We start from the raw sequence: 71,131 nt of genomic DNA, 5'->3' as shown, positions 1-71,131 counted from the left end.
CCCCCGTATGTCCTCCTCTCTCACGTCCTTGGAGGACTGCAGATTCAGATCATAGATGGATTATGGATGGACCTCGTTGCCCAGGGGTCGCCCAGACATGGCGCCCTCCGTATTTCTTCAGATCGGTTTAGTCAGGCTCCACGTGTGAGCTCAGCAGAAGACAGCTTTGAGCGAAATCTCAGAAGCAGCTCTCAGGCACGTGGTCTCTCAGGGAAAAGGAGAAGGAAGCACGAGGCAGTGACACTCCAGCATATGCAAGTAGTACGTTCAGGTTCGGAAACCTGACCATGCAGTCATCCACAGCGTTTGTCTCTTTTATATTTCAGCTCCTTCGCCGTGGCTTCGTGTTATGTAAAATGGAAACTTTTTTTTTTTTTTTTAAAGTTGTAAGATAAGTTTTTCCTATTTTCTTTTTTTTTTTTCTAAGATGATAACATGTAAATATTCAACATATATGATGGGTTTAAGGGGAGCTGGTGGGGGAAAAGCAATGATGAATGTAAAATCTACAAAAACACCTGTAAACTGTCATTGTTGATGAAGCTGCTTTCTGGAAGATCTGCAAGACCATTCATTCCCAATTCACACTAAAATTACCAGTAAAAATGCCTTTTGCACGGCTCAACACGTTTTGACTCATTGGAGAGGGAATGGTTTTGATTTTTTTGCACGTACGAGGCAGTGTTTCAAATCTCACAGAAAGCAGCTTAAACTTTTCATCACCCACACTGCATTATGCACACTTTCATATTCTTATTTTAGCATAGCAGTAGTCAGAACCAATCAGTGTTTCTCTTCCGTTGTTTTTAATCAGTTGAAATGCTTTAAATTTGTACGTACTCATTTTTTTTTCCTCCAAATACGATTTTTCCTGTATCCGTAAGTCCAAGTATCTGCTTGTGTACTATAGTTAGGCAGGGGTATCTTAAACTGGTGAGGTCGTTTTTCCGCACAGTTTAAGCCCTGCCCTGCACATTCCGACAGACTGCGGGATTTGTGTTTCGTCTGCCTTGTTTCAGCTTCAACGACTGCTCGTCAGTCTTTACCCAGGAAATTAAGCTAAATCCCCAATAAATGTGCAGCTTCACGCATCTCTCCTGCTTTTTCTTTGACCTTTTTCCATGTTCCAGTGTGAAGCATAACAAAGAGCAAAATCAGACTCCTGCGTAATAAGGAAAACAAATCTGCATCCGTTTTAAATGACAGCTTTACTGAGTGCGCAGTCCTGCTTCATCTTTCTGCTGTTTGTCCTGTACTTGGCGTATCATGACCCAGTTTGCCTTCCTTGGAAACAGCTCTTCGTTGCTGTTTTTAGCTCCTTTGATTGAGATTTTCTGCATGTCCAGTGCCACCTGGGTACTGTGTCTCTCACTTTATTGGAAACGTGATTGTGAAGCAGAGGGTGGAACGAGTGAGCAAACGGGTGGAGATGTAGCCGATGTCTGATCAGCTCCACAAGGAAAATATGATTTGTATAAATGTAACATGATGGAAAGACATTAAATGTGGATTTAGAAGGACCTGCATTTCAGTGGGTTTTTATTACATCACACCTCCATGTTCGGTTTGTCTTTTACATGAGTACGAAAACAAAATCATCGGTATATAGTACAGGATATTCACCCCAAACACTACAATTGAGATATCCTGTGTTATCAGATTTGTCATAATATATAGATTTAGTTTGTCTTTTTTTTTTTTTTTTTTAGCTTCATTACCAGACAATCACATTGCAAGTCTGAAATGTTCCAGCACATGATTGCTTCATTTTACAGTGCTTAGCCAAAGCTGTACCCTTCTCTCCTAAAACATATGAGTATGTTTAAGCAGAATTACAAACATCCAGGTAAAATCAATATTAGTCTAGATATTTTGAGCTGGCTTTCGTGGGTTTGGCTTGAGTTACAGTGACCATAGGTTATCTAAAGATAAGCTATTACAATGGCCATCGTCTAGACAATGGCTATTTGATTCAGTGGCTCCATATTTAGTATCAGGAACCTCTCTATAAAATATACTCTACTACAGAACATGATTAAGTGCTGTTTTCAGTACATAGACTCGACAGCACAGGTTAAAAAAAAACTATGTGCCAGTCAGTGGTTCAGTTCAAGGTATTTTGCTACAGTTTAAGAGAGAATGTAAAGCATTATAAATTTTTCTTAACCAAGACTGTTTAGCTGTGTGCAGTTCTCCGTTATGGCCCACAGTCGCTTAAATGTCATTTAGATGAGAAGAGGATTGTCAAGTACTGCCACTCCTGCAGCCACTCCGCCGTCAGCATGTTCAGAGCTCTTCGTCCTAAGCAGATGGCCTACACACTCGTTCATCACCATCTCTCTTCCTTTCCTGTGTGAGGATAAAGTTTTAGCAGGTTTTACAATGATCTGAGATCTGTCATTTCTCTCAAAATGGTTAGTTTTAGGTTTCACCAACAACAAATAACTAACCAATTATTGATAGCACTATGAGAGTTGGATATCGGTTAATCATTAGGCAAACTTATAATCTGTCTGAGGAAAACAAAAAGCAGTCCCTGTACTCCTGAACACACCTAACACGCATGCCCCTGTACTACTGAACGCATCTAACACAGGCCCCCATACACGTCCCTGTAATCCTGAACACACCTAACACAGGCCCCTAACACCTACCCCACACATGCCCCTGTACTACTGAACGCACCTAACACAGGCCCCCCCATACACGTCCCTGTAATCCTGAACACACCTAACACAGGCCCCTAACACCTACCCCACACATGCCCCTGTACTAATGAACGCACCTAACACAGGCTCCCCATACACGTCCCTGTAATCCTGAACACACCTAACACATGCCCCTGTACTACTGAACGCATCTAACACAGGCCCCCCATACACGCCCCTGTAATCCTGAACACACCTAACACAGGCCCCTAACACCTACCCCACACATGCCCCTGTACTAATGAACGCACCTAACACAGGCTCCCCCATACACGTCCCTGTAATCCTGAACACACCTAACACATGCCCCTGTACTACTGAACGCACCTAACACAGGCCCCCCCATACACGTCCCTGTAATCCTGAACACACTTAACACAGGCCCCTAACACCTACCCCACACATGCCCCTGTACTACTGAATGCACCTAACACAGGCCCCCCATACACGTCCCTGTACTCCTAAACACACCTAACGCAGGCCCCTAACACCTACCCCACACATGCCCCTGTACTACTGAACGCACCTAACATAGGCTCCAAACATGCCAAGCTCACTCAAGCACAGGCTCAGCCTGAGAGGAGCCCCCGGGCGGAGCAGGTAGTTGGACGCTGGCCGTGGCTGGACTTTGTCCATGAGGATGTAGGCGGTCCTCTCCATGCTGTCCCTCATGCTCCCCAGCACGCTGCAGATCTCCTGCCCGTAAATGTTGTTCCCTGCGGGGAGAGGGAGATGGGTGAGGTGGTGCAGAGTGGCGCTGTTCATTGCCCTCTGACACAGAGGTCAAAGTCCAAGCCCTGGGCGGTACGCTTGCGAAGGTCCAGGTAGCGTCTCACCGCCTCCTTCCCGCTGGGGTTTCAGCACGTAGCGGTCCGGCGCAGCCAACGCCATGTCCACTGTCCTTTCTCCTTCCTCCCCCTGACGGCAGGAAGCGAGACATCTGAAGTGAGGCCTCAGGCAGCACGGAGATCCGCTGCCATCTGTCCGTGAACCGTGAACCGCACGTACCATGTCTAGCGTGTACAGGCCGGTGAACGTGGCGCGGAGCCGGGCCGTGGTCTCAGGCTCGTCAGGAAAGAAGCGTTCCAGGACGCCGGGTCGCGCCAGTTCCTGCTGCACCTTTTTGGTGCCGGCGAGGTGGGTGCTGATGTCGGGACACTTCACGGCACACGAGCGCTCCATCAGCAGCCGGGCTTCCCAGCTCTGCGAGGCAATGGATGCGTTCACGTCACCGAACGTCACTGCAGCAACAAAACTACACAAAAATGTCGGCGGCTTATGTGGTTTACTCACTGACGTCAAGGGGGTGTTCTGGGAACATTTGTAAACACTAAGCTACTCATTCAGAACAAGCCCAAAAAAGGGAAAACGCCTTTAAGAGAGTAGTGTAGTTACTTGTTCTGATGTGTAGTTACTTGTGTAGTTAGTGTATTTACTTGTTCTGATTTGTAGTTTTGGGGCATGTATCCATTGCGGTAGTAAACAACAGCAACCTCTTGTCCTCCTCTGAAAACAAAGGAATATTTCAGTATGAACTACTGAGTCAACTACTAATGAAATTCAGAAATGTTTTACTCAGAAACATTCCAGACACTTACACAAACAGTCTCTTGTTTTGGTCCAAGGATCCAGTTCTGCAGACATCTTCAAACTGCCTTCTTATGACAGGAATATCTCTGCGTGTTTGCAACATGCAAATGATATGAGACACACTGCTACACCTTTATCTAGAGCAAGCAAGGGATTGACCCGTTTTTTAAAAAGGAAACTCCCATCACTGAAATACCAGCTGCAGGTTTAACACTCCCATTTTTTAAACACCCCCTCAAACAGCACCCAAGCACAATCTACTTAACAAGTGGCGTAAAGTTGATTATACTGTCTGCATGGTGACTCTTACCTCAACCAAAGCTCATTCTCCACGTATCGGTGGTCATAAATGTTCCTCTGCTCATCCTCAACTAGGAACATCACAACTGCCCTGGGAGACAGATGCATGAGAAAATAAAATGTCTCAAGTTTTCCTAGACAGACTGGCCGACCACTTTATTAATCCCAAAGGGGAAGTTTACACATTACAGCAGCACCAAAAAGGGTTTGAAAATTGAAAACCAAATAATCATCAGTAATCTTACGTTCCGAAATATAGAAATATAAAAATTGACTTCATTTGCATAATGATTCTAAGTCCACAGAGTAATATGAAAGAAAAGACACTGAGTGACTGCAGTAGGGTGTACTGACTCCAAAGGGTAGTGCGTTCAGCAGAGCGCATCACTCACACGGAACCTCCTGACTTGCAGACCATCTACTCCAAGTGGTGCCAGACCAAGGCCAGGAGGATTGTGAAGGACCCCACCCATCCCAACAATAGGCTCTTCTCTCTGTTGAGGTCAGGGAAGCGCTTTCGCTCCCTGAAGACCAATACAGAGAGACTGAAGAGGAGCTTCTTCCCACAGGCCATTCGGGCCCTGAATCAGGGAAACTGATAAACTGTGGGGACCACCACCACCATGTAACATAACTGTATATATATTCAATAACTGTATATATATTCAATTACCACCATGTAACATAAAAACTGTAAATATGTCTTTTTACAAAATGGATCTGTACATTCTGTACATATATATATACACAACCATATACATTGTACATTGTGTATATAAACAATGTACATATATTGTACCTACATTGTTAATATATTTTTGTACATATATAGAATATATATTCCTCTATGCACCCGTTTTCTTTTCCCTCAGTCTGGACAGAGCGCTCTCAACCATTTCACTACGAGTTATACTGTGTATGACTATGTATGTGACAAATAAACCAAACTTGAAACTTGAAACTCGACTATGTCCACAGAGCAATCTAATGAATGAAATTAGGATGTCTGGAGTAATAGACAAACACCGGGCTAGAGTGGATGCATTGCAAATGGTTCCTATACAATATATACATGTAAGATGATATGCAATATGCATCACTGCAAAGGACAAAATGGCAGTGGTGTGTTAGCTCCTATTAGCTACGTTTTGTGCAAGTACATCACGCATGGACACAAAGGTACAAAGAAGTACCTTTCACTAATTAGGATCTTTTGTTGGTTAAAAAGGTGCACCTTTTATTGAGTAAAAACCTAGAAACAACCCAGCCATCAACTGAACTATATCAACTCAACTACTATAGATGCAGTACCAGGTATATGCACTCATCACTCACTGCATTAGAACATCCTTGGACCTAGACTCACTGCATTAGAACATCTTTGGGCCTAGACTCTCTGCATTAGAACATCTTTAGGCCTATACTCACTGCATTAGAACATCTGGTCCATAATCTATAACCACTGGCTTAATTTATGTCCAAGAACACACATAATCATTGAAAACCCTGGGTTCAAGTTCTGCAGGTGAAGACCTCATCAGTCAGCAATGCCAGAGAGAGAGAGAGAGAGAGAGAAAGAGAGAAGAAATCAACCAAGGTATTAAACAAACCTCTCCGAGCCATAAAGCTCCCAGGCCTTTGACAAGCCCTTTGCCAGCCCTGCTGCGGGGTTGTTGTCCAATATCCGCTGGCGTTCCTCCAATCGGTTTGCAACCTTCAGAATGTGACTGGGGTGAAAACATTTTAACTCATGGTGAGCAGTAACACAACCTTCACTGGCAGTCTCGTGAGCATTTGTTGGATATGCGTTTCATTAACAGGCCAGTCAGGGTTGTGTAGGCACACGCTCACCGGTGGATGTCCGGCGTGCGGGAGGTAAGACCTCCGAAACTCGCTGCGATCGTGTTTATTTCAATCTGCTTTAAGGACATTGTACCGTCAAGGCTCTGGTCCAGCATGTAATCTGACCTATTCAAGCCCAGGACTATTGGCTTAGGAAAGAAGAGCACAGTGAGCAAAATTTATATGTAAAATATACATTTTACATATTTTTAAAGATGGTTTTATTAAATGAACACAAAGATATCATGCGGTACCACAGGATGCTGAGGTTCCTGTTGAACTTGTCTGTAAATATTGAAGAGTCTTGCAGTGAAATCATCAACTTTGATGGTGCTGTTGAGACATGTGAAAGGGGACCACATGTCATATTCAGAGCCCAAGTTCACTATATCTTTATACACTCTAGATCAACCCCACACCCCCCCACCTGCTGAGAGCCTCCTCCAGAAAATGTGGACTCTGGCTGATCCGGTCTATCAGACGATTAAAATGAGTCTGAGCTTCCAGAGCTTGGTGAAATAGTGTCTTGGGCAAAGGGGAGGGGAAAAGTGTGAACGGTGCATAGCTCACCACCTGCAAACAGGTATATATGCACCTTACACATGCTTTTACACACAACTACACCATCAGTGCATACACATGCCTCAACACACAACTACACCATCAGTGTGTCCAGTCAAACCACCAGGGCAAAGTGGCGTTCTGTAATTGAGAGACAAAACAGTGTCATGACAGAGACAGGAGACCAAATATGACTAGCAAATAACTATGCCTGTGACACACTCCCAACTTGCACCATGGGAATAGGCCTGAACAAACTTGAATCAGGTCAGTGAACAAGGTTAACTTTTTTCCATGGCACGTAACTGACATACATTACCTTTTACACAATTTTAAAAACCTTACAATGTGTAAAGCTACAAGCCTAATTCTCCACAACAAAACTTACTTTTAACATAAAGGTCTGGCAGAGCATTTATATACAACTTAAAATTAAGAAAAGGTTGTGGGGGAAAACATGTTTCCAAATAAAAATGACAAGACAGATGTATTTATTTTATTCATTTATGTACCTCAGGACAGTTTGGGCTGTCTTTGGTTCGCATGACTACTCCATGCATCACAGCAGTGTCTTTGGCGAGCTCCTCAAGACCTTTAATTAAATTATCGTCTCTCAAGACGTCTTCTGGAATTCCACCGGCAGACATTGCAAAAAAAAAAACCTTCAATTACAAGAAACAATCTTTCAACTGTTAGCCGTTAACCGCGCAAAGGATTAACTACAGAGGCGAAATCAGGGCAAATATCGCCATCATCACGCAACTAACGGAGTGTGACCCAGTTAAACAACAAGATTCTCATATTTTAATTATAAACATAACGTAGCTAAGTAGCTAGCTATAGCTAATAGGTAAGAGTGGCTAGGCTAGCTAGGAGAGCTAGGTTAGGTTAGCACGACTGGCTATTGTAGCCTTCTCTGAAAAATCGCAGTCGACCATGTAGTCCAGTGTTAAAATTTGAAGTGAAATAACTACAGGTAAGTAGTGAGACTACTAAAGTGTTAAAGTGTTACGTTTGGTACCAGGGGAGTTAGCCTTATGTATCACCCTGAGATTCCTCAACAGCTTCGCTGGTTTCACAGAGTCCAAAAAAAAGCAACCAATCTGAATATATAAATAATGTATGAACGATTAGGGGCATTGGATCTTTTCAAAATAAGAGTCTCTTTCAAAATAAACGTCAAGGTTTTTTTGTTTGTTTGTTGTTTTCTTATTTTGTCAACTAAAGATGGGCCAGGCTAGTTCTTATTCTTAGGAACGTTTGTTTGTTCTTAATTATTCATTATTTAATTGTAAGTCTCAAATGAAAGATCTTTTTTTCTTAACTGAGAAAGGATAGGCTATTGTAATTCATAGTCAAAAGGAAGTATGCTGCAGGCCAAAAGAATCGGCATGTTGAATCTGTCGGTTAGGATCAACTGAAAAAGAATAAAAATGTTTCATAGTATTGAGCTGATCTACATGGATATAAAATACTTGTGACTTATTCAGTTCTGTTTTGCAGTGTATTTCGTGCATGTCCATTCCTGTGGTCAGCTATCTTCAGCTTTAAAGCTGTCAAACATCTCCGCCTGGGAACTTCCATAACGTGATGTTATGGAGGCACGAAAGCAGCACACACTTCACCCCAACAATGCAGATCCCAGTGAGAATCCCACATGTCATGAAATATGTCACAGATATTCACAGAAACATGTTTTTCCTAACCATACTCCAAAAGAGGCCTCCAGCTTTTTCAGCTACATGTGTTATTATGGACCCTGCTGCTACAAGTGTGGAAAGACATTTCTGCAAAAAAGACAAATGAGTTCTGAGAGTATGTATAAAATAAATGTGTTCTCCTGTGTTATTATAGATGGACCAGTAATATGTGTTCTCCTGTTATTATAGATGGACCAGTAATAGTGTGTTCTCCTGTGTTATTATAGATGGACCAGTATTAGTGTGTTCTCCTGTTATTATAGATGGACCAGTATTAGTGTGTTCTCCTGTTATTATAGATGAACCAGTATTAATGTGTGTTCTGCTGTGTTATTATAGACTGAACCAATATTAATGTGTTCTCCTCAGTTATTATAGATGGACCAGTATTAGTGTGTTCTCCTGTTATTATAGATGGACCAGTATTAGTGTGTGCTCCTGTTATTACACATGGAACCATTATTAATGTGTTCTCCTGTGTTATTATAGATGATACCAGTATTAGTGTGTGCTCCTGTTCTTATAGATGGAACCAGTATTAATGTGTTCTCCTGTGTTATTATAGATGGAACAGTATTAGTGTGTGCTCCTCTGTTATTATAGATGGACCAGTATTAGTGAGTTCTCCTGTGTTATTATAGATGGAGCAGTATTAGTGTGTTCTCCTGTTATTATAAATGGAACCAGTCGTAGTGAGTTCTCCTGTGTTATTATAGATGGACCGGTATTAGTGAGTTCCCCTGTGTTATTATAGATGATGCCAGTATTAGTGTGTTCTCCTGTGTTATTATAGATGGACCAGTATTAATGTGTTCTCCTGTGTTATTATAGATGATACCAGTATTAGTGTGTTCTCCTGTGTTATTATAGATGGACCAGTAATAGTGTGTTCTCCTGTTATTATAGATGGACCAGTATTAGTACTTCTCCTGTGTTATTATAGATGGACCAGTATTAGTGTGTGCTCCTGTTATTATAGATGGACCAGTATTAGTGTGTTCTCCTGTGGTATTATAGATGGACCAGTATTAGTGTGTTCTCCTGTTATTATAGATGGACCAGTATTAATGTGTTCTCCTGTGTTATTATAGATGGACCAGTATTAGTGTGTTCTCCTGTGTTATTATAGATGGACCAGTATTAGTGTGTTCCCCTGTATTATTATAGATGGACCAGTATTAATGTGTTCTCCTGTGTTATTATAGATGGAACCAATATTAATGCGTGCTCCTGGGTTATTATAGATGGACCAGTAATAGTGAGCTCTCCTGTGTTATTATAGATGGACCAGTATTAGTGTGTTCGCCAGTGTTATTATAGATCTAGCCAGTATTAGTGTGTTCTCCTGTTATAGCTGGAACCAGTATTAGTGTGTTCTGTGTTATAATAGATGGACCAGTATTAGTGTGTTCTCCTGTTATTATAAATGGAACCAGTCGTAGTGAGTTCTCCTTTGTTATTATAGATGGACTGGTATTAGTGAGTTCTCCTGTGTTATTATAGATGGACCGGTATTAGTGTGTTTTTCTGTTATTATAGATTAACCAGTATTAATGTGTGTTCTGCTGTGTTATTATAGATGGACCAGTATTAGTGTGTTCTCCTGTTATTATAAATGGAACCAGTCGTAGTGAGTTCTCCTGTGTTATTATAGATGGACCGGTAATAGTGAGTTCTCCTGTGTTATTATAGATGATACCAGTATTAGTGTGTTCTCCTGTGTTATTATAGATGGACCAGTATTAATGTGTTCTCCTGTGTTATTATAGATGGACCAGAATTAGTGTGTTCTCCTGTTATTATAGATGGACGAGTATTAATGTGTTCTCCTGTGTTATTATAGATGGACCAGAATTAGTGTGTTCTCCTGTTATTATAGATGGATCAGTATTAGTGTGTACTCCTGTGTCATTATAGATGGACCAGTATTAGTGTGTTCTCCTGTGTTATTATAGATGGACCAGTAATAGTGTGTTCTCCTGTGTTATTATAGATGGAGCAGTATTAATGTGTTCTCCTGTGTTATTATAGATGGAACCAATATTAATGTGTGCTCCTGGGTTATTATAGATGGACCAGTAATAGTGAGTTCTCCTGTGTTATTATAGATGGACCAGTATTAGTGTATTCGCCAGTGTTATTATAGATCTAGCCAGTATTAATGTGTTCTCCTGTTATAGCTGGAACCAGTATTAGTGTGTTCTCCTGTGTTATGATAGATGGACCAGTATTAGTGTGGTCTCCTGTTATTATAAATGGAACCAGTCGTAGTGAGTTCTCCTGTGTTATTATAGATGGACCGGTAATAGTGAGTTCTCCTGTGTTATTATAGATGATACCAGTATTAGTGTGTTCTCCTGTGTTATTATAGATGGACCAGTATTAATGTGTTCTCCTCTGTTATTATAGATCATACCAGTATTAGTGAGTTCTCCTGGGTTATTATAGATGGACCAGTAATAGTGAGTTCTCCTGTGTTATTATAGCTGGACCAGTATTAGTGTGTTCGCCAGTGTTATTATAGATCTAGCCAGTATTAATGTGTTCTCCTGTTATAGCTGGAACCAGTATTAGTGTGTTCTCCTGTGTTATGATAGATGGACCAGTATTAGTGTGTTCTCCTGTTATTATAAATGGAACCAGTCGTAGTGAGTTCTCCTGTGTTATTATAGAAGGACCAGTATTAGTGTGTTCTCCTGTTCTTATAGATGAACCAGTATTAATGTGTGTTCTGCTGTGTTATTATAGATTGAACCAATATTAATATGTTCTCCTGTGTTATTATAGATGGACCAGTATTAGTGTGTTCTCTTGTGTTATTATAGATGGAACCAGTATTAATGTGTTCTCCTGTTATTATAGGTGGACCAGTATTAGTGTGTTCTCCTGTGTTATGATAGATGGAACCAGTATTAATGTTCTCTTGTGTTATTCTAAATTAAACCAATATTAATGTGTTCTCCTGTGTTATTTTAGATGGACCAGTATTAGTGTGTACTCCTGTGTCATTATAGATGGACCAGTATTAGTGTGTGCTCCTGTGTTATTATAGGTGGACCAGTATTAGTGTGTTCTCCTGTGTTATGATAGATGGAACCAGTATTAATGTTCTCTTGTGTTATTCTAAATTAAACCAATATTAATGTGTTCTCCTGTGTTATTTTAGATGGACCAGTATTAGTGTGTACTCCTGTGTCATTATAGATGGACCAGTATTAGTGTGTGCTCCTGTGTTATTATAGATGGACCAGTATCAGTGTGTTCTCCTGTGTTATTATAGATGGACCAGTATCAGTGTGTTCTCCTGTGTTATTATAAAAGGAGCAGTATTATTATAGATGGAACCAGGGTGTGAATGATCACTGGCCTCTTCTTGGAGAGATGTTTTGAATATGGAAGGACACATCCCATACTTGGAAGTTGACGGGAACAACTCATCCCATTCTTCAATTACCCTCTTTTCAAGATGTCATAATATATATGAATATTATATTTTGATATATATATATATATGTGTTTGTGTGTGTGTGTGTGTGTGTGTGTGTGTGTCTGTGTGTGTGTGTTTGGTTTTCTTTGGACAGCTTAAATATCTTTCATCTAATGGTTACAAAAATTTCAACAAGTGTTAAATCTTTGTAGATTTTAAATATTGCAGAAATGGTAATGTGTTATGCGATAAAATATCCAATAAAAGACTGAATTCACAACAGATTTGATGAGAATCTGAAACTTCTGACAGTATAGTTAAAATACAAGTCTTATTTGAACAGATTCAAACCATTAAAAATAACAATTGGCACTGAGCATGCATTAACGTGTCAGTGGGGCTGTGGACTTAGTCACCAGGGAGGCCAGTGTGGATTTATGTCTAAAGAGGCTTTGTATGTGGCTGGTATAAAGTGAGCTCGGAGGCGGGTGGGACTGGGATGCCAGACATCACTGGTGAGCCTTCTGGAGATGTCATGAGCTTAATTCAGAGAAACACTGATGAAGGGAGATGCCTACCTGATGACCCATGTGAGAAGCTTCCAGTGTTGTGGTTTCTAGTAGTAAAGTGAGTGTGATGGGCCCTATGTGAAACCCTAATGGTTTGGTCCACAATATCCAACATCTTATCCTGTGTATGATTATTATTGTCTATAAAGGTTATTACTCCAGTGGCTTTACTGATTGTTTTTTACAATTCAATTCATTATTGTTTAGTTTAAAAAAAAAATAATAATAATAATTTCAGTTCAATTTGTGTTCAAACATTTGTGTATGTGTGTTTAAGACTGATAACGAGTGATGTACAACATATCAGTCTTTCAGTTCTATCCCCTTCCCTGTAGTGATTTCATCTTTTGGTTGGCTTATGCAACTTTTCTCCGCTCCCCTTCTTCACGCCCCCTCATCCCCTCATCTGTACTTGGGTCCCACCCCCTAGACTACCCACCAGGGGCAAAATCTGTCGGGGCACTTCACCCCTTATCGCCCTGACAGCCCCAAGGCCCTTTTACAATAATGCAATGTTCTCATTCTTAGGCTCGTGACTTCTGGGAGTTTGGGATTCTTTTCATTACTTACCATTTTTCCCTTGTAAACAGCTATTGTTTTTAGTGGTAGTGGTGTTGCTGTTTAGTAGTAGCGGCCTACTCGGCAAGATTTTTGTGAAGTGCATTCCTGTGCAATACCCATTTGGTTATTACAAACCAAGAAAGATCCAGTAAAAATCATTAGCAATCACTTTGGTGGGGTTCTTTCCTTTTTAAAATTATTCTGGTTACTATCATTATATACTAATACCTTTTCTTAAAATCAAACATTTTAATATGCAAGAGAACGTTTCAGTTTATGGTATTACTGAAAAGTACCTGTTCGCCCTGTGAAAGTATTACAAAAAGGTTGCTGAAAGTGAAAATGGCAACAACCCCACAGACAAAACAAAGGCACTGTTCCGAAGGACGTTCCGAAGGACGTTCCGAAGGACGTTCCGAAGGACGTTCACAGGACTGCAGTCGAAACTGTGGTGCAGCTTCTGTGGACATCACCTCTGCACTGTTATGTAGATCCACTGGTGTATGTCACATCTTATGTAAAGGTGCGTTTAGGTTATTAAGGGTGTTGACATGATTTTGTTAGATATGAATTCTGGTGATGTTATGGATAATAATGAAAAAGTTTTGCTTTTAAAGGGCAGTGGCCTACTAGTGTACATTACAGTGTACAGTGCTGCTGCATCATTAGGTGAATGTCAGCACGTTGTACCGAAGAAGGAAAGGTGTTATAGATTCCGTTCCTTACAAAATGATCTATACAGTGTAATAAATGTGATATAGTGCCTTTTTTTTCTATTTTCAAATTCAGCTCAGTTCCATTTTTTAACCAATTTTAAGTGTCTTCGCTGCACTATCAATGTAGTAAGGTTATTTAAATTGACAAGACTTAACATTGCTAATAAATGTGTAGGAATAGGTTGAATAAACTCCTGATGTCATAACTTCTTAATGCTATAATGACAAATGTTGCTCAGATATATTTTTTACAGTCTTGGTTTTATGATTAATAGATTTAATCAATTTATATAACAAAATACAATCCATTATTATTAACAATAACCCATACAGAACTGAACAAAAATTTGAGTTCATCTGAGGCTTTATCTTGTACCAGTTAACTCACCAATGAGTTAGTACCGTTTTATTTATCTCCTGTTTATTTGTTGTCCTTTGGTTGTTAGTCATCTCTGTATACGAGCTGAAGTGGAGAGCAGCCACTACCAAAAACCTGAGCAGCCTGTGTGTCATGCACTTTGAGAAACAACTCACTTGTTTACACTGCAACTCGCCTTAGCGAGCCATTATTTCGCCATGCTTATTAATGATGTTTATAATGAAGTTACCCTTATACAAGGCCTTCCTCAGTGTACGAAGACACTTCACCATCAACACGCTGCTTCTAATCAACACAGCAATGAGAGGCAGCAGCCAACTATACTCTCAACTGCAGCTACAGAAAGGGCCACCTGGCCGTGAAAAACAGAGTCATTCACACACACACACACACATCTTTTTTTTTTTTTTTATATTGGAGCCAATTGACCTCATCTCTATGTTTTTCTTGTTTGACTGTGGGTGGAAGGCAGAGACCACAGAGGAACCCTACGCAGACACAACACAGAAACTCAGATAGGGACGAAAACCCCAGATCCTAGCATTGAGAGGCAAACGTGCTAACCACTAAATCACCATGCTGCCCACCAGGCTAATATCCCAAGACTACAATAGGCTGCAGTGCATGACTAATAACCTATCAAAGAATCACTGAGAATGCTATAAAAAAAGACCTGTCCCTACGGGGGATGTCTGGGTGCCAGTATCATCCGGATAATAGGCAAACTATTGAAGCCTATTGGCAGAGCGTTGATTAAGCTTTGTTTGTTTTTTGTTTTTTTGGTCATGCACCATATGCAAAGTACCGACTGTGTGTATGTGCTATATAGCCTTCAGCAAACACCATGACGAGCGCTTGTGGGTGTAGATACTAATCACTGGGATTCCCTTTCCTGGGAGATCCTATGATGACGAAGAGTGTAGGAGAGGAGTTCCTCCTTGCTCACCAAACTCCTACACATACGCAAAATTGAAGTGTCTTCCTACTGAAAATTAACACTGAAAATGAAGTGGTGTTTCTCTGTTTGCTGTGTATACTAAAGATGAATAAGACTTTTTAAACGGAATAAATCTTATTAATATTGATATTTAATACTCTAAACCAGATCTCTCTCTCTCTCTCTCTCTCTCTCTCTCTCATACACACACACACACACATATATTTATTTATTAATTAAAAATAAATTAGACTAATGTTTGAACTTGAGTTGTTCAATCCAAATATATTCAAAACTTGCATCCACTTAGCAGGGCATTACAGTTGTCCAATCTTGAAGTAATAAAAGTAGGACCTTATTTTTTGGCATCAAGTTTTGCAATATTTCAAAGATGAAGGAGATAATTTACTTTAATAACATATATAACCAATAAGAGCATCAAAGTGTATGTTAGGATCAATTGTGATGGTTTTTGGCAGTTGCTCCCAGCACAACAGGATGGCTACCAAAATGAATTCAGTTTGTTTCTAGCACCTTTAGGACCTAAAAGGAGGACCTCCATAAATACTAGGGCAACAGTTCACCTTAATAATTACTGCCAAATTGACTTGTACAAAGGTTTACAGGGTCTGAATACTTTTCTGACTAAGATGTTTCAGTTTCTGACTTTTAATGAATTTTCATAATTCCATAAAAACATGATTTCACTCATGAGTAAAAATCATAATTATATTAATTCAAAACCAAATCCACAAAACAATAACGTATGCAGGTGCTACATAAATGTAAATAATAATAATAAGTTCACTGTACTCAAATGGGCTCACACAGCCACCAGATCTCAATCCATTAGAGCACCATTAGATGTTGTTCAACGGGAGATTTGCATCATGGTTGTTCAGCCGATAAATCTGCAGCAACTGCCTTATGAAGTTATCTAATTTACAGACAGATATCAGCTTTTACAATCACCCAACGATGAGAAGTGGCAGGCAATTTGTGCACAGTGTACTCACAACCAACCACGGCCCCCTTGGGGATGGCACCGGGTGCAGGGGAAGGGGTGGAGGCCAAATTCTGACCCTACCATCTGAACGTCACAGCAGAACTCGAGATCCGTCAGACATTTTTCCAATCTTCTGGTGTCCGATTTTGGTGAGCCATGTGAATTGTAGCCTCAGTTGCTGGTTCTTAGCTGACAGGAGAGGCACACGTGATCTCTGCTGCTTCTGCTCAACATGTGCATCAAGGTTTGACATGTTGTGCGTTCAGAGACGCTCTTCTGCACACGTCATGTGTAATGTGTGGCTATTTGAGTTACTATCGTCTTTCATTCTCCTCTGACCACTGGCATCACAAGGCATTTTCGCCAAGAGCCTTTAACTGGATAGTTTCTCTTTTTCCTAATTTCCCAGTAGATCAGCAGTTTCTGAAACACTCAGACCAGCCTTCTATCATTAACAGCTTTTCTACATCAAAAGTCACGTAAGTCAACTTTCTTCCCGTTGTGTCTCTGGCCTAACGATATGAGACAAGGAAGTAGATTTGCTTTTTCACTTTTCACAACGCCATTATAGGTTTTTCTGGATGTGCCTGCATAAAAAAAGTAGATATATTTTGGATATACGCCTGCGTCTTTAGCGACATGCTGTAGCATTTTAATGTATAGGGCATAGCACTTGAATTACCAAAGCACTAAAGCATTAAAATGTAGTGTTTTATTTACTAAAGCATTCAAGTCTTGATTCAAACATTGCTTGCTAAAGTTATAATCAAACTGCCTCATCATACTGCTCCGTCAGGCTTTACAGAAGCACAGTAATCAGTGATACATATTCTATCAACCATTATTGTACAAGTTTGCTTGCCATTACACTATTGCAGAAAATAATATGCCTGCTTGAGCAAAGGTGTTGACTACATGTAGGTGGAGTCGAGGAGAATCAATTTGCAGGAACTCTGCGTTTTGTTTTCTGCTTTGTTGCTGATAACGTGTAACAGAATAACTCCATTATGACAGTCGCGACAGCCATGGCCTTTGGGTTCCATTATGTAAATACGAAAGGGTTTATCCCTCCACCAAATGTTGCTTGTATGCAAAATTGTTTGGGAAGTAGGTTGGTGGCACACGTCACTGTGACAACCAAATTCACTTACTCTTCTATATAAATCAGGGAGCGAAATTAGCGTGACTGAAATACCTATTGCATTTTAAACCAACTACCACAGCTACCATATAGCCTACGACAGAAACAACAGAATAAAGTTATGCTGTCATTTACAAAGAATTCCATGATTGTTCTGGTAGGTCCAATACAATTACTTTTCTTTTTAAAACTGTTTAGTTATATGACCTACTTCAGTATGAGATATTATTATACACTTAAATCATGATTTATTGTATGCATGTTAGGGACTAACTACATTAGTGATTATCTTATAATATCACATAGTCTGTGTCTTTCATGAATAGAAAGTTATGAATATAAATTTGTGTTACACATGGTTTAATGCTGGAAATACAGAGTAAATTGACAAAATTATACATTTAAAATTCCACATATTTTCAATGCCCTCAGTGGTGAGGGATGTTGTATAAATTGTACCACCTCTTGAGATTTGTCATATCTGAAATATATGAGCTCATCTAAGTCTGCATTGTGCATGCAGGTTATGCTTTTGTTTATGGGAATATATAGCTCTTCCTGTAGACCGCACGACTTCAGCTGCATCAGTAATGAAGAACACGGAATGGTCCGAGAACTGAATAATATATTAAACAATCGCACTTCCAGAATGTCATCCTCTCCTTGGACATATGAGTAAGTGGAAGTTATTGTTTCTTTCAGTTAAAACATAAAGGCCTGTGGCTTGTAACGGTTGTGCTTGAATATTTCTGTTGTAGAAAGATTCTCTGAGAAGTCTTGTACGTTATTTCTGTTTTAGAAATGATACAAATGGTGACAGATTTCCAAGGACCATTATGAATGCCGTATGTGACCTTTTTGGATGTACCGGGTTTCACAAAGTATCCAGACCTGTGCCTATTTTCAGCGAAATTTATGTTTACAAACGAGAGCCTACCAAAGGGAAATGCTACAAACTCCAATTAGAACCTTACCGCGTCACTGTTGGGTGCACGTGTGTCTCCATGTAAAGTGTTTTGGAGTCATATTGATTTGTTTTGACTTTTTTTTTATCCAATTGAATTTATTTATAAGGTTGATTGTCATGTGCAATTTCATTACTCGCAATGTTGAATCATGTCTGAATCCTTGAATCATGTGATTATTGTTTTTGTACCTCTGCTTTAATGCTTTAGTGCTTTATGATATTATCTTGAGTTTGTACTGAGAGTAATCGTTTATAGGCTACATCAAAGAAAAGCATCATAAACACTATAACAATGCTGTAACAATGCAGAACGCATCTGAAATGTGCAGAAAGTATCTTCAAACGCCATTGTATAGAACATGTACATGCAAAATAAATATAAATAAATATATAAATAAAAGAAAAACAATTCTATCTCTCTCAGAGAAAAATTTTGTTGGCACAAGCTACAGCATCATTTTGTCTGTCGTGTTTCAGCCTTCCTGTTAGAGTTGTATGCATTAGCGAGAACATTTAGCGAGAACCTGAGTTCTAAATGTCCCAGCCAGGCTCAAAAAAATCACTCAGTGTATTATAGCTGTATAAAAAGCTATAAATTGGAACCAGCATATCAACCAACATTTGTATATTTTCAGTAAAAAAGGTCAGTAAAGTAAATTCATGCAACATAGAGGGCCTTGTGTAATCTTTACTGGTTAAGCATCATATAGCTAATGTATTATTATTAGTCACATGTATATAGCACCTTTCTCAAACCCATAGATGCTTTAAAGGCGAATTTCAACTGTTACAACCATATCACTCACACTCTGATGAGAAGCAGCAGACAATTTGCACACAGCATATAAAAAGCACAGCCCTCTGGGGGACTGCGGAGGAGGTTAAGACCAGCACAGAGCACCAACCATCACTGCACATACACCATTCGCATTCATACAGGGCAATGTAGAGTATCCAATCAACCTAACCTCCATGTTTTTGGACTGTGGAAGGAAACCCACACAGACAGAACATGGAAACTCCAGCCAGACAGGGGCTTGAACCCAAGACCCAGAAGCTAATGTGCTAACCACCAAGCAACCGTGCTGCCCAATGTATCAAGCTGGAAGTGAGAGGTCAGCAGTGGAGCATCTGAGCTGAGATGCGCTAAAACACCTGGCAGGAATGACACTGAAAGACTGAGTTTAAAGAGATACACAATGAAGAGAAGCAGGTAAATGTATTTAGAGGGATGCTTAGCCTTATGCCTGAACTTCTTAGTAAATCATACAAGTTTTCTTTAAGATCTCTCATATTGACTCATATTGACATATGTATTCATCTTTACATGTTAACATGAGTTTTAACTCTGTTTGTTTAAAAACATCAAAGAATGCTAGATAGAAACAGGAGAAACAAAACAAAACGATCAAACTCAAAAAACTAGTCAATCTGAAATGAAATGAATCATAAACTGCCTGAAACAATTCAGAATGAAGACAAAACATTATATAAAGTACACACAGGCAATACAAAATTCAGATGGGGCAAGCTGTACAGCTGTGGTTAAACATTTTGAGACTAGCACAAATTTTGATTTTTACAAAGTTTGCTGCTACAGCTTTTTTAAGGTGGCAATTTGCATTAACTCAGGTTTGAGTGGTCAGATGAATTGTAATTCATTGCAAAGTCATTCCTTGCCATGAAAATTAACTTAATCACAAAAATTACTGCATTCCAGCCACTGTATTTCAGCCCTGCCACAAAATATCCTGCTAACATCATTTCAGTGATCTTCTAGTTATCTCAGGAGAACGTGTTAACGAGGACAAGGCAGCTGATCAACCAATTATCAAATCATCAAGAACTTCAAGGAGAGAGGTTCAATTGCAGTTAAGAAGGCTTCAGGGCACCCAAGAAAGTCAAGAAAGTGCCAGGACTGTCCCTGAAAGAGGATGCAGCAATGGGATCAGGTCACCACCAGTGCAGAGCTTTCTCAGGAATGGCAGAAGGCAGGTGTGAGTGCATCTGCACGCATAGTGAGGCGAAGGCTTTTGGAGGATGGCTTGGTGTCAAGATGGGCAGCAACGAAGCCACTTCTCTCCAAGAAGAACATCAAGGACAGACTGACATTTTGCAAGAAGTATAGGGATTGGACTGCAGAGGACTGGGGTGAAGTTATTTCCTCTGATGAAGCCCCCTTCAGACTGTTTGGGACATCTGGACAAATGATTGTCCAGAGAAGAAAAGGTGAGCACTATCATAAGTCCTGTGTCATGCCAACAGTGAGGCATCCTGAGACCACTCATGCATGGGGTTGCTTCTCATCCAAGGGAATGTTTTTACTCAAGATTTTGCCTAATAACACTGCCATAAATAAGGAATGGTATCACAACATCCTCCAAGAGGAACTTCTCCCAATGATCTAGGAGCAATTTGGTGATGAACAATGCTTTTTACTGCATGATGGAGCACCATGTCACAAGGCAAACATGATAACCAAGTGGCTCAGTGAACAAAACATTGAGATTTTGGGTCCCTGGCCAGGAGGCTCCCCAGATCTCAATTCCATTGTGAACCTGTGCTCCCAACGATGGAGGGTGGACAAACAAAAACACATAAATTGTGATCAATTCTAAGCACTGATTAGGCAAGAATGGGTTGTCATCAGTCAAGATTTTGCCAAATTGCAGAAGTCTTAAAAAATAAGGGTCAACACTGTAAATATTAAGTCTTTGCTTAAACTGGATGTATTTGTCAATAAAAAGCTAAAAAAAAAAAGAAACGTAAGAAATGCCTATAATTAGACTTCACTATACCATATAAACATCTGACAAAAGGATCCAAAACAAACTGAAGCAATAAACTTTGTGAAAAGCAAAATTTGTGTCAGTCTCAAAGCTTTTGGCCACAACCGCAGGTTTATATTACTGGCAAAATTAAAAGTTATTGTTTACATAAATTGTATACTATATGACACAAATCAAGAAACCAAAAAAAAAAAAAAATTATTGTCCAAATTGTTTATTTTATTTAATATGATAAGACAAAGCATTACACACATCTGCTGCTGATACCTTCAGGTTTTTTTTTTTTTTATGCATCATAGGCCTACTGAAATTATGTCTTGGACTTAATAAATAGACATTGACCTATCACCTATATTTGAACTAATTACTTGTGTTTTATGTGTGTGTTTTTACATCAAATCTGAGTACAGCATAATTTTCATCTGCAATTGTTATGCCCATAATTGTTATGCCATGTGTGTGCCCTGACCCTAGGTGTTTTGTTTTTTTTTCTTTCCTCCTGATAACATCTTTTGGGCTCCAATACCACCAGCTCAGTCTCAAGCAGGAAAAAATTGTTTATAGAAAAACCGATTCAGCATATCCAAAATAGGACACAAAGTTTAATGACTGTTCAGTTGAATGATTTGAATCACAAACATAAACATCCCAGTAGGTTTTCTGACTAAAGAACATATACAGTTGAGTTTGTACACCTACACCAACATGTAGGTGAGTCAGTAACTTTGACAGATGTCATCAGAAAGCAGTGGTCAGTTGTCTTATCTAGTAGGCATAAAATCGCAATGGACTGGCTTAAGGGGATTCAAATGTACCAACAGGAAAGACAGATTTTTTTTTTCTGTTTTAAAATTGTGTTGTTTTTGGTGATAAACATAAATAGCTATTGGTGTTCTTTTATGTTAAAATTAAGTAGACCTACCTTGTACAAGAACGAATAGACTTTACAGTGCAGAACGTTTGTGGTTACAAGACCGAGCACAGTGAATGTACACAAATTATTGTATTATGATTGCAGAAATCACTGCATAAATGATAAAGATTGTAGACAGCCTTTATGTTAATCTCAATCCGTGAAAGAAAAATATTGAAGTTTATAATAAATAGAACTATAGTAGTGAAATGTATCTAGAGATAATTATGCTTAATAATTAACAGCTTTTTTTCCTCATTTTTGTCTGAATCGAGGGGTCAGAACAATACGTGACCACAACCCATCACATATTGACCATGGGTCTGGCAACGCTATTGGCGTTCATCGTTTATTGCGTCACAAGTCCCCTTTTCATTCACGTAATTTCCTGCTGCTGCTTTCCTCTTCCTTTTCGCGTCAGCCATTTGTGATCTGCGGTGAGTGGGAAATGCGCTGGTCGTGAAAAACTGTGTTTTATTTGTTGCTAGTCCCCACAGTTGCGCCCATTTCCGAGCGGTATGTCCGCCTGACGGGTTTGTCTCGAGTGTTGGTGTTTTGTGTGTATTGTATTTATTACGGCAACGCCAATCTTACGGATGAAGCGCGAAGCCCACCGCGCTACACCAGCATGTGCACCAGGGCAGCTGGCTGTGGCTAGCATGGCTGCTGTTAGCTAGCTAGCTCTGTGTCCAGAGAACGTGAATAGAACAGAATTAGAAGTGTATCATTAGAAAATGTTCTCGGTTGTCTTGTCGAAACTGTTTAATGTCGGAAGTGGAACTCCATGCCGCGGCGTGTGGTCTTTTTGTCATAAACTAGGCCAGCTACTTAGCTGTGTACCCTGATGTTGTAGATCTTGAAAAGCCTTCACGGCCGGCAGACAGACGTCATGCAGAACGACGCTGGTGAATTCGTGGATCTCTACGTGCCCCGCAAATGGTGAGGTGATCTACAAAGCTAGTTGCGTGTTCCCGAACGGTTTTTGTAGGAGTAATTAAACACACTTGCTTGAAAAGACGCGGTGTTTACGCTGTTTGTAAGAGTTGTCTGATGGTATTCCGCTTCACGTTCTAGTGTGTATGTCATGGATGGTTTGCTGACGTGCTGATTATTGTGGCGTACAGTAAATTTAGTTTCAAATCTGTGAATTGAAAATGTGAAATCTGAGACTGTGATCCTTTACAGTTCTGCTAGCAACAGAATTATTGGTGCCAAGGATCATGCCTCTATCCAGATCAACATTGCTGAGGTAAGGGTTGGTCTGCCCTTCGGTGTGGTCCTCCACAAAGTGAAATATGATTGACCTTTGTTTAGTTAGAGCATATATCAGATGCTGCTTACTGGGGAGTAATGGGGACCTGCGGATATGGAAATACATTTTGGACATGGTAGTTTTTAAAAGGCACGTCATTATTATTGCCTGTAGTATTTGCATGGAATTATTTTGCTCTGCTTAAATGTGTGTTGGTTGTTGATATGGATAAGACTTTTATGTGTATTTAAGTATAGTGTGTTGGCATTTTTTCTTTTGCCATATGTTTTTATGTTGAGATCTAGATCTACTGGTTGAATTTGTCAAAAATGCAAACATTTTGCTTCAATGTTCTCAGGTTGACAAGGCCACCGGCAGGTTCAATGGACAGTTCAAGACCTATGCCATCTGCGGTGCTATTCGTAGAATGGTGAGCTCTCAATTCTTCACAATTTGATCAGTTGTTGAGGAATAAAGGCTCTGCACAGTTTTTTTCAAATATGTGAAAAATATTTTGGCAAAGAATGTTATACCAGTTACCTTCCATTTTTTTCCACTAAAATTATATTAAAAGTATTGTTGAATTTCCATTTATAAAGGAGTGTGAATTTTCTTTTTTGTGCTTTTTAGCATTCGACCATATATTTCATGAATGTAAGGTATGAAATGACTCGCTATAGATAATTAGTGTAATCTATGACGTCTAGACATGTAATTCTATGATGTGCAATTCTTAAACGGTGGTTAGAGAGCTGTGTGTGTGTGTGTGTGTATAAAATTTCACCAAAAAAAGGGCTGAAGCAGAAGTATGAAGATAATTACATACCTCCTGCTAATATAACATTTTGAGTAAGAGGAAATACTGTGTAGGGCCTTTTAAATATGTCCGACAGGCATACATTGATGTCTAATAGCAGTGAACACTCTTGTCTAACACCAGTGCATTTCCGCTTGGTAATTGGTTATGATGTAGGTTTTCAAGCTTTGCCCTGTGTCATCATTCAGAAAATGCAGTTTTGTGTTTTCACAAGGTTTGACATGTCAGAAGAAAATGTTTCTCCTCCACATACAAAATCATACTGTTGCTGTTATTACTAGAGGAACTGCAGTGGGAAATGTTTCCAAAGGGTAGGCAGATATGCTAGTCTTATGTTTGTTCAGATTGGTCAAAGGGTCATTATATGCATGACTAAACCCTGAAATCTGCTCAAGAAAAAATAAGAATATCTCATTTTAGCACTTCTTTGCCTATAAGATTTACATATAGTTGCTGTAAGGGTTTGTAGTTCCATAATTTCCTAGAAGCTTTAAGAGAACATGTCAAGACTGCAGTCATGGCAGAATTGTCCGATTGAATGACTAAACTGGTTATAGTCTGTTAAACAGGTGTAAGTTTTAGCCAGTGATCAATCTGACTGATTCTGGAGTGCTTTGAACCTGTGTCCTTAACTCATCCGAGCTGAAATTCCCCCCCGTGCACTTTTACAGTGAAAACGGTGGCAGGCCCTTTGGTTGTAAATTTTGTAAAATATTTGGTTCATAATGATTATTCCACATGTAACCTGCTGCTGTTAATTGCGTTGTTCAGCAGTAAACTCTCACTTTCATCCACAGGGTGAGGCTGATGACTCTCTTTTGAGGCTGGCAAAGAATGACTCTATTGTGTCAAAGTAAGTTGCTGCTTCACTTAAAGGTTGTCTGTGATTGGGACCATTTGTGCATAGACGTTGATGGCTGTGGCCATGTCTTTAATACACCTGGAACAGGAATGATGCATGCTTACACTAATAGAATACCACTACAGCCAGGAAGATGAAAGTGGGCATGGATGGCACTTGAAATCTGTTGTCTAATAGCCTTTTTTTTTTTCTTTGTTTACCAGCCATTTAATTTGAGTAAAGGTTTTAACACTGGTCCAGCAGTTGTGAGAAATGGGGGAAACTATATTAAGCACTGCGACTACTAAATGAATGAACTAATCAGTAAAATGGCCATGGCTGAGTTTCCCCAAAAACCTCCCAACACAAAGACAGTCATCGAATGGTAGAGCGAGTATCCCACTGATCTCTCATGCTATCCTGACTCTGAAAATCTTAACACTGGGATTCATTTGGAATACTTTAAATATTTTTTGTGATTTGAAATTTAAGGAATTCATCTGAAGAGCTCATTCATCACAATACCTGTATTTCTTGAAAGCCAGCATTTAGTGACCTGATGATGATGACTTGCTGTAATTAGAATGCTTTCACATTTTCAGGTGTAGTCTGGCATGTTGGTATCTAACACCGATGGCTTGGTCCATTTGGGCACATGTCCAGGTGTGAAAATGGAAAGCCCAAGATTTTTTTTAGGACAGTTGTAGCTATAATTGTAGCAGTGTATAGGTTTTAAATTGACATGTTTACTTAGTGTGGTTTCTAATAAATTTCTTATCTTTGTTACAGGAACATCTAAGTTTGCAGATGGACTTGAGGAGTTTCTTTGTAAAATAAAACACAAAATGAATGGCTTTGTCAGTTGTTTTTTTACCCAACATTTGTGCATGTAGTTGTAAGTATTATTTTAGTTGGACCAGGCCTTTGTGTACTGCTGAACTACAAATTCTACCCTCTTATGTCTGAGCTCTATTATGGAAAGCTGTTAAACTAAGAAATAAGCACACATTTCCCAGGAGACACCTGATGTGTGACGATCCAAACTGCATTCATTTGGTCCTCTTCTGAAGTTTTCTACATTTTCTTTCGCATAGATTTTGTGTGTGACATTAAGGCTTTTGTGAATTTACTGGCTGGTATTCCAGTACTTGACTATATTCTTTGTTAGAAGAGAAAGTCTACTGTTGAGCCTGACTAAGTGAATGTTAGAATTCACTAGCAACCTCTTCATCTTTGGCCTAAACCGACATTTCATCAGAGCGAGTAATACATAAATGGTGCAGTGATTAAATGTGTGGTCAGGCATTTGCGCTACGACAGGAATGGCAACCCTAAAGATTGTTGTTTTACCACATTTTGGGTATTGGAGAAAAATCACGTGGCCTTCATCATTAATGATCAGTGACCGGAATACATGACGGTTCCTAAGATAATGGCACGGTAGTACAACTGCAGGAACGATGAAGTGTTTGGAAATGTTTAGGGGAACAAATATTAAAAATAAGCGTTTGCTTGCATTACTCCCATCCCGACCTCGTTTTTTGTGTCCATATGCTATCTAGCTGTAGTTTTGGCAATAGTTTCAAACAGACAAAGGCTCCTGCTTCTTTATGGTATTAGTTATAAACCTAATGATTTGTACGGCTAGATCACCAACTGCCCATATTCGTACATTTTAAATGGATTTTTAATAACTTTTTGCCTTGATTAGTTTGGCGTAAGCGTATTTAGGATGCGTGAGTACAGCTTCAAAAGTTTTCCCATCATTTCTTGTAGGACGCTGTCATCACTTTAACGGTAAAGTTAATCTTAATCGTAATCTCCGTCTTCTTTCTGATGGCTGGACTCTCCTACAGACCACAGCAGGTCCGCGGTAACTCAGAACTCTCTGCCCCGTACGGTGTGGACGCAAGGACGGCTTTACGACCTCAAAACCACCGACACTAGCTCCCCAACAACTTGAATGCGTCTGGTTAAACTCCGCGTTACGTTACCACTGGTAGCGGATCTCCTATATGAGCAGGGCAGCTAACTTGTTCGTCTATCTAAGGACTGTTTAAGTAAGGTTAGGGAGTGAACGAACGCAGTCTATAAGTTAGCTAGGCTAGCCAGTGAGCTCATTAGAACCAACTAACGGGTGCCGTTAAAACCAACCGGCGTCATCCCGCGCTCAAATTCAAATAACTAGCGTTACCTCGTTTAAGCAACGCTAGCCCTTTCAACGAAAGCCGACGTTCTCGTCGAGATTCCGCCATCTAAAGTAACCAGCCGATTAATCAGATACTTAGGGTCATTCAGACAAAACTGCGGCGTGCCTCGAATAAATTAGTCAGCTCACTAGACTTGAGAAATGAGAGCAAGTTAACTGGCTAATTCGGTTACAGGAGTCGTCTGCTGTCAGGTTCCAGCGCCGCTAACATTAGTTTGGCTGTGAGCTCGACGGTCGCCGGCTTGGTTTTGAGCTCCTGGTTTTGACCTCGAAGGTCGCCGGCTTGGTTTTGAGCTCCTGGTTTTGACCTCGACGGTCGCCCGCTTGTCCGGTTCGTTTGTCCAACGTTCCAATCCAAACGTCTCTTTAACGCTATTCGTGGGAGGGAGTACGCGGAAGTTGCTCCTCCACCTCTCAACTCTCGCTAGCTAGCGTTAGCCAACAATAAGTCACAGCGAGGTGACTGAAGGAAGTTCGCTGCTGCATAGCTACTAATGGTGCACAAGTTCGTCGACTGCCAACGTTCGGTGAGGGAAGAGGCGTTAAAGGAGCGTTATCGTTAGGGGCGCGGTGCTTTTGTAGTTGGTTACCCTAACTAGCTATATTTCCTTAGCTAGGTATAGTCGTCTAGTTCGGTTAGATAACGTTAGCTAACTTGGGCTTTGTGGACTAACTACAGCAGTCAAGATGATTCCCGATAAGGCTCCCAAAAAAGACGTTTTGCACGCCGCCGAGGATTTGAAGAAAGAAGCACACATATCCAGTTTTGAGACATTTAAGGAGCTCTACGAAAAGTCAGTCGAGTCTCCAGAGGGTAATTCTACTTGTAAACATTTATCTACTCAGCTACGTTAGTTCAAAAAGAACTATACTCGTACTGTGCTATACTACCTTTTTGTATTAGACTTGGGACTAACGTTAACGTTAGTTACTATAGCTGTCCGCAGTTACTATGCATTTACTATAGCTATCTGCATTTACTGGCTCGTTACTTTCTCCGTATTGTAACCCACTGTAGCCTTGAAGTACACAGCAGTGGGGCTTAAAATGTTGATTGTAATTATTTTGATGCAATACTGCTTTTACACCGTTTAAATTAAGTAATGCGATTTAATCACATGATTTGTTTCTTCAATAATACGCTCACAGCAAAAAAAAATAAGCTCTCTCTTCAAGATGTATTTGCATGTTTTTCGCTTTCTTAAGCATAGGGAAATTTTGACAAACGTTTCACACTTGCATGTAGCAGTGGATGATGTGCACACTCGTTCTGTGTTTTTCTGTAATCTCCTGCCTGTCATCCCATCTGCCTGACACCCCTCTCCCGAGGGGTGCATTGGATCAATCTCATAATGAGAAGGCTGTATTTGCCTGACACTTTTATAACTGCCATCTCTCTTATTTAGAGTTCTGGGGAGATGTTGCCAAAGACTTCTTCTGGAAAACCAAACACACTGGCCAGTTTCTGGACTACAACTTTGATGTGACCAAGGGTAAAATCTTTGTCAAGTGCATGGAGGGGGCCACCACAAATATCTGCTACAACATTCTGGACCACAACATCCATGAGAGACAGCTGGGGGACAGAGTGGCCTTTTACTGGTCAGTGTGTACATTGGATGTGTGCAAGAATTATCCAGGCCACAGTGGGGACTAGTGTGAGCTGTTGCTGAATACTTGAGCCAAGACAGACCCATAGTGTGAATGCTACTTAGATCATCATCAATGACTTTTCCATGACATTTATCATTTGAACATAAGGATATGATGTGAACCTTCAAACATGTGTGGAAAAATAATTAGAATTTTCTGATTAAAGGCTGTATAGTTTTAGGTGCCTTCATAGATTAAGGTAACCCTGGTCTCTAAGCATTTTGGAAATGACCATTGGTGAGAGATGTGATGACAGAAGGCAGATGGTAGAAGAAGCAGGTGTAGTAATTGTGGTTGCTTAAAGGTTGTTTAAAACAACTGCAATTAGGTTTGGCAATATGTTTATTGATACACGAATCTATGCAGTCACAGCTGTATCAATATTTATTAGCTTTTATATACCCAGTGTGAAACTAGTGCGTTCAAGTGCAGTATTTAAAATGTCAATCTGGTTGCACCTCGGGGGGGAAAAAAAACCAGTGGCATTAGGGTAAATCAATACATTTGTCTAGGAAAGACCACAGAACAGCAGCTACAGTCAGACTATTTCACTTCCTTTTGGCTTATTTTATTGCAATTTAATTTTAATATAAATCGTATAACGGACATCGTATAGGCATTGTATAGTATCCAGTCATGATGCATATCATATAGTGAAGTTACTGGCAATACCCAGAGTTAGCTGTGGATGTCTACTTTGAAACTGTGGCAATGTTGTTGCATAGGAACTGCTAGAGTTTGGCTTTTGTGCATCAAAAAGTGTTTTTAACAGATATCTTGTGGTCATATGATGTTGTGTGACGACAAATTGATATGAAACTTTGAAAAGTACCACATACAGAGGCAACAGGACCGTCACACTGGGAGAAGGAGTGTTGGTAGTGTTCATAAGCAGCATCAGCTGTTATTGAAAGTTGGATCATTTCTGCGTTTGCTTGAAAGAGGTTTATCCATGTTACGGTGGATTGGGTCAAACATGCTTGTCTTACCAAAGCTGATTGACCACTTGATGCACCTTCAAGTATGTTGTTTGTTACGCTGTTTAGTTCTCTAATGCACGGGTGTGCAATTGTTGGTTTTGCAATTTGAGAATCGCGTTACTTATGAAATTCCAATTCGGAAGGCTGATAGATTTGTCTTCGGATTGTGTACCGCGTGGATTTTTGTAGACAGGATAATAAAATTTACTAGGCCTTGTGCAGTTGGGTTTTTTTTTTTTTTTTTTTTTTCCTTTCTTTCTTTCTAGAAATCACGTGTGCCATATCGGTGGATAAGTGTGCATCAGTCCAATGCTGACAGGTTGTCTGAGCTTCCAGTCAGGATGTCTTTGCTGACACTCAGCCGTCGTCGTCAGCTTTATTCACCTGCTCGGCTGAAAGTGGTCCGCCCGCCTGCTCTTCGGGGCCTCCATAGCAGGCTGCTGTGGACGTTGTGCCCACATCATGATTGGATAGGCATTTTGTAATCCATTTCTCAAAGGAGGCAGTTAAATTTTTTTGCCTATTCAAACCTTTTTTTTTTATTATTTAGTTTTTAGTTCTGTAATTCTGTAGTGCCAGATATTACAACACAGGATGTGAAATATGGTCCTCTGCCGAAGCTTTGCCAGAATTTCTTCTCCTTCGTCCATACTTGCAGAACTGCCTGCACTCGTTTAAGATTGCGGAAGGCCCTGTTGTGCAGATGGACAGTTAGCCTGTGCGCAGAGCAAATTTACGATGTCTAATTATAAGAAGAAAACATGGCTAGTGCACATTTTTGTCTGCTTTCCTCAAAGATGTTGGCGCCTCTAGAAGGGCATTTCAAAGATAAGGAAGTTAATGTTTTAAGCCTGCAACCTCAGCCACTGCACGAACTCGAGAGCGTGTACTTTACCCGTTATGCTTTTGATTGCTGTGTTACTTGTATAACCTTTTTGTCATAGACAGCACTTTGTTTGTGTGCGAGTAACTATATGTAATGGGTCTTGGGTTCAACGCTACATCGTATCCTACAGCATATTCAGTATGAGGTTCTCATTTTAAAATGCAGTGCAACAAATTTCAAAATGCATTTATTTGGACTTCTGAACAGTAATGGCCCTTATCCTTGTCAGTAACAGCTCCCACCCACTGTCTGAATGTGCCCCATGGTACAGTAGCAGCCAGGCCTGGAGAGTATTGGTGAGCAGGGGCTTTGCGGGCCTCGTGGCAAGCCATTTGTGTTTGCAGGAGAGAGGCCGACCACCAGCCGAGCACTGCTCTGGCAGTGCCATGACTCAAGCTCTTCTTCCGCTGATGGTGTGCCCCTCCCTCCTGGCCAGTCACATCACACGGGCACCCTGAGCAATTATGTAGAGTGGAAAAAATTACTTTTGCAGCATATAACAAATTGAAGCCTAAAACCACAATACCAAATCTAATTGGACCAAACATGCAGGCTCCTCATACTGTGACACATCTGCATTAGTGTGATGAAGATGAAACGTTTTGGCTCTCATTCACGATCCTGATTGGCTTTTAAACAGGGAGGGTAACGAGCCGGGAGATGAGAAGACCGTGACCTACAGAGAACTTTTGGAGCAAGTGTGCAAGTTTGCCAACGTCCTTAAGTCGCAAGGTATGTGCCCAGCTTGAGAGCTAGAGATGGCTGTGCTGCTTGGCCTGGGCAGATGAGTAATATTTCCTCTGGCTTTGCAGGGGTGAAGAAAGGGGATCGAGTGTCCATCTACATGCCCATGGTCATTGAGCTGGTAGTGGCCATGTTGGCTTGTGCCCGAATTGGAGCAGTGCATTCTATTGTGGTGCGTTCTTCCTCTTTCTTTGTCCCTTTCCCTGGTCATGTTGTAATTTTAAGTGGCTGCCAACGTTTATGTACAACAGCACCTCTACAAAACAGCAACCTGTTAAAGATATGGGCCTAGTATCGCATGTTCTCAAAAGCCTTCCACTGACCTCTGATTACACCGCATTCGGAATTATTAGGCAAATGATATTTTTCTCTGATTTTCCTAAATGTCAATGCGAATGACGGTCAGTATAATTTATCAACCGTTAGAGTATGATTCAAATTTTTTTGAACAAACCTCCCAATGATAAGTTGTTTTTTTTTCAAAAGTAAACTCAAAATGCATTGTTCCAAATTATGCACAACAGTGTTTCAAAACATTTTATAGGTTTTAAAGCACTGAAAATGGTCATTTGTTGAATTTGCAGCATTGAGGTCACATTTACTGAAATCCTATTTCCTACTGAATCCTACTGAAAGTTATTTCAAGTTTTGTTTTTGTTTTTTTTGTTTTTTTAATTAACAGGCCAAGTTGCATGTTAACATAGGACCCCTTCTTTGATATCACCTTCACAATTCTTGCATCCATTGAGCTTGAGTTTTTGGAGAGTTTCTGCTTGAATTTCTTTGCAGAATGTCAGAATAGCCTCCCAGAGCTGCTGTTTTGATGTGAACTGCCTCCCACCCTCAGATCTTTTGCTTGAGGACACTATATACTTTGCCGAGGTCATTTTCACACCTTCAGGGACCCTAAAGGGGTCTACCAGCTCTCCTCATGATTCCGGCCCAAAACGTGACTCCGCAACCTCCTTGCTGACGTCACAGCCTTGTTAGGACATGGTGGCCATCCACCAAACATCCACTACTCCATCCATCTGGACCATCCAGGGTTGCATGGCACTCATCAGTAAACAAGACTGTTTGAAGATTAGTCTTCATGTATGTCTGGGCTCACTTCAACCGTTTCTGCTTGTGAGCACTGGTTAGGGGTGGCCGAATAGTAGATTTATGCACGACTGCAGCTATCTGGAGGATCCTACATCTTGAGGTTCACGGGACTCCAGAGGCACCAGCAGCTTTAAATACCTGTTTGCTGCTTTGTAATGGCATTTTAGCAGCTGCTCTCTTAATCCGATGAATTTGTCTGGCAGAAACCTTCCTCATTATGCGTTTATCTGCACGAATCTGTCTATGCTCTGAATCAGCCACAAATCGCTTCACAGTACGATGATCACACTCAAGTATTCGTGAAATATCTAATGTTTTCACACCTTGTTCAAGGCACTGCACTATTTGGCACTTTCCGGCAGCAGAGAGATCCTTTTTCTTTTCCATATTGCTTGAAACCTGCGGCCTGCTTAATAATTTGGAACGTCCTTCTTAAATAGTTTTCCTTTAATTAGGCTCAGATAATTATCACAGGTGTCCGAGATTGATTTTAGTTATCCAAAGAGCCCTGAGACACAATACCATCCATGAGTTTAATTGAAAAACAAAAAATTTAATCTGTGACACTTAATATGGAATGCGGTGTAAAGTAATCATCAGTCAGTGTGTTCCTGAGTTTAGGGTAGCTTCCTTTTTATTTCCCTGTTGTAGTATTTGGAGAATTGTGGCTGTACATACAATAACATTCTAAAGTCTTGAATCTCTCCTTAAGGAATATCTGTTGTCCTCCAGTTTGCAGGCTTTTCTGCTGAGTCACTCTGTGAAAGAATAATAGATTCTCAGTGTTCTCTGCTGATCACAGCTGGTAAGAAAAGTCCATTTTTTATTAATCCACATCTTTAACCTGTGAACCATTCATCTAGATTACCTTTAATCCCATTAGCCAAAATTTCCTGATGAGAAATGAGTGTTGATTTTTATTGAGTGTAATTTGCTGTATTAGAAAAGGCGCTGACCACATTGCCTTCAGATGCACTTTACGACCAAGCCTTGGCACTGACTCTCCTCCACATTCTGATCTAGCGTGCCTGGATGTGGAAATGTAGTGAATTGGCTGTGTGTGTGGGGGGAGAAGTCTTTAGATTTTACATCATATTGGACTTACACTAAAAACAAGGCCGTCAGGAGATGGATGTGACATTATCACTTGACCTAAACCTGTAAATTAATTGTTTGGGTAATGGGTGGTTTGCATCATCGTTGCTGTCATAGTTTTCAGAAAGGAAGCCAATAAATCGAAAACCAGTTAGCTGGAAGGTTTATTTTTAGACCTCCTCTAGGCTTGTCTGTATGAAGGAAAATGTGTTAGGTGCTACAGGTTTATCAGCGTACTGGAGTCGGGGCAGCACAGCACACCACACACAGCACGTTCCAGATCCCAGGCTCAATAAGAGCCTAGATGAAGTTTCACCATTTACGTTTCTCTGTTTAGTTCGATCCAGTCCGCTCAGCACTTTCCCTCCATTTCTGTCCCTGTTGATCTCCCAGATGGCTTTTACCGAGGGGATAAGCTTATCAGTCTTAAGGTGATTGCCGACGAGGCGCTGCAGAAATGCAGAGACAAGTAAGACAAACGTCCCGATCTTCTCAGCGCACGCTCTTTACTTGCATCCCTTGTTCCTTACAAGGCCTCACTTTGGGCTGCACAATTATGTATATCGGATAGGAACGTGTTAATTCGCAGACTTTGGTGGTCGTTGACTTTGCTCATTGCAGAAGCCACGGCCTGTGTCCACAGTCGAGTGTCGCCTTTGTAGAACTGTGCTTTTAATGAAGCTGCGTCCGTTGCTTGCTTTTCAAGTGCTCCTTGTTTCTCTCAGGTCTGTCCTAGTGGAGTGCTGCATTATGCTGAAACACTTATCGAAGGAGGAAGAGGAAGTGTCGCCGAGCCCAGGCTCCCTGTCGCCCCCAGCCAAGCGCTCCTGTCCAGGCCTGCAGGTGCACTTTGATCTTTCGGCTACGTGTTAATTTTTTGCCAGCCTCCCTTCATATCTGTAACGTTAGGGTTTATGCTGTGTCTTTTTCTATTGTACCCAAATGTTGTCCTATCTGTTATTCAGTCCTCCTGTTTTCAGTTTGTGTTATGACTATATTTTTTCCAGTGCCACAAAAATCTGGCAACACCATAGTTATTATACTGGAAATATTTTACATCATAGAAACATGTATATAATAGAATGATTTCCAAACTTGAGAATGAGAGCTCTTTTTTTAATTTTTTTCCCTCTTTTATGGCAGATAGGTCTTATGTACAGTCGAGGTGTTGCCATATTTACCATTTCCTCACACTTTTCTATGTGAGTAATCTTTCCATTAACCACCAACCCCCCCACCCTCCCCTTTTAGCAGGAGAAACAGACAGAAAAAGTAAGGAAGGTCCGTCCCAACCCCAAGGTATTTGGAGCCCTCTCTGCTTTCACCTCTAGTGTTTCTTTCCCACTCTTGCCTTTCCTTGGCACTCGTTTTGTTCACTCCACGGCGACTCTCTTGTTCCGTGGGCAGGTTCGAGGCCTGCGTCAATCTTCACACTCTAACACGGCGTGACTCTGCGTGCGCTCACGTGGGTGCCTCCAGCCATACACATTCACGCACTTTTCAGATTTGGCGTGCGATTACTATTACCTAACGAGTGGCGGCGCAAGGCGACCCATTCGAATCTGTTGTTTTAAGTGAATGCAAGTGAAAGACTCCATTTGAGTTCCACGACTGCAGTCATTCAGTTGTTGCAGGTTTGGTTTTAAAAGCCAATTCTGAAAGGGCAAACCTCAGATGGTAACAGGTGTCCTTGAAAAAAGCGGACAGTCACAAATCACTGTAGTGTAGTCTACGACCTATGCTTGCTGGCTGTAGTCACTCTACCCCTACTGACCCATGTGGCTTTCACCACCCCCTTATAATATCTAGGCTGTATCAGAATATGTATAAAATCCAACAAACGAGATCTGGCTTTTAACTTCCAAATCGCTGCCTTGTCTCAAGCACATGTCAGCTAGCCTATCCTCTCAAGTCGGAGCAGAGAGGCTACCCGCGTAGAACAGCCTTACCCCAATGAGGCCATCGTCCAGTGTTTCATAATCCTTTCCCACTTACAAGTACAACTAGCCAGTGCATAGGTCAGCCCCATTTTGGCACTTGCGGGGGGGAGATGGGTTCCGAAACACAGTCCCGTCATGGTAGTGACTCTGCTAGCCTCCGATGCTCTTGAGTGTCGGCGCCCTTTCTGAGCTTCTCTTCCACTACTGTCATGGCTTTGGCTGGTCACTCTGTGTGGTCAAACGCCATCATGCCCATTTAGTTCCATTTAACTGCTCCTGTCATTTAAATGAAACACGGCTCTCCTCGTCCTGTGTGCCCTCCTCTCAGGCCGTGGTGTGCATGCCAGAACTGACGCCGCCAAGCAGGCTCTTCTGCTCATCTTCCCCTAGTCTGTTCTGTCCAGTCTGTGGTGGATGTGTGTTTACGTACCGCGTATAACTAACTTTACTTTGATCTTTAAAAAAAAAAGTTCATTTATTTACATTATGTTGCCTGAAAGAGATGGGACTTTTATCCTACGAGCTAACCACTTTCCTTGGTTTTAGTTTAAACGCACTGTGGGACGAAATGAAATTTTTCAGGTTATACCATATCAGCACGTCCAGATCCACCTGTAGTTCAGTAGAGGTTTGTGAGAGTGAATTGCATCTTGTGCACGTTTAGAGCAGTTCGGCTGGTTAAGGAACCGCTTCCAAATGCGCACTTCAGATGAGCTTAGAGAAGACTGATGTCCACTTCTGTTCTGTGGGCTCTTACTGGTGCAGGTGCCCTGGAACCCAGAGGTGGACTTGTGCTGGCACACACTAATGGAAGAAGCGTCCAACGAGTGTGAGCCCGTGTGGTGTGAATCTGAAGACCCTCTCTTCATCCTCTACACCAGTGGCTCCACTGGGAAACCTAAGGTATCATGTCACCCACCTACTTTTTATGTCTGTGTTTTCCCTCATACTTCCTCAGGTGTTCTAATTGCCTGGTCGGTTTGTCTCTCAGGGTGTATTGCACACAGTCAGTGGTTACATGCTCTACACTGCTGCAACATTTAAACTGGTGTTTGACTACCACCCCGATGACATTTACTGGTGCACCGCAGACATTGGTTGGATTACTGGTCACTCGTACATTACCTATGGGCCCCTGGCCAATGGGGCCTCCAGCGTCCTGGTAAGGGAGCATCCCCACCGCTTTTGTTACTTTGTGTAAGTGCCCAGGACAGAAATGAGAAACAAACTGGATTTATGTCATGTGGTACAGTTGGATCCTGACATTGTCATTCAAGGCTGTCAAATTTTGACAGGAGTTCTCCTCAGTAAGATAATGTCTTACTCGCCCCAGTCAGCAAAAAAAGTAAAACTGAACTGACCCAGATTTTTATCGGACTCTTCTGATGTCATTCTGAATGTCCCAGTTCGAAGGTCTGCCCACCTACCCCGACGTTAGCCGCATGTGGCAGATAGTGGATAAGTACCAGGTCTCCAAGTTTTACACAGCCCCCACCGCCATCCGGCTCCTCATGAAGTATGGCACAGAGCCAGTACACAAGTAGGTGCTGAGGTCCCGCTGTTCCGCTTCCTTTTTACACCTTATCCACTCGGGATATTAGCACGCTGGCACAGCCCCAGTCTTGTGTTTAACCGCTTTAACACCAGTTAAGCCAGAATCGGCGCATGCTGGCACACATTGGTAGGAAAGTGTCAAGTTTTGAAATTGGATCCCACTAATACAGGGAAACATAGTTTCATAGGTCACAGTTTTAATTTCAGCCTGAGCTGCCTCTGGCACACAGCATGTATGCACACTCGGGTTGCTTTCCATAGAGAAACCGGGCACATTGGGGCAACTCCTCGGCACACCACGCTGTTGTGTGCTGGCCTCATTGTTTAGGCAAAGGCCAACTATACCCATTTTAATGTTTATAGCTGGCTAGCTAGTAGTAGCCTATATATTATTATGGAAGATGTAAAAATATAATAATTGTACACCTAAAAGTAATGTATGGAAATATATTGTATATTTATGACTGTTCAACCATGGTATTGCCCAGTCCTATAGGTGTGTGTGTGTGTGTGTGTGTGCGCGCGCGCGCTCGCTCGCTCGTCAGGTGTAAACGGACTTCTCTGAAGATCTTGGGTACAGTAGGTGAGCCCATTAATCCCGAGGCTTGGCAGTGGTTCTACAGTGTAGTGGGAGATAAGCGATGCCCCGTAGTTGACACCTTTTGGCAGACAGAGACGGTAAGCAGCTGTAGCTCTTCCCTTTATGAACTAGTGCATTTATCTTGCCAACATTATACTTGGATTGAACGTAATTTCTAAGCAGCTGTGCCGGGTGCCGTCTTGGATAACTCTTCCTCTTTGCTTTTCAGGGAGGGCACGTGCTAACGCCCCTACCAGCTGCCACGCCTCTAAAACCGGGATCTGCAGTGAGTGTGTCTCTCTAAGCCCCTGACAGTTTACTCCTGCTTCTAGTTGTACGGTACTGGGGCTTTAAACGGGTTAAGTGTGGTGGTGTTTGGTTGTTGTTTTTAACGCCTGTTTTGTTGTCAGTTTGGTACACTTGTTAAACTTGAGTTCCACTGCGTCTGTGATGTCTTCCTTGCGTCTGTAGACGTTCCCGTTTTTTGGCGTGGTGCCTGCCATTCTGAACGAGTCGGGTGAGGAGCTGGAGGGACCGAGCGAGGGTTACCTGGTACGAGCCAGCTCCACTCCACTCGTGGTGTTAGAATATCAGTCTTGCGCTGTGTACTCATAGGCATGGGGTGACGTCCACTCGAAAGCAGACGTCTTGCATTACAGTACAGCTGCAGGTGTAGCGTCAGTCGGCAGGTTTCTTTTCATGGTGGATAAATTTAACAAACCGTTCTGTTGTATGCATGTGTGTAAGTCTGTCAGCGTAGTAGTTTATATAAGCTAAAGCGCCTGGTTCTGTGCAGGTGTTCAAGCAGCCTTGGCCTGGTGTGATGAGGACTGTGTATGGGAACCACGAGAGATTTGAGGCCACCTACTTCAAGAAATTCCCAGGATACTACGTAACTGGAGATGGTAATGTCCCTTGCACAGCACACGGCGCATGCTCGAGCATGGTCTGAAACGACTGACTTAGTGGTCAGGCCGCCTTTCACGATGGCGCTCGTGCTCCGTGTTCAGGTTGCCGCAGAGACAAGGACGGCTACTACTGGATCACCGGCAGGATCGACGACATGCTGAATGTTTCAGGTGAGGGGCCGAGGCCAACAGCAGCTTGGGGCTTGAACCGGCAACCTTCTGATCAAGTACCGTATCCGCTAAGCTACCACTGCCCCACCCACTGAAGCTTCTTCCCTCCCTGTTCCTCCCCCTCTGTGTCACTCAGGTCACTTGCTGAGCACGGCGGAGGTGGAGTCGGCTCTGGTGGAGCACCAGGCGGTGGCGGAGGCCGCCGTGGTGGGGACGCCGCACCCTGTCAAAGGAGAGAGCCTCTACTGTTTCGTCACACTCGCAGACGGCATCAGCTACACCGCCGCCCTGGAAGCTGAGCTCAGGCAGCAAGGTTGGGGCACAAGTGTGGCCCTGCCCGCTGGCTGTATTCTTAAGGGATCTTAACAGTGAAGCACTGATTTGTGATCAGCAGTTTTGGTGCCAGGGAACCTTTTTCTTTTGCCTGAAAAGTCAGCACTGCTCTTGAGTTTTGTGGGTCCCGTTAACACTAGGCTACATGCGCGTCTCATTCCAAAATCCTTAATGTCAGAATCGACTACAACAGGAAATTTTCCAAAACTGTGAGCAGCCTATGTTTATAATGCAATGGAGGAAACTACAGGACAGCTTTACCCACACTTCTTCAGGCCCTTTTCACCCATTTTCAAAGCAAGTGTTTTTTTTGCAGTTTGTCGGTTATATCTAGGGAACATCTACTTCAACAGTATAGTTCTGCGCAAAACTTGATCTTGTTGGAATTATCCATTTCTGCAGGACTTTCTCTTGAAGTGTGATCTGATTTTTATCCAAATCACATCATGCTTTACATTGTGTATATATTCCCCTTAAACAATGGAGGTCATTGATGCGACCTCTTAAATTGGTATTAAAAAACGTTTAGTTACCTGTTCCCAGAATTCTGCAATAGGACCTTAAAAATGAAAACTGCCAGATTACTTTGTAAAATAATGAAGGAATAAAGCATCTAGAGTTGTGAAGGCATGTGAAAGCTTGTGATGAGTAGGCTAACCGAAATCTAATTTCTGTGCCACTTCACAATTCATTGGTTAATTCTTTCACTCGACTGTTATTCATCCTTTCTTTCATCTTTTTTTTTTTTTTTTTTTTTTTTTTTCCTCTAACAGTGAGAGAGAGAATTGGTGCTATAGCTACACCCGATTACATCCAGAATGCCCCTGGACTTCCCAAAACCAGATCAGGTACAAATGAAACCCCTTTGGAGAGTGTGAGCATGTGTTTTAACGCCTGCGTTGTTAATAGGAATGCGAACCATTCTCTCGTCTCATGTTCACCTAAGGTAAAATCATGCGGCGTGTGCTGAGAAAGATAGCGTCCAACCAGCGGGACATGGGAGACGTGTCCACACTGGCAGACAGCACCGTCCTTGAGCAACTGTTTGAGAACCGCTGCGGTACTGCAATGTGAGCAGCAGGGGGACCACTTCACTCTGGCCCAGCACAGGGCTAGAAGCCCAGGAGAGGGGGCACACTTGGAATAACGTTTGGAACAAGGCGACCAAAGACAACAAACAACAACGAAAACAGTTGCTGCAGTTGTAAAGTTATTCAGAATGTCTGGGAACTGGAAAGGTTAGAGATTTTATTGACTCCAAGTTGTGCATTAATTTTTAGGCTAAGTGGAAAAGTTATTTTTGTTAGCTTTGCTCTGTTGATTTTGTTTTTGTCTCACATCTGATATGCTTGGTGTCATATGATTACATGCACACAAACTGTGTTAAACTAATCGTAGTCTGATCAGACTTTCTGCTTCGCAAAAGACTACTGTCTTGTTATGCCTCTGGATGCAATTTAACCTGTTGTGGTGAAATCCATGATTGTAATTAATGCACCACTCGTCAATCCCACTCATCAATATATATATATATATATATATATATTTTTAATGAACTTGTACCATATTTAATGTAGGTATGGGGTTTCAAATCAGGTGTTCACTCCTCAATCCAGACTATATACACCGGCTTCGTACCTTACAGAAAAAACACTGAAACAAGAACAGTCTCTCCCTCTGCAAGACTGTAGCCAAGCTAACCTGAAACCGCATCGTTCAGCTAGGACTATTGGGAGGATTTTAGGAGCTTGGCTCTTGAACCACAGACAATGTGAAAAACTCCTGTAGTCCTTATTCTAGCCATATTTTGTGCTTTCTTTACTAGGATGCTGCATAAGATGTATTGGATCTGACGTATTAATAGCCGATATTGTCCAACTCCTACTGCATGAAGACTGTTTATGTATATTTAGAGTGAATTATGTATGTTTTTCGGTCTTAAATGTGTAGTTGTATGTTAAAAGCAGGTTTGATTCCTGTCTCAAGTCATAATGCTACTGGATGGCTAAAAAATGTTGTGTGAACACACATTCTCCAGCCCGTCCAGTGATTGCCTAATTGTTGTGGGGGGTTGTACTGTGGTATATGGAGAAATGCGTGTAGTTAATTAGTCTTGTGTTTTTTGGTGGTTTTTTTTTGTGTGTGTGTGTGTGTGTGTGTGTTTGATTTTGTTAAATGTTCTAAAGGAAAGCACTTCAGGAAACAGCAGCGTGGCGGTGATGAGTTGAGGTTTACCTGGCGTACTGTGGAAGACTGTTCTTTTTTAGGTTTCACCTAAAAGGTCACATACGAAACAAAAGGAACAATTATGTAGGATAATATTTGCCTTTTTTCTTACTGCACATTGTATTTTTATTAAGCTCAGATTTTGTTCTGTTCTGATTTGAGGAGTTTTGGTTCTTTCTGCATTAATGCTCGTTGTCTTGCTTTTTTTGGTCAGAATTCTTTTACTGATTTTCAATTTCCTTGCCTCCTGTCACAAGCACTTGGTCTTTCTTCTATCAGAAGCTAACTCATTTCTAATTACTTTTATGCTGTTTTTCACTTTACGGTAATGTTAGTGTGTTCTTGTAATCATCTTATTTTGAAAGATTTTCAAGTAATGGTTCATATTTTCACTACTTTATGAAATAAAGTACCTTCTAGGTACTATTTGGTATGGTTTTTCTTTTGTCTTGCTTTTGTGTGTTTGTGTCTGAGTGCATGCAGGTTTGTCTTTCTATACTGCTGCAGACTAGATGTCTCAAGATTAGTAATATTTATTTAGGATGCTGTGATTGGGCTTGCTAAAAACCACATTAAACAGTGGCGCTGGTTTTTCAACCAGACCCAAATCATTTTGGTTCTTTGTATCATTGGTTCTTTGTATCTTTGGTTAAGGTTCGAACAAACTTCGAGCCAACTTTCCTTGGAGGCTTTTGACAAATTTAACTTGTTTCCACATGAGATACTCATTTATTACATACAAAGAAAATTAAAGGGGACTTGTTTTCCCTGTTTTTTCCCCCCTTTCCTGTAGTGTTGTATAGCTTTTTGTCTGCAAAGTTACAAACCCCAAAGCACATGCAAGATGGACTAAAACTCTCCCCCCAGACACCACTTTTCTCAGCTGCCTGAAACACCTCGTTGCAATTCCAGCCCTTGTGCTTTGTTGCAGAATGATGTAATCTTGTAACACATTCCTACCGACAAAGTTGGCTAGAACAGAGTAGGCTGACCAATCCGAGCATGCCGCACTCATCAGGAGGCAAGGCTTAAAGGCTCAGGGCCTCTAACAGAGCCTATGAGAAGAAGAATGTGTGTTTGGAGCACTGAATCATGTCATAGACTCCAAAAATAAAATCATGTACACCAAAAATGCGTGAAATGGTTTCCCTTTAAGAGACGCACTCTTCTGTAAACTGTGGAGCCTAAAAGGGGTTCTTCCTTTATGTATACAGACACAAACATCTCGTAACGGTCTGGCCAGTTAACATTAATGGTGTTTTACCAACTCACTCACACGAGGAAATTAACTGGGTTAGGGTTTGTTTGCACCTACTTGTATCCTCCCATGCAACCTACTCCGAGTCATATGACAGAGGACATGTTCAAGTGTTTGCCTTCCACTAGATGGCAGTCTTTCCTAGTAGACGTTCACAAACAAGACCGTGAAGCACCCTATCCACTGAAAAATAGAAAATCTAACACAGAGGCTTTTCTCCCAGTCACCCAAACCCAGTTCTCAATAGCAGGGTCACTCTCAGTCCTGCCCAGTTTCCCCAGTCAGGATGAGATGAGGTGGGGAAGGGAGCGCTTGAAATCGCACAGGGCAGTGGCTCCCCACCTATACAGCAGCCATGTGCATTCAATTAACCACAGAATTCATTGTTCCTGATCCTGGTTTTCAATGAGTAGTTCTGATATGACTAGACCATCTGTTACACTGTCAAGAGTTTGAATGATTCATGCCGCGGTGCTCCACTTGCAGTCTGGACTTCTTCGAGAGCAGAGCCCTGGCCTCCGTGTGTGTGTGTGTGTGTGTGTGTGTGTGTGTGTGTGTGTGTGTGTGTGTGTAAAAGAGAGAAGCACATAGTGTTTTTATCTTTCTACTGCACATGCTTGTGGTAGAGAAGGATATGAAGGGTGAATGAGCAATCAAGCTTAGCTCTCGTTAATCATCTCCTAACAGCAGAAAAAGGTTCTCGTTGTGCCTGATCAAGGCCTGACGGGGTGACTGGACACGTCGGGGTGGAGCTGTCGTGTTTTTCCTGTTCATGCTTTTTTCCCTCTCTCTTGTGTTCTCTCTTTACTGTCCATTCAACTGGAGATGTTTCCCATTGTATTCATTCTCTCTCTCTCTCTCTTGCTCTCTCTCGCTCTCTCTCCCTCACTCCTGTATCTCTCTGACACACACGCATCTCTCCCAATGGAACCACTGTGGTCAGTCGATCTGCTGCATTTTCCGCAGTGTAGAACTACTTGCACATGAAGCTAGATATCCATTTTCACATTCAATAACTGACATCACACAATTCTGAAGCATTGAGTTAGCTGTGTTATGCATTCACCCTCTACTACGTACGAGTTGCCTGAGAGAGTCATCTCTCTGTTTGCCTTTCTCTGATAACTTCTCTCAGGTACTGCCGTAACTCTCATTCCCATCTTCTGGGTTCCAATCTGTAGATGTTTTTTTGTTTTTTTTTTCCTGGGTTGGTTCTGTGTAGAGTCAGTACCCGAGTCGTGTCAGCGTCACACTCTGTACCCTCCAAAGGCAGCAGTACCTTCTTCTATGTGTCTGGCTAGGGGCTTTCAGACAAGGAACACTGGTACACGTGCGTGTGCGTGTGCGTGTGTGTGTGTGTGTGTGTGTGTGTGTGTTGGCTCAGCTGTCTTTGGCGTTTGACCTAGGTGAACATATGCGCCGTATAACGACTGCTGCTCTTTTTGGTTTAACATGCCCAAATGCGCACATTGCGCCCAGGCAGAGCTGGCCTGGGACCAGGTGGGGGGAGGGGCACTGAGAAGAAGGCGTGTCAAATCAAAAGGCATCAAGTTGGATGAATGCGTGTACACGAGGAGCTACTGAAATAAGATTATGACGGGTCACAGGGGATGAAGAGAAGTAAATTGAACTAATTTCCTCGTTTTGGTTTTCACAATAGACATGACAGACAATGCAGAGGTCCCTTTAATTTCAAGCAGGAAGTAGATAAATAAGCTAAAAAGAAAGCAAGCTTTGTAACACCTCTCGTCCACTTTATAATATACCCCCCCTTTAATGTCTCTTTGTCTATGCACTGAATGTATTGAAGTCCAGGGGGAATCAAGACTAGACATTGAAGAGAGAGAGAGAGAGAGAGAGAGAGAGAGAGAGAGAGAGAGAGAGAGAGAGAGAGAGAGAGAATAAGGCGTAACCTAGTGACAGAAGAGCAGCTGGTGATGTCAGCTGGATATCCGGGCTTCACCAGCAGGCCAGACTGTTGTTTATGGTCAACGCCGACTACTTTATGAAAGGAAACTTGGACGGTCGTTCTTCATGCCATTGGTACGCGAGTTCCGGAAGAAAACATTTAGGCGTGTGGTGTCCGCGGACTAGTCTGACAGGCACGTCCTAGACAGCCATTTGCGTTCAGGACACATCGGTCTATGTGAAGCACTACAGTACTGCTGTTGGTCACAGATGTGCAGACACAGCTTGGCTTGTGTGAACTATGACCTTGCTATAGTGGGGACCGGGCTGCACCTGCCTTAAAGTGAAGTAAACGAAACGCGCTGACTCGTCTTAAAACTGCCCCGTACTGCTCAGACGGCTTTTGCGGTGAATTCGGGGTGTTTTTGTTTGCTTGTTTATTTATTTGACACTTTATTTCTTGTTGCACAGCTGTATGTCCTATTCTCTCTGCCTTTTGTCTCGCCAGTAGAAGGTCCTCAGCCTGTGGGGCATTTTATGGCATTTTCCAGCTGGCAAATGAGACACTTATTAGAGATGTTGAGTGTTTACTCCTTTTTGGCAGGGTGGCGGGGGGCAGGGTGAATGTTACTGGAACAGCCTGCCAGTGGCTAACAAGGGCCTTTCGACAAGGGACTGACAGAACTTTGACTGTTATCCTGGACCAACCAGACCGCACCTGACAAATCACGGCTCTTCAGAGGAACGCATCTTTGGCAGACATGCTAGGAGCAGACCAGTTCCTTCCTTCCTTCCATTGCACAGCTGCCTATTGACATGTCTCTCCATCTCCCTCTCTCTTCCAGTACAGTGTTCCTCTTGTGCCTGTCCAATCATTTACGCAGTCAGGTCCCACCTGCGCCCGTCCGCCAGTATAGTCAGACACGGCTGCCGACAGAATCAAGAGACGGAGACCGCGATCGAGCCAGCAGGAACGCTTAGCGCAAGGACAGAATGCCATGTGCAGAGCGAAATAAGGACCCGCTATAAAATAATGAAGCACTGACGGATCTCAAAGTTACCGGTAAGTCGTCTGCGTTTTGCCCTATAGCAGCTGAGGCTGAGAGATTGCAGTCCAGATGTATTAGACATCGGGGATTGTATTAACAGAGTATTAATTTCAGAGTAAATTCCTCTTCATGTGGGACGTTAGCTCGTGGTGACTAAGTGTAACAAACGTAGAGAGGTATTTGAACTCATCCCGTGTTTTCTGGTTACAAGCCATATGTAGTTGTCCATTTTATGCATATACAAAATGATTTTTGGATCAGTTCTACTTTCATCTAAACAGCCGTACAGCTTTACAGACTGTTATTCTCTTTTAGACCTTTTTACAACTGAACGTGTTTTGTATATCTGTGTCGACAGTGTTTGTAATTTGTTTGGGGGAACTGTTGCCTTCAAATGACAGCTGCCAGCCTCGCAGTGTCTGTCTGCATAATGTTTCCCCCCCATGAGGCCCCTGGTGCCACCATGCATGAAGGGCACTGTAGGGTAGTTGAGAGATGGGGGGGGGGGGGGGGGGGGGGGCATGTTTTAGGGCTTAAACCCCCACCCTTCGTGGATGTGGCAGGTCCTAAAGGAGAGAAGCAATTAAGATATAATTACTGCACCACCCTAATGCTATCTTCACTTCCGGGATCTGACCCTAGCTCCCCTTTAATAATCTCCACCCACATGTGTTTGTCTTAGACAGTTGGACTTACCGGGAGGCGTGTGGTTCAGTGAATCTGGAGATAGGGGCTCAGAGGACTTTGTATATAGTGGTTTTGTTTTTTGTTTTTTACTGAATTATATCGCATGAACAGAAAGGCTGACACTGCTTTTCTGTCTCCAGGCTAAAGACTTGCGCCAAACCAAATGGATGAAATTCACATCAGCATTTGAAAGGATGGCTGGATGTCACTGGAAAGATGCATTTCTTTCGTTATGGAGTATTACAATGTCTTGAAAGATATCATTAAAAGCGGTAGTCTGCTAAAGCACATAGCTGTAGCGCACCTTGGGTGTAGGTAACTGGCTGACAAGACGCACTTTATGTCATGTGTTGGCTTTAAAAATTACAGGTCACATTTTGTGTTCAGCTTGGAAACGTTAATGACTATAAAAAGGAAACAAAAAGCAAAATACCAACTTTTCTAACTGAAGTCACCGCAGCAACCAGACCGACTCTCTCTCCTCTCCTTCTTTAAGGTTCTAGGAGGCTGAAGATAAAAGCATAACGAAAGGGAGGAGGTTTTTTTGTGCCTCCTTGTTGTCGCAATGTAGTTCATACAGGAGTTAATATCTCGCATCTTCTGTTCGTCTCCGACGTGGAACACCCTGATTCGGGGAGGGAGGCAGGATTATGTACCACGAAGTTCCCTTTAGTTTGTCACAAACGACGACGACAACAGAACAGCTGTGAGATGAGTAGAAACGGCGTCTTCAATCGTTTTTCAGCAACAGGGGAGCTGTCGTCTCACTGACGGAGCTCCACACGTGTAGGCAGCCAGTCTATCTCTCGCCGAGGCTGGTAGCTTCCTGTCAGAGAAGTCGGTGTTTAAACAGGCTACAATAATGAGGCGCAGGTGCGAACGATTTTAATTACCCGCTGGTTCACCTGGGCTGTCTGGCTCTCTCCGCAGACGATGCTTAGCCAAGCACTCCCCCCCATCTCCGCCATCTCTACCTGCCATGTTATCCCTCCTGCCTAGCTGACATGTATTCCCAAAAAGGCTAGGTGATAAAAGTTAGGCGGACCTCACACGTGGCTAGTCATTTTAGCATTATTAGGTTGATCATTCCCTTTATGTGTTCAAAAAGCATTCTGTGTTCTTTCTCATCCTCAATAGATCTTTACACACGCACGCGCACACACAGCACACACCACCCCATCGTTCTGTGAGGTGCAGTGTGTCGTTGCATTAAGCTCCTATCGATTGTGATGTTGGTAATCCATATCTGTGCTCTCCCTTCACCACACTCCACTCCCACTCGGTGGTTAGCCTTAAACCAAAGCCTCTCACGCCCTCATCTCAGCCTCTCCCCAGATAAACATGGCTTTGTTTGTCCTGATGCAACACCTGTACACTATAAGACTGCTTTAACTGTAACTGTAGGTGTGGAGTAGAGAAGAAACCAAAAGTGACCACGAGTGTCCCTTTTTTCTGTCAGCCTTTTTTTTTTCTGCGAACCTTGCTGTTGCAAATTGCTCGGGACAAGACATTTGAAGAAATGTCTATATCTCTTCTCCTGCAGCTGTACTGTCTGCTGACCCGAGGCACATCTGTTAGGGTGACCAGAAAAGAGGATGTGAAAAAGGGTATGGTATTGGATAACCGCTTTTAACAAATGTATTCATTACGCTTTCTTACAGGATGAATAATCAGAGCCTATATGACCAGATGAGCTTCCGGAGACATGCTGTACATGGACAAAATAGACCCTCAGAGCATGTGTTTGGGCATTTTAGGCCTTGATAAGTCGCCATACAAAAGATCATATAGCAGGTAAACTTCATGTATTCTTCTGGCCGTGTGCTTCTGCGATGCAGCTACACACACACACACACACACACACTGAGAAGCAGTATGACCAGTCTGACCAGTGGTTGCGTGTAGGGCGTGTGCATGGCCGACCAAGTGTGGCATGCAAGAAGGTGGAACCCAAAAAGAATGACGAAAGCACAGACAGCCACACAGTGTATGCAGGAAAGGAAAGGAAAGCCAAATCCCAGACGCTTCTTCTCAGTCTTACAGACTGCAGCTTTAAAGGATCTATTGGGAAGTGCTCTGAACCCAGCCAACTGGCTAGCCTGACATCAGACGTAAATAAATGTGTGCATGTATGTGTGTGGGGGGAGGGGGGCTAATCGAATTGAATTAGGTCATTCAGTAGGCTGCATGTTTATGGTCATCTATACATGCCAGAAATCTGGAATGTCTGGTTAACATTTTTATTGCTAAGTTCCATAGCAGTAAAACATCAGTTTTGGAGCAATTGAACTCTACCTGATTATTAGGGCTCTCTGTGTGCTTCTCTCTCTCTCTCTCTCTCTCTCTCTCTCTCTCTCTCTCTCTCTCTCTCTCTCTCTCTCTCTTTCAAAATTCTAATAGGCTAAGGGAGAAGAATTGCAGTACCAGGTTTGTCAGACAGGGCGAGTCAATGCTTTGAAGTTCAATAACGAGAGAGAGAGAGAGAGAGAGAGAGAGAGAGGTTCTTGTGTTAAAGCTAACTGGATGAAATTACATGGTATAACACTAAGGCTTGATATTGTGACAAGACGTTTGCACTCAAATCCTCTTTTCCAGTGCTGAGGTCCTTTGTTCACACACAGTGTGAATCGCAGCCATTTTACACGGGCGCGATCAGTCTCGCTGCCTTATCGCCAGTGGCTGTGCGGGTTCGGAGCTGCAGTCATAGCCGTCCCTAGTGTACTACTGCCTCAGGCATCCATGCAGCCATACGCATGAACAACAAAAGGAGGGCAATGTTTGCAAACGCAGTCATCTACATTCACAAGAAGGGAGCTTGCAGAATATGGTTGCAATTACAAAAAAAAAAAAAAAAAAAAGCTTGTACAGTAATTATTGGAAAGAACATACAAGAAGCCACCGAATAGAGTGCTCCAGATGTGTTTATGGGTGGAGATTCATTATTCATTTTTTAATTTACTCAAGCTCAATAGCTGAGGTTTTGGTAAAATAAGTGCTGATGTGATATTATGGCTCATGAGCAGTCGTGACCTGCAATGGTGCACAGTTATTCAAATCAAGGGTCCGGTGGGTAGTGATGAAGCCACAGGTCAGAACTCATTGGTTCAGGAAACCTTCTCTGGACTGGATGGCCTTTCTGTTTTGGCTCAGTGATTTCAGCGCAAGGTTTTCCAGCATTTAGCAGGTCTGTAAGATATAAACTAGGATGTTGGTTATGCTGATTTCTGCAAGATCCCTGATGTGATGGGATTGTTAAGGGAAAGCCTCCTCAGAGACACATGCCCCTAAATGGCTGTTAGTGCTCTGATGTTATTGTAGAAGCTTGCAGTGGGCACTATAGGTTGATACTGTTCCAGCCTTGTGTTTAAAGGTTTGGCACTACAAGAGCAGAAAATTGTAAACAGAGGTGATGTGAGTCTCTTTAAATTTCTCTCTCTCTGCATGCATGCATGTAATGCGCACACACACACACACACACACAGATCAGATCTCTCTGCCCTGCCCTGCCCTGCCTGGTGAATGCCAGGCAGTGCTGTTGCCTTGGCAACCAAGCCCCATTTGTGTAGCGAGCTCGTCATTCCCCATTGAGCTCAGTGCAAAGAGCGAGAGAGAGAGACAGAGAGAGAGAGAGAGAGAGAGAGAGAGAGAGAGCAGTAGTACACTGGGATTATGAGGCTAACCTATGCTTACTAACCAGGCAGCGTTCCAAGAAAGAGAGAGAGTGATTTATAATGTGGTGTCTATAACAGGACGGCTTGGTACCTCTAAAGGGTGCATGGAGAAGACTCCCAGAACACAATGGCAAGCATCTGCTGACTCATGGACATGTGCTAATGCTGAGGTTTGAACACGACCCAAATATTTGATTTCCACACAACATGGAAACACACACACACACACATACACATGACACACACACAAACAGAGACAGATACGTACAGAGGCCCTTAGAGCTGTATCTGAGGATACTGCAGTGCCTTTTTCAGTGTGAATAGTGTTTTATTTTGAGCTATAATTCTTCAGCAATAAGTATAGTGATGATACCACCACTTTTACGATCATAGTGAAACACATCACACCTCAATATATCATATATGCCATAAGTGAGGAGTAGGATTTCCTGTGGATACTAAAAAAAAGTACATACCCACATACACATGATGGGCAATCTACATCAGTACATATCTATCCATCCATCCATCCATCCATCGTATCTGTTGCTCACTTCTTGTTGGATGGGATAGTAGTGTAGCCATATGGCACTGGAAATGATGCCGTTTTAAAGGCCTCTGCTTCGTCGAGTCCCAGACCCTGTAAGCCACCCTGGGCAGACACTTCTCTCCCAAGCAAGTGCTCAGGATAGCACAGCTTTGTTCGGAGCGGCTATGAACAGTGTCTGTGTTACATCACGGCGTTTATGTTTGCTGCACACCTCAGAAGCTTTTGGCCAGCTGTTTGGATGTGACACATATTTGTTGGGTGATGGCACATTACCAGAGATTCTGTGTCAGGGTAATATTAGGAATGGCCATGATACCGGTGTTTTAATAATGTCAGGTTTGATTTGTTAAATAGGTGCATATAATAGTGACAGAAATGATTAGTTTCTAACTTAATATCCTCTCCTCTCCCCTCCCCTCTTCTCTTCTGCTCTCCTCTCCTCCCTTTTTTTTTGCGTCCCTTCTCCGTTCCCTGGAGTAATTAAGTGTCATTACAGAAGATCTGAGGTGTCTTCTCCTCATGTGTTCTCACTTTCCTCATCACTCTCCTGCCCTGTGCTTTCCTCACTTCTACTGGACCTCCTGGACTCCTGCAGGGGATTCAGCAGTCCTACTGTATGTCCAGACTCCAGATTATCTCTGGTCCAGGATTAGGCTAAACACTATGTTCATGTTATCTTTCAAAGCTCTTGGTTGTAGTGTTTGTATAGACTGGGGCGGTTGTAAAGACATACTGCATTAAAAATAGCCTCTACAAAACAAATAATCTTTATTGTGTGTTCAGAAGAACTGAAAGTTGCATTGTTGGTGGAATATCCTTCCAGTGTCAGAATCATCCATCTCTTCCTTGTGATGGTTTATTTGACCAGGACAAGTGCCTTTGGCAGGTAGCTTTGGCTGTGCTCGACTAAATTAGGAGCGCGAGGGACTAAGCTGAAAAGAGGGGACACAGAAGGTGCCACTGGAAGCAGGAAACGCCACAGCGACTGCGTGAGCTGATTACTGGTCTTTACTGCTAAACAAAAGAACTAATACTGATGCGCACAAATGAGGTGCACAAATAGCAAAGAATCAATTTGCATAGATATTAATGAGAAATGGATTTTATTTACTTACTAAGTAATGCATTCTCAACCTGTGTTTTTTCAAATGAGAATATTTTCAGACTTAATAGTCTTCATTGAGATAACAAAGTCATTTGTTTCTACAGTAATGAATTACTTTAATATACTCCTGTAGAACGTCTCCCCTTCACTTGGCCCCGCCCACTATCACACTGCTATTGCGCTCCATTGCTATAAATCCATTGGTATTGTTCCCTGCAGTTTCTTAAAAGTCATTAAAAGTGTCAAGTCAAATTTATTTGTATAGCGCTTTTAACAACAGATGTTGTCACAAAGCAGCTTTACAAAGCCAAGGCTGACAGTGGTAAGGAAAAACTCCCTAGAGCATGAAGAAGAAACCTTGAGAGGAACCAAGACTCAGAGGCAGGGCCCATCTTCCTCTGGCTGAAAAATGTCTACAGTCCATATCAAATTCATCTGATAGTACTTATTATACAGTGCCCTAAGGACCAGAATAAGGAGTCTGGATTTCCAAGCAATAGTGCAAGTCATTTTATTTACTAAGAAATGCCACGAAGTTAAAGCGATTTAAATATTAAGAAAGGGCAACTGTACATTTAGTCTTTAGACTCCCATCTAGACTTATATAAACATGCAAATAGTAGAAGGCAAAGTAACAATCTAAAATCACCTGAAGCACAAAGGTCTTGTGAGAGCTTGATAAAATGCAAGTGAAACTTGGAGCAAAGAAATATTTCAAAGTGCAACAGTATAACAGTACAATCTGTTCTCTGTCTGTTTACATATGACAAAAGAGAACTTCTCTGTGTAAACATCGCCACACACACACATATACATACACTCACTGCATGGCTTTAGATTTAGAATGTATGGTTCTCCAAAATTCAGTGTGAAGAGAATAAATCTGAGGACAAAGATGGTCTTATGTAACAGTAAAAGCAAGGAAGCTAAAGCAAGTCCTAAAGCATGTTTAGATTACATGCCATGTGTCTTGAAGTGGAGGATCTAAGTTACTGCACTGGGGCGTAGTTCTAGGCTGTGGTTGGGAGGTAACACTTCCAGAGTCCAGGAATCGTGCTTCGGCTGAGCGCAATTTTTATTCCAAGATGGTTAGCTGGAGGTCTAAAAGCACCCCAAGGTTCTTAGTAGGATGTGAGGAATGTCAATGGTAATTGAAAGGTCTAGCATTGAAGAATGTTTTTAATGGATATGTAGGTCAGTTGTGTCTCATCGAGATTGCGTTCCAGATTCTCTGAGATTGAGTTCAACATTCCTTAAAGAGGTTTTAGAGAGGCAACCTGTTATCTTTTGGTAAAGGTATGAGAGACAGAGGGCAGGAAAAGGAAAGCTGTGTTCTGTGGGCACATTGGCGGTAAGAAGAGTTACATATACTCATCACTGAGGCCCATAATTCAACTATAAGTCTCTATTCTTAATAGAGAAATCAAGAATAAGATTGGACCAAGAACCGAGCCCTGGGGAACACCACTCATGAACCTGTGAAGTATTGAAAGTAATCCTCACTAAGCTATTTGGTAGAATTTACCTTGAAAATCTGAGGTGTAAATAAATATGTAATACCCAGTAAGAGTTCTGAAGCAGGAGTTTGTCACCGTGCTGTTCTCTCTCTCTCTCTCTCTCTCTCTCTCTCTCTCTCTCTCGCTCTCTCTCTCTCCACACAAGAGGAAGGAAGGAGAAAAGGTTTTTCTCCTTCTGTTGCCTTTTAAGGTCTCGCTCGGCTCTGCCTGGCTTGTGAAGGATAACTCATAAGTCCCTGCCTGACAACATCGTCATTCGTCTCAACAGTGACTCTTGGGTCCTTACAGAACCAGCCTAAATTCTCAGAGCTGCCCTTATGCTGTACAAAAACACTTTAAATACAAACCAGTCTCTCCTCTCCCTTCTATGTATCATCAGTGTGTGTGTGTGTGTGTGTGTGCACGCACGTGAGTGTTTATGCAGCTGGGAGAAGTGAGGTTGGCCATACTGTCAGCCTATTACATAACACGGGTGTGGTTGGCTAGCCCTGACTAAGGGATCCGATCACTGTACTGTGTGTTTTCTTCACCCACAGGGCATGGACCTGTTTCAGCGTTAACTGCAGGCTATGGTTTCCATATGTTGTTCATTGTGCAACATGCAAGCATATCCACACTGGAGCTAAATGATAAATATGACTTTATATGTTTGTTTTGGTTCTGAGCGCTCTTTGGTTCCGTTGATCCTTAACAACCCCAAGTTTTCTCACACAGGGTGCTGCAGTTGAGCTCAGCAACTTGCTGAAATCATCCATCTTGCATGTCCTGCATTTTACCAAAGAAAATGTGGCCTTATTTCCCCAGGTTTATTTTAAATGTGATAGTGACAGATGTGTGTCCATCTCAGTCCTAATCCTTGCTACAGCAAAAACATCTATCAGCAAATCAAGCAACCAGTCCAAGAATGGGGCACATAAAAGCCCCATTTGGGGAAGAGGGGTTATGTATAGTTCTATAAACATGAGTGCTGAACCAGCGAAATATGAAATGGTCCGGCAGTGTAAACCCCCCCTCCCACAGGGCTCTGTGTCTCCTGGACTCTGTGTCAGAGAGCTGACTAGATCACTAAGCATAGTTATCAGAGATTTTACTGTCTGCTCTTACTGACTGTCTCTGAACACTCTGATCCAGGACACTTCACCTCTCGGTACACACTCACACACATATAAACACACACAAATCCTTCCCTGTTTACCACTTAATGCTTCCCACAACCCCCACAAGCCACAATGAATTATCTTTGTCTCTTGGTGTTTTGGCAAAATTCATGCATCCGTTTAACTTCTTTGCTTCGAGCATAAATTATTTTGCATTTGACTGCTTCTTCCTCCCCCAATCACAAGATGCTATTTACATGACAATGCACATATTCACGAGGAGACAAGATTGCTGAGTGTGAGTATGCTAATCTATGTGGACACACCTGCTACTCGTGTGGAGAGACCCTCGTGACTGGGCCATTGTCATATGGAATATGGCTCAAAGAAAAGCCGCAAGCGAAAGGTTGTCAAAATCATATATAATCAAACTGGTTATTAGGTTATTACAAAACCTTGCACACGGACACACAGTTCTATATGTAGAATGTAAGCTGTTGGCAGGGAAAGAAAACGGAGCGACACGACCAAGCGGCACGGATCATACGCGGGTATACGAGCCGGACACCCTCAGGCCCAAATGGGAGGAAACAGAGAGAATTGTGGAGAACGACAAGGTTACGTTCCCACGGGACCTCCAGATCCAGACAGATCATCAGTACGAGTAACCAAGCAGACATCGGGGTGGTGAACAAAACGCAGGAAACAGCAGTGGGTGACAGACGAGACAGTGCCAAGTGGCGCAGTCGTGTAAAAGAAGGAATATAAGAAGTTCAGGAATAAATAGAGAGAATGTGGAAGGTTTGACTCATTCCAGAAATGACAGCATCAGTCAGTACAGAATGGTGTGATCCTAGGAACAGCAGAAATATTGCAGTACCCTCAAACACCCAGACCTCTGGCAGAAAGGAAAAAGATATGACCACCCACTGGAAAGGTGAGCCAGGGTTTTTTTTTAGAGGTAGTATAACATAGATGTAGGTTTTTTGGGGGCGGGGGGCAGTTATTTATTTGTTTACAAAATAATGTGGTACCATGGTAACGTCTGCTAAGATTCTTTGTTGGACACTTGGTCCTACACAGCTTCAGTTCTGTTGAGGGTGGAGCTCGGCTCTGCCCTGGCAACATGTGAACAAATGTGTTACAATTTCAACAAAGTCAGTATACTGAACGATAATCTTGTTGAAAGGAGGCGACATCTACTGAGAAACAACAACTTGTGCTTTCCACTGAAATACACACACACACACACACTAGGTACTTTTATTGTATAAATTAATATTTGCATTGGCATTATCTTACAGTGATATTTATGTGTGTCTTATGTTTTACATGCCAATAAACACTTACTGCCCTAATATATAGCCTAGGATTTTGCACAGTATGTTAAGAATATATGCTAGTTAAGTGCATATGCTATTTAAAATTTTTTTTTTTTACTGAATATTTAATTTGAATATTACATCATATGTGATTATTCCAAGGTTTCCACAGACCTCCTGAAAGTGTCTTACTTCCCCGTCTCAGATGTCTTTTTACTCATTTTTTATGTTTTCTTAAATATAGACCCTCAACTGTCTCTGCGCAAAAATAAAAACAATCCTCCAGAGCGCCATTTGTTCAAATGACGACGCTTTGAGTCCTCCCTTGTAACCGCTGCCATCTGTAAAGCTAACGTATCGTTTTCTCATCATTTCAGCCCACGGTTTGATTCTGGCTCCGTGGTTGGCTCACTAGTTTTAAGTGCTGTGGTCTGCCTGGTTTTTCAGATGCTTGTCCGGGACTATGACTCTCCCTGGACCTGTTCAACAAACTAACAGCAGTACTGTAAACTGTGTGCTCTCTCAGAGTCTCAAACAAACAGCCCCGGTGTGTAATCGTCAGGTTTACAGAGAATTCGGAGAGTAATGTCCTGAGTTTACAAGTGATATTGAGCATTGTGTCCGCGTTACGAGCCCGAATCGAGCACGGGGTGAGAAAGATGTGTGGACCGAACTCGACGTTTCCATACATCTCCGTCTTCAGCAGGCCAAGTGCTCAGGGCAGCAGGGAGGAAAAGGCCTGACCTCACGTCTCCGCAACTGAACCTGCGGATATGAGCCGAGGTGTATCGAAATCAACAAATAAAATGTAGCAATGTGAAACGTATTTAATAAGGGTGCGTTTGTTTTATAATTCAGTCACACGGGAATACACTGAACATTGTGAAAGCACTGTGCTTATAGTAGACTAAACTCAAACTGTTACTGCAGGTGTGGCACTGAAATCATGGGGACTTCGATGGGTTTTGTAGAAACTGTTGCTAAGAATTAAAGTGGCACAGATACTAGAAATACTCCGGTGGTGGACAGGAGCCAGAATTGTGAGGTCTATGGGATATATGATGGATTTGAAAAAAATATGTATTTCAAATACAAAAATATTCGTCCGAAACACATTTTGTTCATTTTCCCCCCCCATTCCAGTCCTATACAAACTACAAAATACAAACAATCAAATACTACCCATCACTGAAGCGGACAAATTTAATCTTAACTAGAAATGCTTCCAAACCAGACCAATACAATATTGTTTAGCTGCACAATGTAATAGGTTTCAAACAGTTCTCTTGGCTTATTCCTTACCTCTGAGGATTACATTTTGATAAGTCATATTTACCTTTCTCAGAGTGTTTCACGAGGGGCCAGACTCTGTTGGTTAATCCCAGCTCCATCTCCTAATCTGCACACCCTTTATGCTTTAACACTCACGGTCTAAGAGAAGGCTTTCCTTTGTGTCTTCTTCCCCACCAGTGGAACGGTCCACACACCCGACAGGCGTTGCCCAAATGCATCTACAAATACGCGTTTCTGTCCTTTGAGTGTTTTGGCTTCCCGCTGTGCCTTGCTGAGCCAGGTTTTCTGGTTGAGTGGTTTCTCACGTCTCGGTGTGTTAGATTTGGTTGCCCCTTCGGTTTGTCTATTTTGACCCTTGTCTTTTTGTGGCTTTCTGAGTTTTGGATTGTGACGGCGACCGTTCCTGAGGAGGGTAACTGCTCTGTCAGAGTGCTGGTTAATCCAGTTTGGGTCTGTTGATCAGAGCACGTGTGTACCACCTGGACGTGCTGGGTCCAGGAGGGGCTATGGTGTTTTGATCAGCTCAGGATAACAGTGCTGATGTTCCTCCCCCCCCCACTGTGCAGTGTATATATATATATATGAGAAAGAGCAAGAGATGGAGAAAGAAGATATGAACATGGGGTCGAACCATCTGTCTCTTTGCTCTCAGTGGATATTCTCAAAAGCCAGCAGTAAGTAGAGAATTCCTGGCCAAATCAAAGCAACCGATGAGCCCGTAATCTGCAATCTTGGTTTGGGTTTTGTTGTCAGCACTGGTGCAAGACGTGGAGTTTTCTGGAGGTTTAAAAGTTTCTGTAATTCAAGACAATGTGACATTGAGAAACTGTCGCCTTTCAAAGTTTCCGATTCTCTGAATATAGGCTGATGGATGTGGCAGGAACATTGATACCTGCCGGGGGTTTGATTTAATATCAGCTTGTGCCGCCACTGGTAAGGACCCATATGTGATAATGTTGGAATGGACTGTCAGTGGTGACTATGAATTTTCCATAGATGCCGTCAGCAGTAATGATTTTAATTATGCATGCAAGTGAGAATCTCGTGCAATAAACCCCATGCCGCGTATGTCTCTGTCTGTCTCGTGACGAAGCAAAGCATTTCACCCGTAGGTAGGCAAAAACCAAAGCCCTCCCTGGGGCAGAAGGATGCTGATATATGATACAGAAGGACAGGTCTGTCCTGTCCAGCTACAGAGGACAGTGGACACGCAATCATAAGGTCTCTCTCGCCTGTCAACTACGGTAGAGGCTCCAACCATTAAATCTCTAGATATCTCTTTCTTTCTCCCGCTGTCTTACACGCCCACAAAATTCCATCCTGCTGGAACGGCTGGAAGTACTGAGGTCATGACCTTGGCAGTGGCAGACAGGGTGTGGGAGGAGGATCGGAGAAGGACTATAGGGAGAGGACACCTTTCTCACAGGGGCTGTGTGTGTGTCTTATATTGCTGGATGAGGTGTTGGCTGAATGCTCAGAGAGCCCAGCTGGTTCCTGTTAGGAACGGGTGTAGCCCCGCAGCTTCAAAAAATCGTGCATATTTTATCTATGAGGACTAATTCACATATTTGTAGATATAATTATGAGTAAACATAAGAACGTGAAAGGGTGTTTCTGGGTAATTGTTTTTGATCTAGAAAAACTATAACGCCATTTTTTAATGGCTGGAACTATTAATATTTCTTATGTCCTCTCTCTCTCTCTCTCTCTCTCTCTCTCTCACTGTCTCTTGCTCTCGCTCCCTCTCAAGCTATATTTCGTTCATCACTGAATAAAAGTCATAAGCCTTTTGATGACGCTGTGTGGGTGAGAACAAAATCACCACCTCTCTTCCCTTCCAGGTAACTGCAGCCCATCCTAATGCCACCCACACGTAGCAGACTCCTACCTAATCACTTCTAGCTCAACTGCCTATTTAACATGAGCTCACGGTCTATGGTATGTCTCTCCAAACCTTCTCAGTCATGGGATTTTGAACTTAAGCTGCTATTTTCCTAATTAGCAATCAGCCGACCGGCCATTGTAAGCACAGTCGTATTCCTTGAGGTGGTTTAAAGTGAGACACAGTGGCTTTCTTGCAAAACATGCCTCTTTCTCCTTGAATAGATCATGATAAGAGGTCTGTCTTATGCACTGCATGATCAAATAGGAATATGGATATGGGATCCATAAAGTAGATCTACTTGAAATCCTAACATAATATCCCAAAGACAATTTTGATATTATTATTATTATTATTATTATTATTATTATTATTATTATGGTCTTTTCTCTTGGATTTGTTTTTCATGCCCTGCCTGTTGCAAGTATTATGAGCAGACAAGATAACGCAAAAGCCAGCCAGGGGTGGCTAACTGATCATTGTCAAGTGAACATAAAATTACATAAAATTATCATACACATCTGCTTTTTGCTACATGTAATATTAGCCAATATTTGTGCACAAAAAAAGATAACTGAAGCTAAGCGCAGTTTTGAAAGCTAAGTTAACTGTGGAAGAAGTCAGTCACACGCCCAGCCTGTCAGTGTGCCAACCGCCGGAAGGGCAAGAACGTGTCGATGTGTCAAGTGTGTCCAAACCGTGACACCGAAAAGAGCGCCATGGCAACGGCAGAGACAGGCACACACTTCAAAGCGATTGACACGAGCTTGATTCAGGCCTTCCTGAGCCAAGCTGAGCCAAGCTGAGGCAGCTATGAGGCAGCACTGAGGCAGCTATGTGATATAAATGACATTCAGGAAGCTGAAACTGGAAAAGTCTGGAAAAGTCAGCATTCGTCTTAGTAGTTCCGCTCCGGCTAAAATGTGGTCAAAATGGGCAATGGCGTTTAAAATGAACACAGAAACAACAACAAGCCAGTATTCCAGGACGGTTCCATGCAGTTCGGATGGCTCGTGTTTTATGCTTGTACTTAAACCTAGGCTACTTTTTAACTAACTAGCCTTTACATCTTTAAAGCTGCTGCTAAAATAGTTGCTCTGAGAAAAAAAAAAAAAATCTCTGTGACTGTCCTGGGCTCTGTATTCAGCATCTAATTTGAACATGGCTATATTAATCAGTTATGAACCACTGCACATTGAGTAGTGGATTGAGTAGACATTAAGAATAAACCTCTTTCTTTCCCTCTTATAACTTCCTTTATAGTCGCAGCGTCATCCCCTCATCTCCCATTCCTCCTCCCTTGGGTCTCTCCTCCGCTCCACTGATAAATTAAAGGTGCTGTCTGTCACAGATGTCACGTAGCAGCTGTCTGAGCAAAATAACATATTTACAGCATTTAGCTGACATTTTTGTCCAAAGCAACTTACTATTATGGCTGAATACAATTTGACCAACTGAGGGTTAAGGGTCTTCCTCAGGGGCCCAACAGGGGCAACCTGGTGGTGGGGCATGAACCAGCAACCTTCTCATAAGTTTAAGTACCTTAAACTGAGCACTGAGCTACCACGGCCCCGGCCGTGGCCCCAATTTCGTGACAAGATCATCTGAATGCTGAAACACATGTATCTAATTGTGTGTATCTAAACAGGAGTGTAGTTAGATACAGATCAGATCACGTAAGCCTGAGCGCTCTGATGTTCCAAACATCTCTCTGGCTGATGTCTGATTCATGTCCATACTCTGCCAGGCCTGTCTCTAATCTTTACAGGAAGTACCTGCCTTTTAAACAGTGCTTGAAATCAAATCCAGATTTTTTGGTTTTTGCAGACAGCAACTCAGAAGAACTATTCATTTCTCCTTTGCAACTACTCGTGAAACCCGCGCGTTTTAAACTTTAAACTTAAAACGTTTAAATACGTGTCATACGTTTCTCTTAATTTTGCTGAAACAAAAAGGACCTGCATTCCTAATGTTTCTAGAGTCGCTGCAGTGTACAGTAGCTCCAGAAAGAAGCCCCTCGGCGCTCGGCCTCGGTGAAGGCAGGGAACACGAGGCAGAGGTGTTTTCTGGGTGAAGCCATTGGCAGCACGTTGCTGACGCTTCCTGTAGAGGTCAGCTTACCCACGGCAGACAGAAGAGTGAACCCGCATGTGGTCTCACCGCTACGACAACGCTCCGGCAGCCGGATCCCCCAATGGCAGGTCCCCGTCAGTAGCGGTGCATGCTGGGAAAGATATGCTCGTGTATCCTGCCACGTTGCTCTCGCCACGTTGACTACTGTTTCCATGGAAACAGATACAGGCAGAGACAGGAGAGCGAGTGAGAGATTACCACTAGGGATTATGTTTTGGTTCAGTTATCAGAGAGGTGGTCCATGGGCAACTGTGATAAATTATGAATTAGTGGATCAGTGGAGGGGGATGCCTACGCCAAAGGCAACACAAGTGGTTTTCTCCTTCGTAGTTGTGCTGTTTCAAATATTGTTTACACTTGGAATATTGTTTACATTTTTATATCCTTGTCATCGAAAGCCTTTCTTCTTGCATCTCGTTTCCCAAGTCCTCTGTAGGGACGGATAGTGTTATCTTACACATTGAATCTTTTTGTCGTGTAATTTTTGTCATAAAAGTTGTTTGCTTTCCTACTATGTCAATGAATTTGAAAGTGCTTTTAATGGCACATTGGTATAAAAGTGATAAATAAATGAAATGTTTATGGGTTGTTTGATTTGTGTATCCGTCCACTCAAAGGACCCCCCACACAATGAAAGAAATATTTTCAGACATTGGGGGAAATATTATTTTATTTTTGCTTTTTGGTTGCTGGTGTTAGGATTACAGTAAGCATAAGTATATAAAAACATGAGGCTACAAAAATAGATTGCTCTATGAAAGGCTCCCATAAAGATGGATCTGTGTATGTGTGCGCGCGCGTGTGTGTTTTCTCCTGCACTATATTTAGTTTCCTATTTGCACCTTTAAATTTAGTTTCCTATTTGCTCCTTTAAATTTTTCACACATAATAATTAACACTGACTGCATAGAGCACAACACACACACACACACACACACACACACACACACACAGCCTGACAAGTGGGCTCCTGTAGAGCATGAGCAGCTCGTGATTTAAGTATCGCTGCTGAGTGTGACTTTTGCCTGACAGCCACACTCCTCTTGCTTCCATTCTCTTCCTCTTGAACCTCCTGGCCAGTGCCGTGTGGAGAAGGACACACCTTGTAACATCTCGTTGGAAACCCTTATTATTTTTTTAACTTATGGGTCAGGAGCAGTGCAGTGGCTCCCCCTGGTCAGCACTGACAGCTCTGTGCTGTGCTCTGTGCTGTACTGTACTTGTGTGCTGTGCTCTGTGCTGTACTGTACTTGTGTGCTGTGCTGTGTGCTGTACTGTACTGTGTGCTGTGCTGTACTGTGCTGTGTGCTGTGCTGTGTATTGTGTTGTGTGCTATACTGTACTGTGTGCTGTGCTGTGTGCTGTGCTGTGTATTGTGCTGTGTGCTGTGTGCTGTGCTGTACTGTGTGCTGTGTGCTGTGCTGTGTGCTGTGCTGTACTGTGTGCTGTGCTGCGTGCTGTACTGTGCTGTGTGCTGTGTATTGTGTTGTGTGCTGTACTGTGTGCTGTGCTGTGTGCTGTGCTATACTGTGTGCTGTGCTGTGTGCTGTACTGTGCTGTGTGCTGTGCTGTGTATTGTGTTGTGTGCTGTACTGTGTGCTGTGCTGTGTGCTGTACTGTGCTGTGTGCTGTGCTGTACTGTGTGCTGTGCTGTGTTGTATGCTGTGCTGTGTACTGTGCTGTGTACTGTGTTGTGTGCTGTGCTGTACTGTGTGCTGTGCTGTGCTGTGTATTGTGTTGTGTGCTGTACTGTGCTGTGTGCTGTGCTGTACTGTGTGCTGTGCTGTGCTGTGTACTGTGTTGTGTGCTGTGCTGTACTGTGTGCTGTGCTGTGTATTGTGTTGTGTGCTGTGCTGTACTGTGTGCTGTGCTGTGTGCTGTACTGTGCTCTGTACTGTGCTGTGTGCTGTGTATTGTGTTGTGTGCTGTGCTGTGTGCTGTGCTGTGTGCTGTGCTGTGTGCTGTACTGTGCTGTGTGCTGTGCTGTACTGTGTGCTGTGCTGTACTGTGCTGTATGCTGTGCTGTGTGCTGTGCTGTGTACTGTGTTGTGTGGTGTGCTGTACTGTGTGCTGTGCTGTGCTGTGTATTGTGTTGTGTGCTGTACCGTGCTGTGTGCTGTGCTGTACTGTGTGCTGTGCTGTGCTGTGTATTGTGTTGTGTGCTGTACCGTGCTGTGTGCTGTGCTGTGTTAGGGGTGAGGGGTAGGGTGGGGGTGTGGCCTGGATGATAAACGGATTTGCAGCCTTGATCAAGTGTTTCCACAATGATAAGAAAACATTCTGGCATGTTGCTTATCCATGTTAGGAAAAAATGTTTTCCACAAAAATCAGCATTCTCTAAGAAACCTAAACAGCAACAGAGCAGTGTGTGAGACAGAGACGATGAGCTTACCCTGGGAAGAGACACATCCCCTGCATCACTCTTGGGTTGTGCTGTAAGCCAAATGTACCAGCAAGGCTACGATTACCAGCACAGTCCAAACATTAATTTGGAAAAGCCTTTCATCTGCAAGATCGACGATGGCAGCATCTGAATGAGCTTTTTGTGTGTGTGTGTGTGTGTGTGTGTGTGTGTGTGTGAGAGAGAGAGAGAGAGAGAGAGAGAGAGAGAGAGAGACGTTTATGGACTGAGAAAGACCATGCCAGCTAACCTGACAGGATGCATGTCTAATACCAAGACCTGATTCCTCATTGCAACCTGACTGTGAACCTGTTTCACACTGATATCTTCTTTAATGAAGATTTAATGCGTCACAAAAACATGCGCACGCTATTTATCTATTTTATTTTATTAGCTCTCGCCTCTCCTTTTATTTCTCCTTCCATGTCTTCACACTCAAAGAGCTTATTCGGTTATTTTATTGCCTCGGGTAAGCCAATGGAAGCAGGAAAATGTCAAAGCATTGTGGCTGACGTACAGAGAGAGTTCCGAGCGAAAGCACGTTTCAAGCGAGCCTTCCGTCGATAGCGTGAAAGCGCTTGTCTGGGTCTAGAAAGCACTTGTCTGGTCCATCTACACAGATTAACAAAGCTCGCCCGTTTTTAGATGAGGCATTTCACCCTGCAGTGATCCATAACAGGAAAGGTATTCTTAGGCTCTCTGAGTCTGACTCTTGGGCATTTTGTGTCATTCAAAAAGAAACACATAATTTTCCACTTTTTGAATTAAATCATTGAGTATGGCTTCCGCTGAGATCTCAGCTGAGAAGGAGAATGAAAGATGTACGGTTTGCTTTTTGAGTCCAGTTCTTTGTATGTTTGCTTGGTGTTCTTCACGAGCTGTGAAACAGGTGCGTAACTGAAGCACTCTAACATTGAGAAATTGAAATAATCTTCCGTGTGATGTATTATTTTGGACAGAGAGGAGCAGAGCATTCAGAGTTCTAACTTGCTGTGACCTTTTTTTAAAGCAGGAAAGAGACATCAAGACATCAAGGAAAGAATATGACACCTCATCGGACCATATTATTGACATCCTCTGCTCTAAACATAACGTTTTGTTCAACATCACAGAGTGGTCAAAGGTGTCCTGAAAGTTGTGTGACTGTTTTTAAGATATGAAGTTGGTATTGCCGTCTCAGAGTCCCTCAGTGGCTGTGTCTGACCCTGGGGCTTTGTGTGGAACACGCCATCGTCGTGTATCACGTGTCTCCTCTTGACATATATCATTTCTTTTCTCCTTCTGTGACGGGCAGCCTTGCTATTTGAGCACCAACTATTTGACTTTTTTTCCCCACAATTGATTTGATGTCTCCTGTATATGGAAGAAATAAATGAATATATTAAAGAATTGCAGCGTGTGTATTTCAGTGGTCTTTTAGTCATTTTAAAATTGTTTTTTTATTTTTCATTTAGCAAGTTTGTCTGTGCTTTTGTGCAAGCAAGCAATGAGCTTTCTAAAACCACCATCTTCAACTAGAGCTACGTAAACTAGATCATGTTAATCTAGATCTCCTACTAGATCATGTTAACCTAGATCTACTTAAACTAGATCATGTTAACCTAGACCTCCTGCTATCTTTTGTTGCTGAGGCAATGCTCTATTTAAAGTAGGTTTCTTAATTTCTCTCCTGTTTACACCTTTACACACACCTTTACACAAACAATTCACTGCATTATCTGTGAATGTGGTATCTGTGTGTGTGTGTGTGTGTGTGTGTGTGTGTGTGTGTGTGTGTGTGTGTGTGTGTGTGTGTGTGTGTGTGTGTGTGTGTGTGAAAGAGTGGAAGTAGAGGAGTGTGCTGACATTCCTCATTAAAAAATCTGCCCAGAATCTCATCTTTTGTTATTTTTCTTGTTCTTGCAGTCTCTTACTGCAACCTCCACCACTGACCTATATTTCTAGGCACTGCAGGCTGGAGATATGGGAAGAGAAAAGGAGAGAGAGAGAGAGAGAGAGAGAGAGAGAGAGAGAGAGAGAGAGAGAGAGAGAGACTTACTTGGCATGGAGTGTTCTGAGAGAAGTGATGTAAACTGTTCTGACCTGGCTTGTATTATCCCGCCAAGGCATCTGGTTAATATGTCTGTGTCTGCGTATGTTATCATGCGTGTGTTACATATAGTGTAGTGAATTGCAAGCCACATGGGACTGAGCGTACCGGCCCCTGTTCTGTCTATATGTGGGTCATGTGGGTCTTCCTGTTGGTCAGCCATAATTACTGCCTTTCTCTTTTGTCTTGTGCAACATGGTTGGAATATCTGACTTTATTCACCTGTGGTGTGGCCCGTTATAAAGCTCCTGTCACGCTCTCTGGTGTCCTGCTGCACTGCGGAGAGGATTTTGGAAATAAGCGCGTTTCTCCTTCATCCCCACCATTCAGTACCTCTCTATACAATAACAATAACAGCAGGGCAAAGTTGATCTTATTGACGTTGAAGCTTACTGGAGGCTGCCGGCGTGTATTGTCCGATCGGCCGGCTTTTGACGCTCGTGCTGTTGCTCGAGCTCGCGGGAAACGCACGCCCTTCCTTCGTTTGCGGCTCCGCGCGCCGCCGCGCTTCCCGTCTCCACGAAGTGAAGGAACGTTTCCTCGGCGCCGCGCGCCCGTGTCTTTCCCGACTGGTGCAAGCCAAGAGAATCAGCGCGAGCGCCGCGTTTCCCGCAACGCGCGCACGCGCATGTTTGGTGACGAAGCCGAGATGCAGTAGCTGTAGCCTGTATGTAAAAAAATGAACTAATTGAAAAAAGGACAAAAGCTGATACAAAAAAGGCAGGGTATAGCGACACGGATAGTGCCGTGGTCAGTCGTTTCGTGCAGTGAGAGAAAGCTCCCCTCGTATGCATGCATCACTTCTCTCAAATTGCTTCCACAGTGATTGATTTACGCCCGCGCGAAACCAGTCTGCGCGAAACCCCCCCACCCCACTGCTTTTCGCGAGTCTGCAGTGCAGGTTCTCCACATCAAGTCAGTGCAGATGGAAATCAGTAGTCATTAAGAGCAATCGAAGCAGGCCCTTCTCATGCCTGTGCTGGTCTCTCTAGTTCTCCACAGTCGCACAGACACCTTAGCGCTCTAGCACGCACGCACGCACGCACGCGCACTGTCTCTTGTTCCAGGTGTCTGTATCACAGTTAGTGTAGTTCTCTCATCATATTCACATTAACCATGGTTGCCTTCAGCAGCACAGTGCAAAGCGCCTCTCAGGGAGGATACGTTTCCGAACAGCCTTCTCACATCCATGCTCTCTCTCTCTCTCTCTCTCTCTCTCTCTCTCTCTCTCTCTCTCTCTCTCTCACACACACACACACACACACACACACACACACACACACACACACACACACACCCACATTAACCCCAATCAAAAGAAAAATGTAGTATACCAATCTATGATGTTGGATAATCTTTTCTGTGTGAAAGAACAGCCAACTGGAACTGAGCTTCCCACAGTCCATATACCAGGAGAGGCAGATCGCTGTCATTTTTACTGGAGATATTCATGATTCACCAAGAGGCTCCACCCAAGTCCTATCAGCCACCAGTAGAGAAGCCATTTGCTTTTGACAGCCTGTATTGATAAGAACACGAAGGAACAGGTTTCTGGCCGCAGATTAAGGCACGGTTGCCTTTGAAAAAGCCAATTAGCCTGAACCTCGTTCTCATGCCAACCCTGCATCCTCTGTTAGTCACACTGAAATTCTCAGGGAAACGTTGATGGAAGGAACAGTGTCTTTTTGGGAGTGCACAATATTTATACTTTAGCGACAATGATGTGAATCCAAGGGATAGAGGGGAAAGGTCAAAGTGCACAGAATGTTGCCCCGTGAAACAGATTAGGTCCAAGATGGGTGTCTTCACACCAGACACACACACAAACTAAAAGGTCTGTCTAATTTTGCATGGTGCGTGAAGGTGTGTGTGTGTTCTTTCAAGAACAAAATGGAATACTTTGTACTGCACTCTGCAGGGTGAGCGATGTTTCCATTTTGAATGTCGCCAGTGTGATGTCATATCCTGTGTTGCCTGGGCTACTAAGCACCGAGATTCAAATGTAAACTTGTCTGTATTCAAAGAAAGAAAAAAAAGGAAAAGGGAAAATGTTTCAGAACCCCAGATGTTGCTCGGACGTGAACCCAACTCCACACACACACACACACACACACACACACACACACACACACACACACACACACACACACACACACACACTGTTTCACTGTCAGCCCTCACCCCCCTTATCCTTGGACGTGATGTCACAGAGGGCGTGCCGGATATGGAGTAAAGGAAAGTGACCCTGAAGTCCCACTCTGAGACCACAGCTGGACAGTGTGTCCTTGCACTGCCGTTGCCACACTGCAGTGCAGCCATGTCTGTGCGCACACACGTTTCCTCAGCTCCAGACAGCTCCAGAAAGCTCCAGACAGCTCCAGAAAGCTCCAGACAGCTCCAGAAAGCTCCAGACAGCTCCAGACAGCTCCAGAAAGCTCCAGACAGCTCCAGAGTCCAGCTTCCCTCTTTCCCCCTGCGGCTTTCACCCTCGTCCTGGCTCTCTGTCTGAATGCGTTGCACGCGATGTCATCATAGCTGCCTGCGGCTGAGCACACAGACCACTGAAGTGAAGCTGGCCAGGTGGGAGAGACAGAAGGACCATGGAGCTGTGTGTGTGTGTGTGTGAGTGTGTGTGAGTGTGTGTGAGTGTGTGTGTGTGTGTGTGAGTGTGTGTGTGTGTGTGAGTGTGTGTGAGTGTGTGTGTGTGTGTGTGAGTGTGTGTGTGTGTGAGTGTGTGTGAGTGTGTGTGTGAGTGTGTGTGAGTGTGTGTGTGTGTGTGTGTGTGTGTGAGTGTGTGTGTGTGTGTGTGTGTGTGTGTGTGTGTGTGAGTGTTTGGGGATGGGGCAGACACAGAGGGAGCTGATGGGATTTCCATGCATTGTCTACTAAACAGCCATGGATGGCAGACTTGTGGTATTCATTCTGAGTAACACATGCTTAAGTCTTCAGTATATCTGTCAAACCTCTTCACTTGTTTGCAGAGTGACACAAGCGTTAGGAATCTAAATGACAAGTAAACTCAGGAGTCTTTTTTTGTTCAACATTTATTTGAATTATGACAAACAGGAACGTTATATCTTAGGCAACAACCAATCCAGCCCCCTCCCCACACCACGCAATTTTGCTTTGCTCAAAATGGACATATTTACACACAAACAAGTTTTGGGGGAGAGAGGGTGGCTTACAAAGGTCTAGCTCAAACTCAGCAGAAACATTCAAGAGGGTTTTTTTCTACACAAGGATAGAAAGAGTATAAATTGAATATTTATTTACAGTATGTTTGTGTTCAAGTTACAATATTAAGAAGTGTTTTTATTCATTTTTCATCACCATTTCATTTAATAAAAGATTTATTTTTAAAAAGAAGAAAACAAAATATACAAGCATTCTCAATAATTTAGCAAATGGTAATAAGCTACTAGGTCATTTACATATTGCTAGGCATTATGGGAGGACGATCTGACGTGACGAGGGGGGGCAAATCGGTTTGCGGACTTCTACAGTTCAACACTGAGGTCTTACCACATGACTCAGTGTTTTCACTCTGCGGGGGAGGCAATACCCTGCATTTATGTGGAGTAATAAAGACTTGTGTAATTCTCCTCAGAGTAGCATTAATCGGTACTAAGTTTGCCTTGAAAATGAAGATATCAGTTTTGAAAACTTGGCTGGTGTTCAGAGCAAATGGACCCGTGGTAGATGGAGTTCCTGAGTGTGTGTCCTTTCCCCCTTGGTGGTGGCCATCGTTTATAGGGATCATTTGAGACTGTGCTCAGGAACAAAGTCCGCACGTGATGGGTCACTCGGAGTGGTTTTGTTTTTTTTCCCGTATAATGTCAAAGAAAACAACAGTATTACGCAAACATCAGGTTCTGAAAGTCTTACAGTGGCATAGAGGATTAACAGCACAAACATGCTGTCAGTAGTTACCTGTTCTTTGTTGCGTCTGGGTGTCATTACGTTACAAATCCCAGTACAGGTGAAAATTCCTTTTCTGTTCAGTCCTCCGATGCAAGCGTTTCCTTTGTGAGCTCATGCTGGTCTACAGGCGAGGAATGAACCGGTATTTTGATAGCAGAGGACGCCGCATACTCGACTAAATCAGACTGCATTGTAAGTATGGCCGGTGATCTCTTTGCAGGCAGTGCCTGAAAGAGTCCTAAATGAGACATCTTGCTCGAGTTTCTTCCGAAAGAAAGAAAGGCACTCGTGTGACCTTCTGAAGAATAAACGGGAATGAGCAGAGATGGGTCAGGGGATCACTGGCTCCGGATGCTGAGAGGAGGTAGCAACGTGGGGTTTGGCTGGGGCTTCCGTTCTTGGACGGGGGAGTGTGGAGGGCCGAAAATTATGCGGCACACCGACGTCCTGGCAGGCCGTCAACGGAGGGACGGATATGGCAGACCAGGGGCAGTACCTTAGAGAAATGGGGCGCCGTGTCTGACCAGTAATGCCCTATTTAGGAAAAAGCTGGGTCAGCAAGTGGTTGCTCACGGAGAGGTGTGCACAGAGGGGACTGCCATCGCCTGGCAACCAGAGAGGCTGCGTGTATGTGTGTACGCGTGTGTGTACCTGAGAGGGTGGGTGAGAGAGAAGAGTGTTCGGATGTAAAGAGCAGAGAGACCTCCAACGCTAGCTGGGAGTCAACGGTGATCTCTCCATGAACATGGCCCTTTGCAGTAGATACTGCTGAGTGCACCGTGTGCCACATTTATTACAACTTCGGAAACGGTCTGCCCTAAATTATGCATAAAAGCACTTAAATCACCAAAAAGCTTTTTAGTGTGAACAGCACCATTGCGATCTGACACAGAAATAAATGCAGCTTACAGTGGGAAAATGAACTGCTCAATACACTGTTATTACGGTACCTCTGAATTGTTGGCAAGTACATGACTAATAGTAACTGCACTTACTTTAGCAAAATCCTGACATGGTTCATATATCACACTTTGTTCCAAAAAAAAAAAAAAAGAAAAGCTCACTCCGCTAATTTGGTAAACACTTTTTTTCAACTTGCGCACACCATGAATTGAAGGTGCCTTTTTTTTGTCCTGAATTTTAAGGTGAAATAAAAACTGCCATTTGAGAAGTGGATGAGATCAGAATGAGACTAAGTGGCGGGAGGTTGTTTATCTCCTTCCAGCTCGTCCCCTTTATCAGGAGTGCATGCGCCCCAAACAATGTGTCTCACGATTGAAGAAAGACGATGACTGGGCAGGCGTTTAAAAAATAACCTTCTAAAACGACATTCTTGGGTGCACACACACGCATGCAAAGCTTTCCAACGCACCAAGGAGGCAATTTCCTCCATTTTTGTTTTTCAAATGTCATCTATAAAATTCTATCTTGGCAGCGGACTAATCACTGCTCGTAAGGTCTCAAGCGTACAGTACATTGAACTCCATTTCAGGAGGTTCCTACGTTACAATGACCAACATGTGCTCTCAGCAGATGTCTTCAGTCTACCAAATATGTCATCACCATCATATGAAATAATACAGGAATTATGTAAATAGTCAGGGGTTATAAAAAGCCCCACGATGCAACAGGACTGTACATTCGGTTCACGGCGGGGGGAGGGACTGAGGGGGCTTTAGGTAGTCTGTGGAGAGCCGAGGTTCATCTTCTGCCTGGGATACAGACGGCAGGTAGTCCCACATCGATGCTCAGCTGGTAGAACAGCTGTGTGGTAAACTGAACTTAATGAGCGGTGAGATTCTAGCGTCTGAGCCAGTGGAGTTGGAGTCTGAGATTACAGGGAGGAAAA

General features: G+C 42.7%; 3 protein-coding genes across 7 annotated transcripts; 2 read left to right on the top strand and 1 right to left on the bottom strand.

Annotated features, from left to right (window-relative positions):
* Positions 1-364: 364 nt before the first annotated feature.
* Positions 365-8,089, bottom strand: gss (glutathione synthetase). Its single transcript, XM_035522634.1, has 13 exons — positions 8,022-8,089; positions 7,514-7,661; positions 6,868-7,013; positions 6,695-6,773; positions 6,450-6,589; positions 6,209-6,325; positions 4,609-4,689; positions 4,307-4,384; positions 4,145-4,214; positions 3,717-3,911; positions 3,545-3,626; positions 3,235-3,424; positions 365-2,349 (listed from the first exon to the last, which is right to left on the bottom strand). Exons 2-13 carry the CDS (start codon positions 7,646-7,648, stop codon positions 2,226-2,228), a joined length of 1,437 nt encoding a protein of 478 aa, XP_035378527.1. The 5' UTR covers positions 7,649-7,661; positions 8,022-8,089; the 3' UTR covers positions 365-2,225.
* Positions 8,090-22,452: 14,363 nt separating this feature from the next.
* rps21 (ribosomal protein S21) lies at positions 22,453-25,866 on the top strand. Of its 3 annotated transcripts, none has more exons than XM_027008400.1 (6): positions 22,453-22,543; positions 22,960-23,045; positions 23,292-23,355; positions 23,717-23,788; positions 24,973-25,028; positions 25,806-25,866. In XM_027008400.1, exons 2-6 carry the CDS (start codon positions 22,996-22,998, stop codon positions 25,813-25,815), a joined length of 252 nt encoding a protein of 83 aa, XP_026864201.1. In that variant the 5' UTR covers positions 22,453-22,543; positions 22,960-22,995; the 3' UTR covers positions 25,816-25,866. The 3 variants fall into 3 exon arrangements, with proteins under 3 accessions (XP_026864201.1, XP_026864203.1, XP_026864202.1); XM_027008401.2 differs by having other exon boundaries at positions 22,530-22,622; XM_027008402.1 differs by lacking the exon at positions 25,806-25,866 and having other exon boundaries at positions 24,973-25,032.
* A 1,446-nt stretch (positions 25,867-27,312) lies between these two features.
* acss2 (acyl-CoA synthetase short chain family member 2) lies at positions 27,313-42,015 on the top strand. 3 transcript variants are annotated; one of them, XM_027008397.2, is made up of 19 exons: positions 27,313-28,039; positions 28,632-28,827; positions 31,385-31,476; positions 31,557-31,660; positions 33,325-33,397; positions 34,081-34,156; positions 34,413-34,530; positions 34,942-34,986; positions 36,393-36,530; positions 36,619-36,789; positions 37,034-37,167; positions 37,727-37,859; positions 37,991-38,047; positions 38,233-38,313; positions 38,558-38,666; positions 38,772-38,840; positions 38,977-39,153; positions 39,947-40,021; positions 40,120-42,015. In XM_027008397.2, exons 1-19 carry the CDS (start codon positions 27,913-27,915, stop codon positions 40,245-40,247), a joined length of 2,103 nt encoding a protein of 700 aa, XP_026864198.2. In that variant the 5' UTR covers positions 27,313-27,912; the 3' UTR covers positions 40,248-42,015. The 3 variants fall into 3 exon arrangements, with proteins under 3 accessions (XP_026864198.2, XP_026864197.2, XP_026864200.2); XM_027008396.2 differs by having other exon boundaries at positions 27,314-28,039; positions 34,939-34,986; XM_027008399.2 differs by lacking the exon at positions 34,942-34,986 and having other exon boundaries at positions 27,316-28,039.
* Positions 42,016-71,131: the final 29,116 nt, after the last annotated feature.

Source organism: Electrophorus electricus, chromosome 24 (assembly GCF_013358815.1).
Source record: "Electrophorus electricus isolate fEleEle1 chromosome 24, fEleEle1.pri, whole genome shotgun sequence".
NCBI classification, from domain to species: domain Eukaryota; kingdom Metazoa; phylum Chordata; class Actinopteri; order Gymnotiformes; family Gymnotidae; genus Electrophorus; species Electrophorus electricus.
This window is presented reverse-complemented; position numbering and strand designations above follow the sequence as displayed.

Excerpts from the sequence above, each read along its gene's own strand:
- gss (XM_035522634.1), bottom strand. The coding sequence starts at position 7,648 with ATGTCTGCCGGTGGAATTCCAGAAGACGTCTTGAGAGACGATAATTTA. Across the intron at positions 6,774-6,867 it reads CTGGAGGAGGCTCTCAGCAG|CACCATCAAAGTTGATGATT; the intron begins GTGGGGGGGTGT and ends ATGTCTCAACAG. Across the intron at positions 4,385-4,608 it reads GAGAATGAGCTTTGGTTGAG|AGATATTCCTGTCATAAGAA; the intron begins GTAAGAGTCACC and ends GCAAACACGCAG.
- rps21 (XM_027008400.1), top strand. The coding sequence starts at position 22,996 with ATGCAGAACGACGCTGGTGAATTCGTGGATCTCTACGTGCCCCGCAAA. Across the intron at positions 23,046-23,291 it reads CTCTACGTGCCCCGCAAATG|TTCTGCTAGCAACAGAATTA; the intron begins GTGAGGTGATCT and ends GATCCTTTACAG. Across the intron at positions 23,789-24,972 it reads GCGGTGCTATTCGTAGAATG|GGTGAGGCTGATGACTCTCT; the intron begins GTGAGCTCTCAA and ends TTTCATCCACAG.
- acss2 (XM_027008396.2), top strand. The coding sequence starts at position 27,913 with ATGATTCCCGATAAGGCTCCCAAAAAAGACGTTTTGCACGCCGCCGAG. Across the intron at positions 31,477-31,556 it reads CAACGTCCTTAAGTCGCAAG|GGGTGAAGAAAGGGGATCGA; the intron begins GTATGTGCCCAG and ends CTGGCTTTGCAG. Across the intron at positions 34,987-36,392 it reads AGGTCCGTCCCAACCCCAAG|GTGCCCTGGAACCCAGAGGT; the intron begins GTATTTGGAGCC and ends TTACTGGTGCAG.